Consider the following 72,089-nt stretch of genomic DNA (forward strand, 5'->3'; position numbering starts at 1 on the left):
ATTTAACAGCTTAAATCTAGAAGATTGGCTGATTTTACTGAAAATTGCTACCTCTAAATTCAAAATTTTCTCTCCCTCTCTAGTGCATGAGTTTTACAACAATAAGCCCTACTTACACTATTCCCGTTAGACGAAGCCGTAGAATTAAGTCTTTCCGAGGTTTAACTACTGAGGAGATGGAACCTAATTTGAATAGCCTTTTTAACGAGGACATGGGTAATTCCTCTAATCCTCCTAATGATGAAGAAGCTCTCCATGAGGTTTCTGTAGAACAACTTTCGAAATTGGATAATCAATTTGACGATTTTCGACAATGGATGTCTCAAGAATACCCCGATAGTCAAGCTCTTCCTTTAATTGAGGGTCTAAAACATATGCTTCAAAGTGATAAGAATGGAATTGATATTTTGTGTGATATTGCACACATTGTGGATTCGAATGTGATGCCTATAAAGAGTTGTGCCAAAACTTTAGGTTATACACAACCTCCCACTCAAGTCAATCATTCTGTTCCTCTGACAACTTCTATTGCTAGCATACCTACCTTTACATCAAACATAATGACTACTTCTATACAAGACATTCCCCCTGTGATCACCAGTCATGGGGGCAATCCTTCCTCTTCAATTAACCCTCTTCCTTCATTCAATCCAACTTCTTCATTCATTCCTTCAATGAGTGTCCCTATTACATCTCCACAAATGAACATCACACAAGGGGGCAATTCGTTCAACCATTCCATTCCTCCTTGTAGTGTTCCTCCTGTCCAATCATCTCCTATGATTAACTATCATAGGGTCCCGCCACCTTACTCTCTACCTTCTTTCAATAACATAACACTTCCATCTCAATCTAACACATCTAATATGAATTCTTCGACTGAAGCGACCATTAATAATCTTGCACAAACTGTCTCTTCTTTACAGCAACAAATTGCCTCTATGAATCAATCTAAGTTTAGTGTGCCCACATTTGATGTTGCGAGCCCACTTTCTCTTGACATTGTTCGAGCTATCCCTCCTAAACATGTTGAAATCGCGCATTTGGAGATTTATAATGGTAAAGGAGATCCTCTAACACATGTTAAGACTTTTCAAACAATATGTACCGATTTTGCTTATGACCAAAGGTTGCTTGCAAAACTATTTACTAGAACATTAAGAGATAAAGCCCTACAATCGTATTGCTCGTTGCCTTCTTATTCTATTACTTCTTTCGAACAACTTGCAAATGCTTTCATTCAACAATTTCAAAACAATATAAGTCCTAAAGTTACTTTGATTGATTTAATGCATTGTAAACAAGGTGTTAAAGAAAAAGTGACTGATTTCATTGGTAGATATAAGCATTTGTATGCTCAAATTTCTTTTCCAGTGCCTGATAATGATATTCAAAGAATCTTTATTTCTAATTTACAAAAAGATATTCGAGACAAACTTCTATTTTCTGAGTTTACTTCTTTCCAACAGTTGTGTGCAACTCTTCACAATTATCAACTGACTGTGAGTCAAATGGAACAATCACATCCTATGGCTCCGAGTGATAAGGGTGATAGCAGTCAACAACCATTTGGAAAGTTTAAACCGAACAGAGATTCCATCAAATTCAATGAAAACATCATCAACAACAATGTGAATGCAGCATCAGGTGTGCCTCCTATTTCTAAGTTTTTCAAGAAAGAAAGAAAGTATACTCCTTTGAATGAATCATTGCATAGTATTATGAATAAGTTATTGGAACAAAATGTGCTTACTCTTCCTCCTATAAGGCAAGTAGATCCTGCAAAGATTACTTCACCTTATTTTGATAACAAATCTTTTTGTCAATTTCATCGTCAACCTGGGCATGATACTGAAAAATGTTTTTCTTTAAAGGGTAAAATTCAAGATTTGATTGATAATAATACTGTCTCTATTTCTGGAGTGAATGATAAAGGCAACACATCTGTAGCTCCTCCTAACCAAAATCTTCAGATTTTTACTGATCCATTACCTTCCCATACCTCTAATGCGATTGAGACTAATGATTCCTCTCTCTCATCTGATGGTCTTATGTCTATGACTCCGAATGTGATTAACTTTGTAGAGCAGCAAGAAAACCCTAAAGAACCTTCCATCACATTTGATTCTAGTGAAACTATCAGGGCACCTGATGGTCCTTTATACATAGTTGCAAAAGTCAAGAATACACCTTGCCGTGGAGTGCTTATTGATCCTTCGTGCATGGTTAATGTTATTACTGAAGAATTTATTTTTACTTTGCAATTGAATCAAGTGATCTATGACAAAACAGATGTGGTTGTGAAATTATTTGATGCATTTTCTTCTCCTGCAATTGGTTCTATTACATTGCCTATTGAGGTCCATAACAAATCCCTTGATGTGAGCTTTGCTATTATTCCTTCATCCGAACAATTTCGTGTGAAGCTTGGCTATCCTTGGCTATCTTCCATGAAAGCTATTGCTTCTCCTATTCATAAGTGTTTGAAATTTCCCCATAATGGTGAAGTTGTTACTATCAATCATAGTCTCTTTAAACCAGCTGAAAGAACTTCTAGCGTTCCTATTGATTATTTTTGGCCTAAACAATTCCAATCTCTTCCTCCGTGAAGTGATCATCTTTTCAAATCTTATCAAAAGTGGAAAACAGATATGATCCTATCTTTAAGTGAACCTAGAACACCCAAACTTGATATTCCTATCGTTCTTGAGAAGGAAGTTCTTCCTTTGAAAGATAAAACTAATGTCTTTCCTCAAGAAGATTCCCAACCCATCCCTATGGATGTGACTATGTCTATGCCTAATAAACCTTCTAAAAGTAGACCTATACCTCCTCGTCATGATGGACTTGGTCTTCTTCCTAAACCGAAAATTCCTCCTTTATATGGAGCAGTTCCTCCTCCTTCCTTCTATAGAGAGAAGAGACCTTCTTCTTCTCCTATTATCCAACCTAAGAGACCACAACCTAAACACCCAAGTGATAAGGATGAGAACATTCCTCCTCCTCAATCTTCTCCACTTCCTACTAAGACTAGACGAAATCATTCTGCACGTGAACGCCGACGAAAGTGTCGTCTTAGAGCTCAAGCAGCTGCTTCTCAAACTTTGCAATCTCCAAAAACACCTTCAACAAGCATTATTCCATTTTCTCCTCAGCCGGAAATTGAGCCGAAATCTCCTAAACATAAGATGCATGATGGTCTTGATCCTGTGCGAGTTAAAGATCCTATTTTTATAAATCTTGATGATGATATAGATGAAAATGTTATTCATGATGAAAATGTTACTTCTCTTGCTTCTGATAGTGAATATGAACTTGTTGATATTGATAACCATTTATCTAATGAATTTTCTAAAGCACTTATCCTAGCTCCTAGACAAGAACAACGTGGCTCGGAACATGAACATAGCCCTTGTTTGGATCTTGTGATAGCTCCATCTGCTGTGTTGGATGTTCCTCCTCTAGCGTGTTCCCTGCCTTCCCGAAACATTGATCAGCAAGATCAGGGGGTAGATGACGTGCTAGACTAGTTACATTAGCATAGCAGATTCTCTCCTCCTCTCTTGTGTTACTTCTTCTATGTGTTATTCTCATTCTTCTATTTGTTGTCCTTAGTGTTGTCTACTTGAGGACGATGCAAAGCATTGAGATCTCTTTTGGTCTCTCTCATGTTGACTCAAAAGACACATGTGTTCCCTTCTTCTAGGTGACCTTCCTTGATTGGGGAATGAAGAACAATTATGCATACATACATATGATATATATACATGAATTATCATACAGCATATTGACCCTGAGGAAAGCGAAGTCACCTCGTGCTTTGTGTTTTGTGTCTATTATCCTTGGGTTTATCTCACACTTGGGGGCTAAATCTTTGTGATAACGTGCTCCTTTCCTTTCTCATTTCTTATGTGTATCACTACGTTAAAACAATCACCCCCGTTGAGGCGTGTGCGATCGCTTTAACGTAGAGGGGCATACACCTTGTCTATTCTTTCAAGATACTTGAAAATTTCTTGGCGAACTTAGCTTCGCCTTGAAAATTTTTGGTATTTTTCTTGCATGACTCATAGTGAGGGAACCTTACTACTGACAGTCATGGTTCTCCCTCATGATCCTCCCTTTTACTTTGTCAATCGAAGTCGTAAGATCCTTAGTCCACTGGGGGCTTGGTGTGTCTTGCCTCCTTGACGTGGTGAAAGTCTTTCAATGTTGTTTCCTTGTACTTTACCGGAAGTATGAGCATACATACTCCCGCTAAAGTGGGGGCTAAATGTAGTGTCCTAAAATTGCGACACTTGCAATTTCGACTGCATTTCGGTCTTCACGATGGCGACACAACACGAAACTTGAATGGAGACCCCGAAACCTGTTTATGACACCAAAAACTGCATTTTTCAAGCACCCTGGCCTGAACCTCCTTTGCACCCTACTGACCCGGGAGGTGGGACCAGAGCGCCCAGTGCCTTGGTCCCCCAGGACCATGGCGCCCAGCGCCCTAGTCCCTGGCCCTATTTTGGGCCCGTTCTCCTATGGGACTTCGGGTCTTTTTGTTTGCAATTTGGAAAATATCATTTCTTGGTCGGCCTAAGGTTGAGAAAATCAGTCTATCAACCCTAATTGGCAAGTATATAAACTACATTTTCCTCTCTCATTTAAAAAGGGGAAAGAAGACAGAAAAAGCGTGGAAACGATACTCAAGCATTCAAGCATTCAAGCATTCAAACATTCCTTCAAGCAATCGATCATTCTAAGTCTCCATTCAAGGCTAAGTGTTGCATTCAAGACAAGGATTCAACCATTGAAGAGGAGATCACTTACTACATGCTACATACTACATACAACAAACAACAACATCTATACCTTCGCACATAAGGATACAAACATCCTTACAACAAGGTATTAGTACTTGTTTTACATTACAGACATTTACATTTACAACATTTCTCATTTCTTGGTTAATTCCAAAACCGGGGTCTAACCTAAAGGCAAACCCCTAATCCCTAACCCCCCAATCGTCTTCGCTTTTCTGTGTGTAGGTTGCAGGTATGCGGCTGAAATTGAAGATCTGGAATCCTTGTGCAGAGACGAACAGATCCCCCTTCGTTTCACGAATTTTTCGGAGGACCGTGTGCACGCCGGGCGCCATCGTCCCGTCAACTTTTGCTCAAATTTGCAGGACAGCGCTGTATCGACATTTTACTACTAATTCCAGGTCCGTAGCTTCATCCTATATCCCTATCTCAGTTTATAAGCGAATCTTTCTCACTTTCTATGCATTCCTAGCCTAATCATTCTATCTACATTCTTTACAAAAGAGGGTAGCCTTGCTGTCTTAACCCTTGAAACTCATTTAGAATCCAATCTTGCATTGTGTGGGATTGGATCTTGTGGGTTTCAACCCCTCTTTTGAATGTAAATTCTTCCTAAGTGAAAACCATCAACCCTAGGGACCTCCCTTCTCTCTCCTCGGAGTTGGAAGAGGGGAGAGCAACTAGGGTTCGATCGCGATTTTCCGCTTTACAGGCACACAGTTGGTTGGAGAAGAGGATGTACCAACACCTGCGGCACCTCCTTCCTCAGTGGCACCTCCTTCATCAATGACACCTCCTTCCTCAGCGGCACCTCCTTCATCAATGGCACCTCCTTCATCAGCATCACCTCATGCATCATTTGGTATGCGCTAGCCCATTCAACATATGTGCCCCATCTGCTAGGGTGTATGTTCTGGTGTAGACACTGACGCAAACGTGGATGGTTTGACATCTCATTTGTGTACATATTGTGAGAGTAGATGCCATGCTTCTAGTGCATAGGATGTGGCCCTCACCGATGAACTGATCAATATGTTGTACCCTCTCTATCAGACACTTGTGCGTTTAATTATGTTTATGAAATGTTATCAATTAAGTGACTAAATCTTATAAAAATAAATGATTTTTTTTATAGAACAATTTAAAGTGACATAAATAAAATGCATTGCAGGGTGCAACAAGTGGTGGGAGTACACCAAATACTTTTTAGTCGACTCGACGGTCATCAGTAGTTTCGCCACCAAAGGTAAAGGTCTGTAAATTTGTTAAAAATATAATAATACATTGGCTTCAAAATATTTTTTATTAATTATATGTATCATTACTTGGTATTTTATAGGGCTTATCAATGGCTGAGATGTACCAACTTGATGATATCATGCTTTCGGCCATTGACTTTGGCCAAGATAGCTATGCGGCACCATTTAGATTATATATTTTTGACTTAAAGTGATATATTAAATACATGCTCTTTTCCCTTATGTTAATTTTTTCCATTAGTTTACCCCACCTGCCTCGAGGAAATCTCGTGTGAGAAAGCCTTCCTCTAGCACTCCGAGGTAGAAAAAGATATCCTCTCGGACACCCAAATGATAGTAGGTAATCCAGTACAATTTAAATTCATTTGTTGAAATGTATTATGATTAAACATGTATATGTAGATATTGATAAATACACTTAATTTATTTGATCTATATACAAAAACATATGGGGTTTACGGAATTAATGAATGCACCTGATGTTCATGAGGTTCAACAGAGGGAAGAGGTGATATCTTCATATTCACTTTGGATTCCATTCTTGCTTGTTTGAAATAACTAAATCCTTTTATGTCTATATCATATGTTATCATTTTTCATAGAGGAAATGGTAATAGCTGCATCAGATTTTACTAGGCCTCCTAAGGCTACAAGAGAACTATACAAGGCTTCGGTGTGCATTTTTTCTACATATGTTTAAATATTTGTTTTATCTAGTTGTGTAGGGGAAAAAGTGAGACTAGGTTAACATGCCCTAATCCTACCTTTTGACACACATTACAGAATACGAAAGAGCCTAGAGGTATCACATAATTGGCTACTTCTTTTTGTGAAAGAGAGAGCCACGAGCTACCTATTAGGATTTCTATTCCTTTGTTGAAATTGAAAGAATGATGCAAGTTCAAGTCCTAATCCCAAAATGCAAGTATGAACTAATAACAAGATTGCAGAATTGAGATTAAATAATGAGCAGCTGTAAACACAAGGACAAAACAAGAATGCAGATGCGTACCCAGAGTCAAAATCTAAGTCAAAATGTTCGGGACGGGGGCGCGGCCGCCACTGTCCTGATACTGTGCCGGAAACTGCTCCTGAAACTGCTGTCTTGCACTCTGGAAAACTGTCAGAAATGCTGTCTGTCAGGAGGACCAGGGCGCCCAGCGCCTCTGTCCCAAGGACCAGGGCGCCCAGCACCCCTGTCCTGGCAGGACCAGGGCGCCCCACGCCCCTGTCCTGGTCTTTTGCTCTGCAACCTGGTGGGAAGGTTGGTCTCAGTCTGCTTCTCCCGGATCTGCAACCTGCGGCGTCGTCCGAGTCCCGAAACCTGCACTTATATCTGAAAAGGGTATGGTGGGCAGCTATATAGGGTTTTGCCTTAGTCAAACCCCCGCTTCGGTGATTTCCACCTCCATGAATAGCCAAGTTGTATTGTAAAAAGTATTGTGTGTGCAGACCTTGTGTGTGTGCAAGATCCTAAAATGCAAGTAAGCAAACTAGAGCAACCTAGAAAGTAAACCCTAATTGCTTGTAAATGATAATGTAAATGCTCTAAATCAAGATGCAAAGTGATCTAAAGCATGAATAAGTGATATATTGAAGCTTATGCAAAGACATGAAATCATACCCAATCCCAAGGGAGGGGTACAAGCCAATCTTCAGTCGGTAATCTCCTATTGCTCTTCAATGTCTTCCAAGCCCTAAATGGATGAATGAAATTGATAAATGCTTGATAGATGGATGTTGAATGTTGTTGAAGTCTTCAAAGATCTTCTCTTTCGCTGCATATGAGGTCCTGAAAACAAAATTTCGATCCTTTCAAATGAAGAAATAGAGCTCTTATGTATGAAACCCTAGGTCGTAATTTCGTCTTTTGGCCGACCTAGAGATTGAATTTCCCGCCAATTTCTTGGGGTTAAGCTTTATTTTATGATTGGATTGTGCTCCTAAAATTTTGGGAAAATTGTCCGGGACCATGTGCACTCCGGGCGCCATGGTCCCGACAACTTTTCACCAAATTTTCAAGGCTGTCAGATATGATGATTTTAGAGAGAATCCCGAAGTTACAGGTGATTTCGAGATGTTTTGACCCCTGAAACCAAGCCCCCAAGTTCAAAATAGGACTTAATTAGGGTTTTTGATTGAATGATGTATTGGAGGAATAAAATGGAAAGGGCACACTTTAACAAAAGGGCCCAACTTTATGATGTGGAGGATGATGAAATAGGACCTTAGACCTAATTAATTTGATTAATTAAGTGCTAAAGGAGAAATGCAATGCAAAATGTAAAATGCACCAAGGCGGGTGCTAAACTAGGTGTGAAATTGTACCACCCTAGCAAGTGCGTACAATTTACAACGCTACATTTAGCCCCAACTTTAGCGGTCATATGAGTACTACGTGCATATGCAAGCTAAAGTACAGAAAAGTAAACATTATTTGAAAAATGATATATCCATAAGTTGTCGGACGAAGCCCCCAGCGGTATCTGTAGTACACAGTTAGGAACCGCACCCTACAAAACACATGTTAGATCACAAAATCACCTAATGCTTACTAAGGAAAGTGATGAAATTAGTGAGTAGCTATATGCCCCCCCTATTTCGACTTGCTTATTAGGGAGGTGAAACAGGATAGCATGTTTACTTACAACAAATTGTGTAAGAGAGTATTGATGAGGGATGTTCACTGAAGAGGCTTCATCAGAGCACTTTTTGGAACATCCCAAGAGTAGGGGAATGAAAATACAATTCCTATGCAACAAACGGTTCGAAAATCGCATCTCCCAAACTCAAGTTATGATGAAATGAGTGATAGAGGAAAAATAGGGTTTTGAAAGTAAAGGTAAAGGAATGAAAGTATATACCTTGAAAGTGACATTTTCATTTGTCACTTTGTTGATTTCTGAGTATTGTTCATTGCAGCGGAGCCCACATAGCCATCATCATGCCTTCACGATGACTGGAGCGTCCCATGAGGATTGAGATCATGCGACAGGCCGTGATCGATGACAAGCCACTGGACGAGGTGAGTTGACTAAACGTTGACTTTTGCATTTCTGCATTTGACTTTCTGTGATCATTTGCAGGCCCTGGAATCTGACCCTAGGTCCCACCCAGGGCGCCATGGTCCCTGTGGGGCGCCATGGTCCCTGAAAGGACGCCATGGTCCTCTCAAGGCGCCATGGTCCCAATCAGGACTTGGCGAGGGATGTCAGGGTTAGCATACGATGTTCGACAGTTTGCGTGAATGATTTTGATGATTGAGTACTGATTATACTTATGTTTTTGTGTTGCAGGGCTCCCATACATGAGAGAGCATACGGCGGGGCAGATTCTTCATAGTTTGCGAGATCAGATTCCCCGGTTGACTCAGGCAGAGAGGGATACATTGTCGATCGTGGGTTTATGGTATGCAATCCTCATGCCGGCCATTCGATTTCATCCTGCGATGCTGATGGCACTGATGGAGCGATGGGATCCTGACACATGCACATTCCATCTTCCAGTAGGAGAGATGACGGTTACACTTGAGGATGTGTACCACATACTTCGTCTTCCTATCAGAGGAGCTACTGTGACATACGCGACTGATCGGTCAGCGGAGGACCATCAGAGGGAGTAGGTATACTGCATAGGGAGAGTCATGTCGAGCGAGACGAGAGGTCGTATCATGGTCAGCTGGCTATTACATCCTACAGGAGAGGTTCCCCTTGTGAGACGTCTTATGATTGCCATCATAGCACTAGCCATCTGCCCTAATGGGCGAGGTACGCACATGCATGGGGGTCTCACACGGTGCATCAGAGCTATGGAGAGACACAAGAGAGTATATGCTTGGGGTCGGAGTATGCTTGCACATCTCTATCACGACCTTGAGGAGTATGTGTTTGGACAGGGTTGCAGCTTGATGGCATGCACACTTCTGCAAGTGTGGATATTTGAGCACTTCACATGCACCAGGCCTGTCGGCTTTTCGATGAGTACGGCTAGCGAGCAACCTAGGGTGTTTGCCTATCCACTTACCAGCGAGTGGAGATTTGGGGATCTTCTATATTGGAAAGTGATATTTGATAGATTGACAGCCGAGGTGATAGTATGGAGACCATATCTGCGGATGCACAGATGGGATGGGATGGAGAGACAGTTAGCATGCTTATAGAGGAACCGCCTACTATGGGGATGATATTCACATATCATAGTCCCATTCTACTTTGACCGAGTATGGAGGCAATTTGGGCTAGAGCAGTGTGTTCCAGCCGATGTACCCATCTATACTTGACACTCACGAGTCCTTCCCAGACCTAGAGCAGTAGCGAGACCGACGATAGGTGACATCGAGACTACAGATATAGAGGGATCCGATCAGGATGTGGTCACTGATTACTCTATAGAGCCTGGAGCACAGTGCAGGTATCTCTCATGGTTTGTGAGATCATACCCAGGGCCTATCTTTCCACCAGATCACCTGACAGGCCATCTAGGCCCATGGAGACATGGAGACCGAGATGAGGATCAGGGATCCAGGTCGGAGGAGCCAGAGGAGGGAGAGGGTCATGAGGAGGCAGGAGATCCTGATCCACTCACAGGAGATCAGCCTAGTGCCGAGGAGGAAGAGGAGGATGACACAGATAGAGATGAGGAGAATGAGGATGCAGGTGAGGATGCGAACGAGGATGAGGATGATGAGGAGGAGTCAGATGTAGCTCCCCACCATTTAGGAGATGATACCATAGCCTTGGATCCTCCTCTTAATCCCCAAAAGGGGGAACATGAGGTGATACGGATACCTATTTCTAGTACGGGCCAGCCTACACCCATCGTGCATAGATTATTTGAGCGTGGGGAGCCTAGTAGTTCCCAGTCACAGATGCTACCATATCATGATCCCTACTGGCATGAGGGAGATCCAGGTATAGTAGGTTTATATTGGTTGATTAATGTTTTGATGATATAGAATGGTACTAATACAAAAATTTGTTCAACTGCTACAGCTAATGTGCAGGAGTGGCATTCCTTGATTCAGCAAGTAGTGATAGACATTTCCACGATGGCACAGATCCCTAGTTCCTCATAGATTGCTTATAGGCCTTAGGGGAACACGGGTCAGCATGAGGACTTCTTTTCCCCATTTCGAGTACAGGTGGACATATGGAGGGAGAGAGAGAGTTCTATCAGAGAACCTTCAGCGGGCACAGCAAGATCTAGCAGCAGCTCAGGCCGAGGCTACCTCCTATCGCGTGATCCTTATGGATAGGGATCATAGGAGTTCCTCTCAGAGTCACTCACAGTCTATATCACGCTACACACCTATGGGTCCACCTTCACGGCCAGATCAGGAGGGAGCGTCTAGTCATCACTCTCCAGTCACTAGCCCTAGGGATAGGAGATGATCTCATGATGCAGGATAGGTCACATTTTGGATGTATGGTGACCTATATTTGTATATGATCCACATATATATATATATACATGCTTCTCTTTGTCTCAAATGTGTTATCTTTAATGCCTAAAATAATGTGTATTTTGATTAAAGTTAATACATTTGGTAGATGTATATATATGTTCAGGACTTAATTTCCATGTGATTGATTTCTCAATGCTCCATGATTAAATTGATACATGTGTGACTTAATTAAAATATTTAATCAAGTACTACATTGATGATAGGGAAGAAATATGCCTTAAGTCTAAGAATCATATAACTAATGTGATTTAATTTTGAACTTAAACAAAACATGATACGATTCCACTTAACACATAAAGACATTGTGCAATATGCTAGCATAATGGAAATGTAAATCTTTTACAATTTACATAAAATGAATTCAAGACAAACTATAAAGTAAAGAAACACACTTGTCAAGAATGAAGCAATATAGATTAAACACCATATCATTTAATTCTATTTTCTCTAACCAAGATATACTAACATATTACCCAATTTTAAAGAACTGAAACGAAGCTTAGATGAAATGAAAGATAAGGAATGAGGAATTAAGCATAGTATCTACGCAAGTGCATAGCATTGATAGGTTCTTTAAGAGGCGTACCATCTACATCCACTATTTTGTAAGCACCTGATCCATAATCTTCAATAACGATATATGGTCCAAGCCAATTAGGACTAAATTTTCCCTTTTCTGCAGGTAAGGCATTTACATTGTGTTGATTCTCATAGAGGACTAAGTCACCTACTGAGAAGGAATGTTGAATAACCTTATCATTATAGCTTCGTTGTAGAGTTTTGTGATACGCTTGAATATGCTCAAGAGCATTTATACGTTGTTCATCAAGCATCTCAAGCTGTTGAAGTCGTTGTTCTCTATAAGAGTCATCATCTACTATACCTTTGAGAGAAACCCTAAGTGATGGAATCTCTAACTCTAAAGGCATAATAGCGTCAGCACCATAAGCAAGATTATAAGGGGTAGTTCCTGTAGCAATTCATACACTCGTTCAGTAGGCCCAAAGAGCATAGATTAGCTGATTACTCCAATCCTTACCATGCTTATTCACAGTTTTGCGAAGAATTTGCTCAATTATCTTATTGGATGATTCGGCTTGAGCATTTTGATTGAGGATAGTATGGTGTAGAAAATCGATGTTTGATATGATACTTCTCGAGGAATTTCTTCACATCCTTGTTCTTAAATGATGTCCCATTATCTGAGATTATAGTAGAAGGTATCCCGAATCGAGAAATGATGTTTTCTAGAAGAAATTGACAAATCACTTCAGCAGTAGTAGAGCGAAGGGGAATAGCTTCTACCCACTTCGTAAAGTAATCTGTTGTGGTTATAATGAAGGTGTTTCCTTGAGATGAAGGAGGAGAGATTTTACCAATGAGATCCAAACCCCATGCAGAGAAAGGCCAAGAAGCTACTTGAGAATGAAGTTCTTGGGCAGGAGCATGAATCAGATTATTGTGTTGTTGACATTGATGACATTTCTTAACAAACGAAAAAGAATCCATCTGCATAGTTTGCCAATAGTATCCCATACGAAGCAATCTGTGAACCAAGTATTTGCCTCCAAAATGCCCCCCATAGGCACCTGAATGTGCCTCTTCAAGAACAACGGGGATTTCCGATTTGTTAAGACAGCGAAGGAGAAGACCGTTATAACCCCTTCGGTAAAGGACATTAGAAAGAATGATATATCTAGCAGACAGCTTGCGGATTCTAGCCCTAGTGTTCCTATTGGCGGAATCAGGAAAGGTACCATCGATCAAATATCTTACGATATGCGAATACCATTCATCTGAGTCTATAAAGTCACAACATGTTACCAAGCTAGAATCGTCTACAATAGCTGGAGAAATAAGGTTGTGAATAACAAATTTAAGATCAACCACAGGGTCCTCTAAAGATACAAGAGAAGCCACACATGCCATTGCGTCCGCATGTCGATTATCTTTTCGAGGAATAGGTTCCATGGTATAAGAATCGAATTTTTGTAATAAAGAGATAGCAAGATCTTTATATTGTGATAATTTGTCTTGTTTTGCTTGATACAGTCCTGTTACTTGTCTTATAATCAATTGCGAATCTCCATAAATATGTATGTGTTTTATATTTAGAGCTAAGGCTGCTTTTATTCCCACTATAAGAGCCTCATACTCAACAATGTTATTGGTACACGGGAAATTTAGACGATAGGATAAGGGAATGGGTTTCCTTGTAGGAGAAATTAGAACAACACCTGCCCCCGATCCCGTACGACACTTAGAACCATCAAAGTATAACTCCCAATTTTCATCTTTCTCTATAGAAAGAATGAAGTCATTGGGGAAAGACTTAGGATTAGGGAAGGAGAAAGGTGAAGGGGCCTCAACTAAGTGATCGGTCAATGCTTGCCCTTTAATTTCTCTTTGTGAAACAAATTTAAGGTCAAATTCAGTTAACATCATAACCCACTTAGCTAGGTGTCTTGATAAATCAGTTTTAGAGAAAAGATGCTTCAAAGGATCAAACTTTACCATGACGTGGACTTCTGAATTTAAAAGATAATGTCTCAATTTCTGAGTCACAAACACCAAGGCCAAGCATTGTCTTTCTATCGCAGAATATCGGGTCTCATAATTGAGTAAGGTATGACTTATGTAATAAACCAAACATTCCTTACCATCTTTATCATGTTGTGCCAACAATGCTACGAGAGCATGAGAAGAAGCAGCTGTATACAGAAGGAAGAGTTTAGAAGGTTCGGTAGGTTGAAGAGTAGGAGGACTAGCCAAATACACTTTTAAATCTTCAAATGCTTGCTAACAATCTTTGTTCCATTGAAAAGTGATATTCTTTTTGAGAAGTTGAGTAAAAGGAAAGGTATGATCCGCAAGTTGAGATACGAACCTACGAATAGCTTGAATCTTTCCTTGTAAGCTTTTAAGTTGAGACACATTTCTAGGAGGTGGCATGTTGACAATAACATCTATTTTCTTAGTGTCCACCTCAATCCCACGATGCGAAACTATGAATCCTAATAGTTCTCCACTATCCACACCAAAAACACATTTTCGGGGATTCAAGCGCATGTGATATTTACGAATTCTTTCAAAGATTTGACGAAGGATTTTAATATGATCTATGCGAAGAATGGATTTGGCTAAAATATCATCAACATAATCCTCTAAAATCTTATGCATATAATCATGAAAGATAAGGGTCATCGCTCGTTGATAAGTTGCATCGGCATTTTTAAGTCCAAAAGGCATCATTATCCAACAAAACGTACCCCAAGGAGTGGTGAAAGCGGTTTTGAATTGATCTTGAGGGTTAATGAAAATTTGATTGTATCCTGAAAAACCATCCATGAAGGATAACAAGGCATGTCCTGCCGTAGAATCAACTATCATGTCAATGTTTGGAAGAGGGAAATCATCTTTTAAAGAAGCCTTATTTAAATCTCAAAAATCGGTACACATTCTTATTTTATTATCTGATTTAGCCACAGCGACAATATTTGAAATCCACGGGGAATAATCAATAGGGCGAATAAATCCAGCCTCCAATAATTTTTCAATCTCAGCCTTAACAAGCAGAGCCACCTTAGGATTCATTTTTTGAATCTTTTGTTTCACGGGCTTAGCATCGGGAACTAAGACAATATTATGAGTGACAATCTTAGGATCTATACCAGGAATGTCAGAGTATGTCCAAGCAAAGATCTCGGGGAATTCATGCAATAAATCTTCATATTGTTTTTGTTCCTCCTCATCCAAACATTTTCCAATTTTAATAACTTTTTCTTCATTGCAAGGATCCATCTTAACATCAGTGGTGTCACTTATGAGAAGATTACTTTGTTGAGGAGTATCCTTTAACTGAGGGAATTCTTTCACAATCTCATCATTATCAATCTCTTTTCCAAAATAGGCTTCAGTGTTCAAACAATAAGGGAGTCCCCTATTGTGATGATAACGAGGAAGAGTATCATATGCTCTTAAAAACTCAGCTAAAGCATCATCGGTAGGAAAGATATCCAAAGCATAGTCACATGAAGGATCCTCATCAATATACTCAGGGTGTTGCATTGATAGAGATGTAGAAATAGCATTAACACTAATACATGGTCTCTTAGAAGCTTTAGTGTGCTTGCAGGGATTATAGCCAAGTCCAAAGGCATAATGGTGAAGATTATTCTCTAGAGGAACCTTTATCCCTTGTTCGTGAGCGCCACAACCATTTCCATGATACCCATGCTTAGCAAAAATGTGAAAACCACGACCATAACGATCAGCCATTTCAGAAAGAGAAGGCGGTTTTTCATAAGACAAAGAATCAAACTCTTCAGAATTAGAAGTGTGAGGAGAAGAAGTTTGAGAAGCGGCCACAAAATTGTTGCTCATAGGTTCAGGTAAGATTGACTGACTTTTAGCTTCTTCCTTCTTTTCAACTTTAAGCTCTCTAGAAGGAACCTTATATTCACGTACAAAGGTGGGATTAAAATCAAGAGATCCCCAATCGTCTTCTGCGAGAACCTTCTCAGGATCAAAATCCTTCTTATGTGTAGATTCAAGTTGAGAAGAATCTTCCTCAGGAGCTCCAGACTGATCCAAAGAATTTTGATCATCAGAGAGTGAGGATTCATCAATAGGTATCTTGTTTAAAGAGTCATCACTAGACGAGGATGACTTAGAAGAACCCCCTTTGGAAGTAGATGTTTGTAAACAAGCTTGGAAATTAGTATCACCTATCAAGGTATATGTCTTATTGTTATAGATAAATTTAACTTGTCTATGCAATGTAGAGGGGATAGCTTGCATACTATGAATCCAAGGTCTCCCTAATAACAAGTTGTATGTTAAATTTCCCGACATAACATGGATAGGAGTAGGCAAAGTAACAGGTCCCACTGTGAGGGGTAAGGTGATAATACCTAATGAAGTCTTAGCCACATTGTCAAAGCCTCGAATGGGACGAGAGTCAGGCTCAATGAGGGATGTATCCACATTCATTTTATGCAATAGATTAATGCTACACACATTAAGGCCAGAGCCATTATCTACTAGTGTTTGTCTTATAGCAGTGTCTTTCATGATAACCATAATCATCAAGGGATCATATTGATGTTGAATTTCACTAGTAGGCAACTCATCTTGGGTAAACACAATTTGAGCTTTAGGATTCATCACAGAGTTAACCAAAGATGCTATATTACTAGATGTATTCGGTGGAGGAACATTCAAATCTTTCAAGGCATCTTGTAACATTCCATGATGAGCGGAAGAAGTTTGGATCAAATCCCAGAGGGATATCTTAGCAGGGGTAGCTTTAAGTTGTTATATGAGATCATATTCCTTACCCATAACTTGCGAAATACGTGGAGCTTGCGGAAGAATTGGTTGAGGATTAGGAAGAGAAACTGGAATAACAGGAGGAGGATTAGGCTACCTATTATTTCTGGTGTGATAAGTATGGGCAACCACATGATAACTCTCTCTAGTTAATTGCTTGGCATAACTATAAGGACTTATAGGTTTTCTTCCTTGCACAGTGATGATTGGTTTATTCAGAGTAAGAAAGGAATCATGATCATACCCTCCTTGGACAGTAAGGAGAGGTGATTTAGGAACTTGAAAGGTGGGAGAAGGATAAGCACCTTGGACTTCAAAGAGAGGCTTATTATTCCCATTCAGGTTTATCATGTTAACCAATTTAGAAGTCTTGTTCTTGCTTAAAGATTTCGATAAAGCCACAAAGTCATCAAGAGCATCATCCAACAAAGTATGATCATAGCTATCAAAAGGTTTATCTTTTGATTCAAAAGGAGATATCTCATCATAGAGGGGATTGTTGAAAACAACCATGTTACTAGATTCAGTGGAAGAGTTGATAGGAATGTACCCTTGAGAGGAACCATTCGACTTATCTTTCTCATCACACCTAAATGGCATAGTAACAAGGTTTATGAGTCTTTGGTAAAATGAAGGTTTGGCATCTTTAGGGTTCAAAAACTCATCTAAAGCTTCATTTAATTCACCTTGGCTATACTCATAATAATCATCATAAACATGAACATCTTGCAAATAAAAATCTGACATTTTGAAATAAAGGTTGCATAAAATTTAAACACACAATGCAAAGAAACACACTCTTTCTTCTTTTTTTCTTTTTTTTTTTTAATTAAAATGAAATGAAAACACACTAAATCTAGATCTAGATCTAACAAATGCAATGCAAGAGGAAGCAATGATAGATTCACGTCAGGTTCACCAAAATGTGTAGGGGAAAAAGCGAGACTAGGTTAACATGCCCTAATCCTACCTTTTGACACACATTACAGAATACGAAAGAGCCTAGAGGTATCACACAATTGGCTACTTCTTTTTGTGAAAGAGAGAGCCATGGGCTACCTATTAGGATTTCTATTCCTTTGTTGAAATTGAAAGAATGATGCAAGTTCAAGTCCTAATCCCAAAATGCAAGTATGAACTAATAACAAGATTGCAGAATTGAGATTAAATAATGAACAGCTGTAAACACAAGGACAAAACAAGAATGCAGATGTGTACCCAGAGTCAAAATCTGAGTGAAAATGTTTGGGATGGGGGTACGGGCGCCACTGTCCTGATACTATGCCAGAAACTGCTGTCTTGCACTCTAGAAAACTGTTAGAAATGCTGTCTGTCAAGAGGACTAGGGCGCCCAATGCCTCTGTCCCAGGGACCAGGGCACCCAGCACCCCTGTCCTGGCAGGACCAGGGCACCCCATGCCCATGTCCTGGTCTTTTGCTCTGCAACTTGGTGGGAAGGTCGGTCTCAGTCTGCTTCTCCCGGATCTGCAACCTGCGGCGTCGTTCGAGTCCCGAAACCTGCACTTATATTTGAAAAGGGTATGGTGGGCGGCTATATAGGGTTTTGCCTTAGTCAAACCCCCGCTTCGGTGATTTCCACCTCCACGAATAGCCAAGTTGTATTGTAAAAAATATTGTGTGTGCAGACCTTGTGTGTGTGCAAGATCCTAAAATGCAAGTAAGCAAACTAGAGCAACCTAGAAAGTAAACCCTAATTGCTTGTAAATGATAATGTAAATGCTCTAAATCAAGATGCAAAGTGATCTAAAGCATGAATAAGTGATATATTGAAGCTTATGCAAAGACATGAAAACAACATGAAATCATACCCAATCCCAAGGGAGGGGTACAAGCCAATCTTCAGTCGGTAATCTCCTATTGCTCTTCAATGTCTTCCAAGCCCTAAATGGATGAATGAAATTGATAAATTCTTGATAGATGGATGTTGAATGTTGTTGAAGTCTTCAAAGATCTTCTCTTTCGCTGCATATGAGGTCCTGAAAACAAAATTCCGATCCTTTCAAATGAAGAAAGAGAGCTCTTATGTATGAAACCCTAGGTCATAATTTCATCTTTTGGCCAACCTAGAGATTGAATCTCCCGCCAATTTCTTGGGGTTAAGCTTTATTTTATGATTGGATTGTGCTCCTAAAATTTCAGGAAAAATGTTCGAGACCATGTGCACTCCGGGCGCCATGGTCCCACAACTTTTGACCAAATTTTCAGGGCCATCGGATATGACCCCCAAAACCAAGCCCCCAAGTTCAAAATAGGACTTAATTAGGGTTTTTGATTGAATGATGTATTGGAGGAATAAAATGGAAAGGGCACACTTTAACGAAAAGGCCCAACTTTATGATGTGGAGGATGATGAAATAGGACCTTAGACGTAATTAATTTGATTAATTAAGTGCTAAAGGAGAAATGCAATGCAAAATGTAAAATGCACCAAGGCAGGTGCTAAACTAGGTGTGAAATTGTACCACCCTAGCAAGTGCGTACAATTTACGACGCTACACTAGTTTGTCAACAACTTTGGGTTATTAACTTGTATGATTATCTTTAACCTATTATAGGCCCCTTCCAAACTTGCTACTATTATTCTACCATTCCATTTCAATAGAAGTCCTACATGTATTTTGGGATCCAACACGACTAAGGGAAAAGGTATGTCTATCTTAGATCAACTCCTTTTCACTAAGTGCACAACGCAGTTGAAACTGTCTAGCTAACTCTTTTTGGATCACTTACCATGGATATAGGAAATGGTTGTAACTGATTCATCTATGACATTTCCTCCTATGACCACAACACATCCATCTGATGCTCCAGTGTGCTTTACTTTTTTAGTCTATTCATTTTTAGTTATTATGTGTTATTTGACATATATGTTATTAACATGTATTAATGTTGTTTTACCAGTTACAACCTCCTTCAGGACATCCCACGGATCCTCGGCCTCACCCAATTGCAGAAGACAGAGATGAGGTAATCAACATTTCAACTTCAAATAATTTAGAGTTCAGTATTTAGTTATTTTTATGTTATATTGAGAAAATACACCTGATTCGACATTTGAATTGTCCTTGTGTAGCCACTTGCAGAGCCACGTACTGCTTCAAAGAGGCTCGATTTTGATGATCTGCCACAGTGTTAGATAGCTATAAAGACATATAGTTATAGTTGTGGTCATTGAAGGAGCAATTTTTTAATATATTCGACATTTGTACATATATATATTGACTTTGAGAGACATGGCACATGCCACATTTTTGTAGCTATTATTGATTTCGCATCTATGACATTTTTTGATATGTACATGATTATTGTTCATTTTGATATATATGAAACTTGATATTCGATCCAATTTGTTCATTGATATATATGAAACTTGACATTCTTGAAACTTAGTTATTTTCTATTGAAATGTGATCAAACTTGTTCATTGCGTATGTGTCTTGAAATGTGATCCATTTCATTCATTACTTTGTAAAGCAGAAAATCGCGAGCGAACCCTAAGTGTTCCCCCCCACCACTCCGAGGAGAGGGGAAGGAGGTCACTAGGGTTGACGGTTTTCACTTAGGGGATACTTTACATTCAAAAGAGGGGTTGAAACCCACAAGATCCAATCCCACACAATGCAAGATAGGATTCTAAATGAGTTTCAAGGGTTAAGACAACAAGGCTACCCTCTTTTGTAAAGAATGTAGATAGAAGGATTAAGCTAGGAATGCATGAAAAGTGAGAAAGATTCACTTATAAACAGAGATAGGAATATGGGATGAAGCTGCGGACCTGGAATTAGCAGTAAAATGTCGAGACGGAGCTGTCCTGCAAATTTGAGCAAAAGTTGATAGGACAATGGCGCTCGGCATGCACACGGTCCTCCGAAAAATCCGCGAAACGAAGGGGGATCTATTAGTCTCTGCACAAGGATTCCAGATCTTCAATTACAGCTGCGTACCTTCAACCTACACACAGAAAAGAGAGGACAATTGGGGGGTTAGGGATTAGGGGTTTGCCCTTAGGTCAAACCCCGGTTTTGGAATTAACCAAGAAATGAGAATGCTGTAAATGTAAATGATTGTAATGTAAAACAAGTACTAGTACCTTCTTATAAGAATGTTTGTATTCTTACATGTGAAGGTGTAGATGTTGTTGTATGTTGTATGTTGTATGTGATCTCCTCTTCAATGGTTGAATCCTTGTCTTGAATGCAACACTTAGCCTTGAATGGAGACTTAGAATGATCAATTGCTTGAAGGAATGCTTGAATGCTTGAATGCTTGAATGTTTGAATGTTTGAATGTCGCTTCCACCTTTTTTCCATCTTACCAAAATGGGAGAGGAAATGTAGTTTATATACTTGTCAATTAGGGTTAAAAGACTGATTTTTCCGACCTTAGGCCGACCAGGAAAGATTATTTTCCAATTTGCAAACATAAAGACTCGAGACCCAAAAGAGACTGGGCCCAAAAATAGGGCCAGGGACCAGGGCGCTGGGCGCCATGGTCCTGGGGGACCAGGGTGTTGGGCACCCTAGTCCTGAAGGACCAGGGCACTGGGCGCCATGGTCCCACCTCTAGGGACAACATGGTGCAAGGAGGATCAGGCCAGGGTGCTGAAAAATGCATTTTTTGATGTCATGAACAAGTTTGGGGGTCTCCATTCAGGTTCAGTGTTGCGTCGCCATCATGAAGACCCAAATGCGGTTGAAATTGCAAGTGTTGCAATTTTAGGACGCTACATTTAGCCCCCACTTTAGCGGGAGTATAAGCGTACGCTCATACTTCCGGTAAAGTATAAGGAAACAACATTGAAAGACTTTCACCACGTCAAGGAGGCAAGACATACCAAGCCCCCAGTGGACTAAGGATCTTACGACTTCGATTGACAAAGTAAAAGGGAAGATCACGAGGGAGAACCATGACTATTAGTAGTAAAGTTCCCTCACTATGAGTCATGCAAGAAAAATACCAAAAATTTTCAAGGCAAAGCTAAGTTCACCAAGAAATTTTCAAGTATCTTGAAGGGATAGATGGGGTGTATGCCCCCCTACATTAAAGTGATCGCACATGCCTCAATGGGGGTGATTTCTTTAAGGTAGTGATACACATAAGAAATGAGAAGGGAAAGGAGCACGTTATCACAAAGATTTAGCCCCCAAGTGTGAGATAAACCCAAGGATAATAGACACAAAACACAAAGCACGAGGTGACTTCACTTTCCTCGGGGTTAGTATGCTGTATGATAATTCATGTATATATATCATATGTATGTATGCATAATTGTTCTTCATTCCCCAATCAAGGAAGGTCACCTAGAAGAAGGGAACACATGTGTCTTTTGAGTCAACATGAGAGAGACCAAAAGAGATCTCAATGCTTTGCATCGTCCTCAAGTAGACAACACTAAGGACAACAAATAGAAGAATGAGAATAACACATAGAAGAAGTAACAAAAGAGAGGAGGAAAGAATCTACTATGCTAATGAAACTAGTCTAGCACGTCATCTACCCCCCGATCTTGCTGATCAATGTTTCGGGAAGGCAGGGAACATGCTAGAGGAGGAACATCCCACACAGCAGATGGAGCAATCACAAGATCCAAACAAGGGCTATGTTCATGTTCCAAGCCACGTTGTTCTTGTCTAGGAGCTAGGATAAGTGCTTTAGAAAATTTGTTAGATAAATGGTTATCAACATCAACATATTCATATTCACTATCAGAAGCAAGAGAAGTAACATTTTCATCATGAATAACATTTTCATCTATATCATCATCAAGATTTATAAAAATAGGATCTTTAACTCGCACAAGATCAAGACCATCATGCATCTTATGTTTAGGAGATTTTGGAGAAAATGGAATAATGCTTGTTGAAGGTGTTTTTGGAGATTGCAAAGTTTGAGAAGTAGCTGCCTGAGCTTTAAGACGACGCTTTCATCGACGTTCACGTGCAGAACGATTTCGTCTAGTCTTAGTAGGAAGTGGAGAAGATTGAGGAGGAGGAATGTTCTCAACCTTATCACTTGGGTGTTTAGGTTGTGGTTTCTTAGGTTGGATAATAGGAGAAGAGGAAGGTCTCTTCTCTCTATAAAAGGAAGGGGGAGGAACTGCTCCATATAAAGGACGAATATTTGGTTTAGGAAGGAGACCAAGTCCATCATGATGAGGAGGTATAGGCCTACTTTTAGAAAGTTTATTAGGCATAAACATAGTCACATCCATCGGGATGGGTTGGGAATCTTCTTGAGGAAAGACATTAGTTTTATCTTTCAAAGGAAGAACTTCCTTCTCAAGGACGATAGGAATATCAAGTTTGGGTGTTCTAGGTTCACTTAGAGATAGAATCATATCTTTTTTCCACTTTTGATAAGATTTGAAAAGATGATCGCTTCACGGAGGAAGAGATTGGAATTGTTTAGGCCAAAAATAATCAATAGGAACGCTAGAAGTTCTTTCAGCTGGTTTAAAGAGACTATGATTGACAGTAACAACTTCACCATTAAAGGGAAATTTCAAACATTTATGAATAGGAGAAGCAATAGCTTTCATGGAAGATAGCCAAGGATAGCCCAGCTTCACATGAAATTGTTCGGAAGAAGGAATAATAGCAAAGTTCACATCAAGGGATTTGTTATGGACCTCAATAGGTAATGTAATAGAACCAATTGGAAGAGAAGAAAATGCATCAAATAATTTCACAATCACATCTGTTTTGTCATAGATCACTTGATTCAATTGCAAAGTAAAAAGAAATTCTTCAGTAATAACATTAACCATGCACGAAGGATCAATAAGCACTCCACGGTAGGGTGTATTCTTGACTTTTGCAACTATGTATAAAGGACCATCAGGTGCCCTGATAGTTTCACTAGAATCAAATGTGATGGAAGGTTCTTTAGGGTTTTCTTGCTGCTCTACAAAGTTAATCACATTTGGAGCCATAGACACAAGACCATCAGATGAGACAGAGGAATCATCAGTATCAATCACATTAGAGGTATGAGAAGGTAATGGATCAGTAAAAATCTTAAGATTTTGGTTAGGCGGAGCTACAGATGTATTGCCTTTATCATTCACTCCTGAAACAGAGATAGTATTATTATCAATCAAATCTTGAATTTTACCCTTTAAAGAAAAACATTTTTCAATATCATGCCCAGGTTGACGATGAAATTGACAAAAAGATTTGTTATCAAAATAGGGCGAATTAATCTTTGCAGGATCTATTTGCTTTATAGGAGGGAGAGTAAGCACATTTTGTTCCAATAACTTATTCATAATACTATGCAATGATTCATTCAAAGGAGTAAACTTTCTTTCTTTCTTGAAAAACTTAGAAATAGGAGGCACACCTGATGCTGCATTCACATTGTTGTTGATGATGTTTTCATTGAATTTAATGGATTCTCTGTTTGGTTTAAACTTCCCAAATGGTTGTTGACTACTATCACCCTTATCACTCGGAGCCATAGGATTTTCTTGTTCCATTTGACTCACAGTCAGTTGATAATTGTGAAGAGTTGCACACAACTGTTGGAAAGAAGTAAACTCAGAAAATAGAAGTTTTTCTGTAATATCTTTTTGTAAATTAGAAATAAAGATTCTTTGAATATCATTGTCAGGCACTGGAAAAGAGATTTGAGCATACAAATGCTTATATCTACCAATGAAATTAGTCACTTTTTCTTTAACACCTTGTTTACAATGCATTAAATCAATCAAAGTAACTTTAGGACTTATATTGTTTTGAAATTGTTGAATAAAAGCATTTGCAAGTTGTTCGAAAGAAGTAATAGAATAAGAAGGCAACGAGCAATACCATTGTAGGGCTTTATCTCTTAATGTTCTAGTAAACAGTTTTGCAAGCAACCTTTGGTCATAAGCAAAATCGGTACATATTGTTTGAAAAGTCTTAACATGTGTTAGAGGATCACCTTTACCATTATAAAGCTCCAAATGCGGGATTTCAACATGTTTAGGAGGAATAGCTCGAACAATGTCAAGAGAAAGTGGGCTCGCAACATCAAATGTGGGCACACTAAACTTAGATTGATTCATAGAGGCAATTTGTTGCTGTAAAGAAGAGACAGTTTGTGCAAGATTGTTAATGGTCACTTCAGTCGAAGAATTCATATTAGATGTGTTAGATTGAGATGGAGGTATTATGTTATTGAAAGAAGGTATTGATTGAGAGTAAGGTGGCAGGACACTATGATAGTTAGTCATAGGAGATGATTGGGAAAGAGGAGCACTACAAGGAGGAATGGAATGGTTAAATGAATTGCCCCCTTGTGTCATGTTCATTTGTGGAGATGTAATAGGAACACTTATTGAAGGAATGAATGAAGAAGTTGGATTGAATGAAGGAAGAGGGTTAATTGAAGAGGAAGGATTGCCCCCATGACTAGTGATCATAGGGGGAATGTCTTGTATAGAAGTAGTCATTATGTTTGATGTAAAGGGAGGTATGCTAGCAATAGAAGTCGTCAAAGGAATAGAATGATTGACTTGAGTAGGAGGTTGTGTATAACCCAAAGTTTCAGCACAACTCTTCATAGGCATCACATTCAAATCCACAATGTGTGCAATACCACACAAAATATCAATTCCATTCTTATCACTTTGAACCATACGTTTTAGACCCTCAATTAATGAAAGAGCTTGACTATCGGGATACTCTTGAGACATCCATTGCTGAAAATCATCAAATTGGTTATCCAATTTCGAAAGTTGTTCTACAGAAACCTCATGGAGAGATTTTTCATCATTAAGAGGATTAGAGGAATTACCCGTGTCCTCGTTAAAAAGGCCATTCAAATTAGGTTCCATCTCCTCGGTAATTAAACCTTGGAAGGACTTAATTCTAAGGCTTCGTCTAACGGGAATAGTGTAAGTAGGGCTTATTGTTGTAAAACTCATGCACTAGAGAGGAAGAGAAGATTTTGAATTTAGAGGTAGCAAATTTCAATAAAATCAGCCAATCTCCTAGATTTAAGCTGTTAAATGCAATCATGACAATCTCCCAAAATTTCGGAAAAAATGTCAGGGACCGTGGCGCTCGGGGTGCATACGGTCCTTGCAACTTTTTTCGAAATTTGCAGGGATGAAAGTTATGATGATTTTAAAGCTAATCTGAAAAAATTGAGTGATTTTACGATCTGTAGATAGGCCAAATTAAAGTTGCAATCTCAAAATTGAACCCTACCAAGATTGTTGAAAAATGCAAAATTTGAATTTTGAAAAAGAGATGGAAACTGAAATTTTGGATTTTGTGATTTTAGAGGGAATACTAAGAGCAATGCAAGCTTTGAAATTTAAAAGTTGACTCGATTTCACGCAAAATTCAATTTCGAAAGTGGAAATCAAAGTTGGTGTAATTAAACATTTAATTTTAAAAGTCATAAATTGCAAGAATTTGAATAAAGCACTGAAATTTTGAATGAACGCCAACACACTTTTCAGATTTAGGACAGTAAGAACACAATTTTGACACAAAATTTCAATTTCAATAATTTTTGAATGATTAGAAGCCTTAATCCAAGCAATCCCTAGACCAACTTTGACTTTAATTTTGAAAGTGTTGTAATTGATAAAATCAGCCAAAATTCTGGATTTTAGCAGAAAAATACAGTAAGATCTAGCTCCCGAAATTTCAGAAAAAATGTCGGGGACGATGGCGCTTAGGGTGCACACGGTCCTCACAAATTTTTTCCAAATTTTCAGGGATGAAAGATATTATGATTTTGTTGCGGAATCCAAAGTTACAGCCGATTTGGAAATGTTTTGATCAGTGAAATTATCAGTCAAAGGTTGAATCAAGAGGGTTTTAAAAATTAGGGTTTTGACACTTAACCACTTAATTTTAAAAATTAAAGCACAGATATGATTTGATAATTTGCAGTAGAAGGGTAGATCTGAAACAAGCATTAACCATTAAACATTTCGCAAGCTCAATTACTAAAAAGAAAATTTAGGGTTTTTATGCATTCACCTCTAAAATTTGCAAAAGATCAAACATGGAAATGTAATTAAGGAAGCAAATTTTTCAGATCTAACCATGAATAATCAGAAAGGATGTTCATGTCGGGTTCACCAAAATGTAAAGCTAAAAATCATGAGCGAACCCTAAGTGTTCCCCCCCACCACTCCGAGGAGAGGGGAAGGAGGTCACTAGGGTTGACAGTTTTCACTTAGGGGAGACTTTAAATTCAAAAGAGGGGTTGAAACCCACAAGATCCAATCCCACACAATGCAAGATAGGATTCTAAATGAGTTTCAAGGGTTAAGACAACAAGGCTACCCTCTTTTGTAAAGAATGTAGATAGAAGGATTAAGCTAGGAATGCATGAAAAGTGAGAAAGATTCACTTATAAATAGAGATAGGAATATGGGATGAAGCTGCGGACCTGGAATTAGTAGTAAAATGTCAAGACGGAGCTATCCTACAAATTTGAGCAAAAGTTGACAGGACGATGGCGCCCGGCGTGCACACGGTCCTCCGAAAAATCCGCGAAATGAAGGGGGATCTGTTCATCTCTGCACAAGGATTCCAGATCTTAAATTACAACCGTGTACCTGCAACCTACACACAGAAAAGAGAGGACGATTGGGGGGTTAGGGATTAGGGGTTTGCCCTTAGGTCAAACCCCAGTTTTGGAATTAACCAAGAAATGAGAATGTTGTAAATGTAAATGATTGTAATGTAAAACAAGTACTAGTACCTTGTTGTAAGAATGTTTGTATTCTTACATGTGAAGGTGTAGATGTTGTTGTATGTTGTATGTTGTATGTGATCTCCTCTTCAATGGTTGAATCCTTGTCTTGAATGCAACACTTAGCCTTGAATGGAGACTTAGAATGATCAATTGCTTGAAGGAATGCTTGAATGCTTGAATGCTTGAATGTTTGAATGTTTGAATGTTGCTTCCGCCTTTTTTCCATCTTACCAAAATGGGAGAGGAAATGTAGTTTATATACTTGTCAATTAGGGTTAAAAGACTGATTTTTCTAACCTTAGGCCGACTAGGAAAGATTATTTTCCAATTTGCAAACATAAAGACCCGAAACCCAAAAGAGACCGGGCCCAAAAATAGGGCCAGGGACCAGGGCGCTGGGCGCCCTAGTCCTGAAGGACCAGGGCGTTGGGCGCCATGGTCCCACCTCCAGGGATAGCAGGGTGCTAGGAGGATCAGGCCAGGGTGCTGAAAAATGCAGTTTTTGATGTCATGAACAAGTTTCAGGGTCTCCATTCAGGTTCAATGTTGCATCGCCATTGTGAAGACCCAAATGCGATCGAAATTGCAAGTGTCACAATTTTAGGATGCTACATACTTGTAACTCTTATGGTGTATACTTTTAAACTATCTATTGCTCATATTGTGTATACCCAAGTACCGACGTCGGTAATGCTAATATTGTGTGTTTTAATTGAGTGAATTTGCTTTAAGTCCTTCGTGCATGAAGAGATTGGAGTGAAGTTATTATTTCATAAACTAATGCTTATGGAGCAAATTTCATCACTTAAAGAACCAATTAAGACAAGATTTGAGTGCACAAAGCTGATTTGAAATTTATCCAAGGATGAGTCGGCTTAGGTAGGGTTTTCATTTAAATTTAATTCCATAACAAGCCGGCCTTAGGGTAAGAGACACACCTATTCATCCAAATAGCCTATAAAAGAAGAGTTGAAGCACTTATGGATGATCTATGTGATCCTGTGGGGTTGTTTTGTCGCTACCTAAAAAGGCCTCTCTCAGTTTTGGACAACTCGATTCTGTTTTCTTGTGGTGAGATTTTTTCTGTCGCATCAAAAACTGTCAAAAAACGTTAGGGAGAGGTGGCAAAATAGTGCATCTTTCGTTCTGCTTATCGTGGGAATGAACCATCAGTGTGAGCACATTTGGGTAGCTATTTTTATGCTAGGTGTGCCCTTTTCTTTCTCCCCAAGATGTCTGATCATTCTGAGCCACCTCGTAGCGACGTTTTTCCTTGAGCACTCAAAGTGGAAAAAAGGGTCAAACTTTGACATCGCGTAACTTAGAGACTGTGGCACTTATGGATGATCTATTTGAACCTATGGGGTCATGTTGTCTCTATGTAAAAAGGCCTCTCTCAGTTTCAAACAACTCAATTCCATTTTCTTGTGGTGATATTTTTTCTGTCGCATCAAAAATCGTCAATGAGTGGTGGCAAAATAGTGCATCTTTCATTCTGCTTGTCATGGGAGCAAACTGTTAGTGCGAGCATGTCTAGGTGGTGGGGTTTACCCTAGGTGTTCCCTTGTCTCACTCCCCAAGACGTCTGATTATTTCAAGCCATCTCGTAGTGACGTTTTCCCTTGAGCGCTCAAAGTGGAAAAAACGGTCAAACTTTGACATCACGTAACTCAGAGACCATGGAACTTATGGACAATCTGTTTGAACCTATGGGATCATGTTGTCTCTATGTAAAAAGGCCTCTCTCAATTTTAGACAACTTGATTCTGTTTTCTTGTGGTGATATTTTTTCTGTTGTATCAAAAACCATCAAAAACTGTCAGTGAGAGGTGGCAAAATAGTGCGTCTTTCATTTTGCTTGTCGTGGGAATGAACCGTCAGTGCGAACACATCTGAGTGGCTGAGTTTACACTAGGTTTTCCCTTATCTCTCTCCCCAAGATGTTCGATCATTCTGAGCCACCTCATAGCGACGTTTTCCCTTGAGCGCTCAAAGTGGAAAAAATGGTCAAATTTTGACGTCGCGTAACTCAGAGACCGTGGCACTTATGGATATCTATTTGAACCTATGGAGTCATGTTGTCCTTGCCTAAAAAGTCCTCTTTCAGTTTCAGGCAACTCGATTCCTTTTTCTTGTGGTGAGATTTTTTCTATCGCATCAAAAACCATCAAAAGTCATTAGTGAGAGGTGGCAAAATAGTGTATCTTTCATTCTACTTTTCGTGGGAACAAACCGTCAGTGCCACCATGCCTGGGTGGCTAGGTTTACACTAGGTGTTCCATTGTCTCTCTCCCCAAGATGTCTGATAGTTCTGAGCCACCTCGTAGTGACGTTTTCCCTTAAGTGCTCAAAGTGGAAAAACCGGTCAAACTTTGACATCGCATAACTCGGAGACCGTGGCACTTATGGATGATCCATTTGAACCTATGGGTTCATGTTGTCTCTACCTAAAAAATTCTCTCTTGGTTTCAGGCAACTCGATTCAGTTTTCTTATGGTGAGATTTTTTCTGACGCATAAAAAACTGTCAAAAACCATGAGTGAGAGGTGGCAAAATAATACATCTTTCATTCTACTTGTTGTGGGAATGAACCGTCAGTGAGAGTGCATCTGAGTGGCCAATTTTATGCTAGGTGTACCCTTTTCTCACTCCCCAAGATGTTTGATTTTTCTGAGCCACCTCGTAACGATGTTTTCCCTTGAGTGTTGATAGTGGAAAAAATGGTCAAACTTTGATGTCATGTAACTTAGAGACCATGGCACTTATGGATGATTTGTTTAAACCTATGGGGTCATGTTTTTTCTTCCTAAAAAATCCTCTCTCGGTTTCGAGAAACTCGATTCCTTTTTTTTGTGGTGAGATTTTTTCTGTCGCATAAAAAACTGTCGGTGAGAGGTGGTAAAATAGTGCATCTTTCGTTCTATTTGTCGTCGGAATGAACCATCAATGTGAGCGTATTCAGATGGCTGGTTTTACACTAGGTGTGACCTTGTCTCACTCCCCAAGATGTTTGATCGTTCCGAGCCACCTCGTAGCAATGTTTTCCCTTGAGCGCTCAAAGTGGAAAAAATGGTTAAACTTTGATGTCGCGTAACTCGGAGACCGTGGAACTTATGGATGATATGTTTGAACCTATGGGGTCATGTTTTCACTGCCTAAAAATTCCTCTCTCGGTTTTAGACTATTCATACTAGCCCTTCAAATCGGGTAATTCAACAAAAACTCAAAACTTTCCCAAAACACTTGGAACTGTTTTTGCATATTCAGATACCCATTTGCAAGTTATTTAACATATGTTAGAATTAGACTCAGTTATTTATAATCAAATAGTACAAATTTATAATCAAATGGCACAAGTTTATTACAAATGTATTTATAATCAAATGGTACAAATTTGGGCTCTCAAAATTTGCGAATCAGCCCCATGGACATTTTCATATATAAAATTTGGCATCTAATATAAATGATCAAGCTCATTACTATTTATTTTTACAAAATTTTGCATCTAAATATGAAAATTACAACTCATTGTTTTTTTATACAAAAATTGGCATCTAGATATGCACATTACAACTCATTGTTATTTTTTTATACAAAATTTAGCATCTAGATATGCACATTACAACTCATTGATGTTTTTATATATAAAATTTGGCATCTACATATACACATTACAACTCATATTCATATTATAGCTCATATGAATGTAGAGCACATCCAAAAAAATGAAGTTATGTTTCGCAAAAGATATATACAAAATTGTCAAAATTATTCTACCATATTGTAGAATTATTCTTCTAGATGGCCCAAAATCAATCAAGTGAGCCATCTAGATCAACTCTAACCCTTAGTGTCTCAAGTATTGCCTCGTGGTCTGATTCACAAACTTTCCACAAATCCTTGTTAAGAGGTCTATGATGATATTTAATCAAATGAATATTTGTTTCAACAAGAAGTTTTGAGTAATGAAGAATATGTCTATGTGTCTCAAAGTCCTCAAATATCTAGGCATTAGAATTTTTGATAGGGTGCCTGCATTTAATAGAATGATAAGTTAATGCCAAAATCAATACAACGACTACTAAATAAATGAGTTTAAGAGGTCTCAATACAACTCGACACAAAAATGATACCTTTTAAGCCATGTCCCTGTCACAACAATGGATCCTATTGGGTACTCAATACCTTCTCGATCAACCACTATAAAAGTCAATTTCTTTTTGGCCTCAATACAATGACACAAAAAGTAATATGTTCCTTCTTCGTTGTTCTTATCTATAATAACTACATATACATGACTTGCATTTAATAGAATGATATAAGTTAATACCAAAATCAACATAAGTTAATACTAATAAATTAAGCTTAAAATTGTAGCAAATTTTAACCCTTTACCTGGTTCAACTATGTCTGATACATGCTCAAAATCTACTGATGCTTCAATCTGGTTCATTTGTAGTGCTCTAGGAAGTTGATATGTATCTAGGGTTTGCAAAGGTCTACAAGACCATTGGTCAACCCCCTCTTTTGATTCACATTCATCCCACACAAAATGCATACACGAAGAGAAAAAGCATGCAATTTGTCTAGTATAAATAACTAGTGATGTTGCATTTGAACTTCTAAATGACTGCATGTCACTTGATCTAGTAAGTGTACAGCAATCTAGATAGTTTTCAATGTTAGATTCACTTATTAACCAAAAATATCTAGAAACCATAGAATTACCTGCATTACCTGGTCCCATCGTAGAGTTACACCATTTCACAATTGTTTCTGCATCTATTAACATTGTACCACCTTCGTACTTTAATTCCTCTCTGGTAAGAGATCTTTTCAGACATGATCCCGCACCATCATGCTCTCCCTTTCCATGCCCTACCTCAATGAAATTCCAAAAATGTTGCACACCACTTGTCACATGCATCCTAGTCAACTAGTAGAACATCCTTGCATTCTTGAATTGTGTGGTGCAATTGTTCGACCATATTAAGTGATGGTTGTATCTTATATCTCTTTCCCTTAAACTATCATAGAAGATTGTAAAGCATCCTTGCACAAATTCTGAGGAAGGAGTACGATCATTGTTGATATAGAAGTGATATTCTCTTATAACCTTTCTATCCTCCTCGATGCTATCATGTGCATGCATGAATGCTATGTGTACAAAAATTGTAACTTGTGTGGAGTGGTAATACATAGATTGTACTTCATTTTACAACTTTAGTATATAATTCTCAGCAAAATCAACGACAAAGACAATAATGCCGAGGGAGAAAGTTTCCTTACACAACTTGAATTTCTCATCTAACCACCTAGCTATATGTGTGTGACCTATGTACTCATACACTAGTTTCTCTTGAAACATCTTCATAAAATCAACTACGCATATATCCCTTTTCACTAACTCACACCTCTTTAATTCTTTTCCATCGTTAACACCATATGTGACTGACTTATATTTTCTAATAGAAACTAGTTCCTTACCAATTTCATATGTGCTATCTAGATGTAGGCATCTATGGAACTGTTGCAAACTGCCACATGTAGGACCAAAACCTCTCAAGCACATCATCTTATAGTAAATGCACTCGTCATCTTGTTTACATAGTACACTTGAAATAAATTATCTCGGTGACTTAGGAGGTGCTTGTAGACCACATTCCTACAAAACATCGTTACTGTGCAGAGTACAACATATATAGCGATAAATATCATAATGCATGGAAAATTCAACATGGACCCTAAAACAACATGTAGTACATGCATGATTAATCTTAACATAAAATGGTTTTGTCATCTCAAAAAATCTTTGACTAATTTTAATCTGAGGAAATATTTGAAGAAACATTTCATAAAATTGTGTTTGAGTGGTATCTAAATAGTGTTTTGGATGTGGCTCACGATTACTAATTCTAATTTGCCTTCTAACAACATCTCTTTGGTTGGGTGAAACCCTTGTGTTGTCATGCCAATATTTCTCAATTAACGTTCTTAGTGCATCAACAACAACCTTGTCCTTGCATGGGAGTCTACCAGAGAATTCCCAAAGAGAATTATTGTTAGGATCCTTGATTTTCTCTCACCTCTCTAAGGCATAGTGTAATGTAGTTCTACTTATCCTTAATGACTTGCTTGTTTTGCTTATTAAACGAGATTTTTTCGTTTCCTTTCCCATTATGGTTGATATGAGGACACAACAAGTAACATTAGCATCTTTAGTGCATGATTTCAAACCAATGGCTTGGTATGCATCAAAAAGATTTCTCACAATGGTTCTTTGACTATTATTTTTGGATGTTCTTAACCCCAAAATTTTCATTGTCTCTCTAAATTTCAGATTTTTAATCATCTCAACAGCTAATTGGCATCTTCTACTTTGATTTATGTTTTCAAAATAGTTATTCCAAATTCTTCTAACCATTCTTCTCCAAGTTCTTTCAGAAATTTTATCATGCATTGGCTTCACAATATTTTCATCAATATCGTTTGGGAACTTTGGTTTTCTAGGAATTATTCTAAGAGGTGTTAAGATTGGTGCATGCTCTTCATTTTCATTAGGTGCATTATGTGCATTGATCACATCAAATTCAAATGGTATATCTTCTTCAATTTCATTAACATGTGCATTCATCGAATAATTGTCAAATGGTGTATGTTCATTACATTCATTAGGTGCATTCATCATATGTATTCGAATTGGTGTATGTTGATCATTTTGATTTGGTGCATTCATCATATCAATTTCAATTGTTGAATGTGTAGTCACACAAATCTATCCATTTTAATTAAATGAATATTTTGTATTTATTTGATTAAAAATCCACTAGCCATCAATTAATTAAATTAATATTTAATTAATTCATGTCCAAACATTCTTCTATTAATTAAATAAATTATTCAATTTATTTTAATTAATTCATTAAATCAAATTCCAATCAATTAAATAAATAAAAATCTATTTATTTAATTAAATCCCCCATTCCTCTTTTAAATAAATTAAATAAAACATTTATTTAAATCATTATCCCCCCCCACTTGCATTTTCCTACAAATGCAACTTGCACACATTTATTGAAATAAATGAATTTTTATTTTAATAAAATCCTATTTTCCCTCACCCACCAAATCCACTTGCAAATCTAATCCCCTTCTAGATTCTTCTAAACCCTTCCTAATTAGCCTAATCCATCCCCTAATTATTGTCACACTCCTAAGCAAAATGGAGTCACTTCTCAAAGACTCCAAAGTCTTTGAAAAACATTTAATGCTTTGTGTGTTCAACAAATTAACCCCTAAAGTCTTCCAAGACCACTAATGGCTCTTACATGACCATTTATGGCTCTTACATAACCATTTATGGTTATTTCAAACTTGTCTCCCCAAACATTTATTGTTTTGACCATATTCATTCATTTCACATTTGCACAAGAGTTTATCCATTGGATAAAAGCTTTATTCTTTGAATAAAGAGTTTATTCATTCAACCAACCTTGACTTTAAAACTCCCAAGGTCATTTCAAGCATTAAATGATTATTCCCTCTCCTCTCAACCTATCTCACACTGACACTTGTCATCCTGGGATTGGGTTGAAAGCCCTCACATGGATTTGAAATCATTCAATCCTGACCCTTGTTGAGATTACTCAATCTCAACCATCCATTGCTCCATTTTTCCTATAAATAGAGCCCATTTCTTCATAATCCAGATCCTGAAAACTTGTATGCATTTAAGCTATAGGCATTTTAAGAGAGCATTTAGCATAAGCAAACTCATGTATTGTCATTTTGGTTAAAATAAATCATTTTAACATCAATAGCTTAATATTAGCTTTTCATTTTACATTTAGAGCAATATTACAATCTCAATCCTCCATAAGCATCCATAGTGCAAAAAGCTGCTGAGAGCTACACTATTTTGGAACTTGGAGAGGAGAGGAACAAGGGAGAAGGAGCTAAGAGCATGCTAAGAGGCATTTGGAGATGCCTCATTGTCTTTGTTTCATTAGTTAGATATATTAGCATGATTTTAGTGTCTCTCTTGGTATGCCTGTTTAGATTAGTTTTTGATTGACTAACACTAACGATTTTCTAGTTTCTTGTGTGTTGTTTATCATTGACTAACCTTGTCCATTTTGCAGGGTATCATTTGGTGAACCCGACGTGAATCGAAACACCAAAAATATCATTTTTTTAGCAAACTAACATGTCTGAATGTTGAAAGTGTCACATAGGTTTCGCTTTGGCACTATTGATCACGTTCTAGTGCTACCGACACTTATGTTTTTAGCACTATTGTTCTTACAATAGCGCTATTGTCCAAATTCCAGCACTTTTGGAATTGTTTTGGTGCCTTTGTTATTCTTTTGGCACTATTGACAATATTTCAGCTCTCTTTCCCATTCTTTCAGCGCTTTTGTGTTAAATAGCGCCTCTGTTCAAACACAGACTAGCTCTATTGTAACAGAATGTCGTAAAAATCACCTTGTAACCAAAAAAGTGAAAATTTTAGGCTTGTGGAAGCCCCCCCTTGGACATAGATTTTACTAACAATTTGTTGTTTGTGCAGGTTAAAACTCACCATTAAAAATCACAAATTTTCCTTTGGTGCATTAAAAATTGAACAAACAAAATTTCATTGCTTTCTAGTTAGGATCACTCATCTTTTGGTGCTTTTAAAACTTGAAAAAAACAAAATTTCATTGCTTTCTAGTTAGGATCACTTGTCTTTTGGTGCTTAAAATCAACAAAAAAATTTGATTTCCTTGCATCAAACTAAAAGATTTACAATCCACACTTCAAATTTTGGTGCACATAAAATACACAATCCACTTGTTTTGATTTTTTGCAAGCGATTTTACTTCATGCAAATGTGTTTTTCATTAAGTTGACCAGGATTTCCAAATTTCTAGATTACAACACATTTTGCCATTGAAGTTAAAACGAACACCATGGCTGTTGGAGCAACATCTCCAAATAGTTAGATCACATTGCGATGATGGGCTAAAAAGAACAAGTGTCTTTCGTGCTTGGCACACTTGTGCAAAAAGTCAGTCGAGTGGTCCTACCTCTAACACACACTATCCTCTCCCTTGGTTTTCGTGGTCCTAGGTGCAAGAGAAAAGTGTTAGTAACACTCAAAATTTTATCTTTTTAAGAGAGGCTTGCCAAGGGATCGATACTCTTGGGAATGACCTCGAGCGGTAAATCCTTCGAGCCGCTATAGAAATCAGGTGAGAGCAAAAGTTGTAGCCTTGGGTATAGCTGTTCCTATAGTGTAACTGGTCGAAAGGACAAATGGGCCCCACCACCAGTTACAAGGCTCTTAAGTGAGTCACTGCAGAATGAACTTATGTCCAAAAGCATCAAACATGACTAAACACCTTTAAGTAGTATCCCACCTGTTCTATTGATTGAGGATATTTGAGATATAATTTAGTGCAAGAGCATAGATGGTTTTGCTCCCAAGATACTCACCATACATATTTCCTTGAGTAGAAACATAGCTTTTTGAAAAGTCACTTGTGGCTTGATAAAAGTGGTGACTCCCCCATCATAGGGATCATCTATTTGTTATGCTCGTGCAAGACTTAGTATATCACATCCTTACCTGCCACGGCGGGATTCATAAGGTATGTAGTACCAAAGTCGAAGAAATATCAAGATGTGGGCTAAATTAATCACAACTGGCCATTTGACCTTAGGGATAAAAAGTGTTTGAAGTGTGTTCATTTTAAAGACCTAGTGCAAATTGAGCCAACTTCAGGCTTTGGAAATACACCTTAAAATACATCTAAAGGAAGGGTCATATACAAGTCCAAGGATTGGGTTGATCTAGACCCATACTCATTTGTGCCTTTTAGGCAACATTCTTGTGTTTGTGTGCTTGCTTTGTTTTCTTGTCAAAGAAAAATCAGAAAATCACTTCCAAAACAAACAAAGTATTCATCCAACCAAACATCTTTCAAAACAACCAAACACATCAAAACCAAAGTGCAAACAACATAGAGTCAAATTTTATGACCATTCTTCATATCTTGCGAAAGAAGAAGCATCATCAGAATATCAACTTGAAAAGAAGACCATTAAGCTCAAAGGCTTTGATCAAAAGGAGGAAGTTCTTCTATATAAATAGACAAATCTTTGTCTTACATAGAGTCTTTTTGCGTCACATGCGTCTCTACCTTCATGGCAAAACAAACGAATTTGATTCTGAATCATTGAACCGTGGAGCTTTTATGCAATATAGAGCTCTGAGTTATCACAAAAACCAAGGAGGTAAGATTAATCCCAACTTCTTCCCAAACGTCTGTATCACATACAACACAGCTCGAGAAATACCACCAACACCTGAAAGAGAAGAGGTAGAGTTTGTCCCATTTGTAACACAAAGTTTTAATTGAAAGTTGAAAACATTTTCATCCATCATCTTATTCATACATCATCACTTCATCATCAATTCATTCCAACTCTCAAAACATTAAGAGGTTCTTGTCCCAAAGTTCTCTTTTAGATATTGCTTGAATCAAATGCATCACATCACTTTTTAGATTGTTTCTACATCTAGGATAAGCTCATCCTAAGAGACACATCTACGCAGGTTAAAACTAGTTCATGAGTGAATCCTCTCATTGCTAGGTAGTTAAATCTGTAACACATCTCAGATTTCTCTACACCTTATCACATCAAAATTTATCAAACAAGCAAGCAATTCAAAGAAGGAATTTCGGTTACATCTACCTTAAAAGTACTAGAGATCTACATACAACACAAATCACCAACCACCAATCTTTGATTTCATCAAACAACTCATCATCATTTTCACTCAACTTCAACAAAGACTCATAAAGAAAAATGGCTCAAACCCGATCACAGTCAAGGCAACGATAAATAGAAATGGAAGAAGAAGAAGAGGAAAATCTCAATGAATTTCAAGAAGCACTTGGAGGAAATGCGAATGACGAAAACCCAAGTACTCCTACTCCTGCAACAATAGAAAGGGCCCAGCATAACCCTCTCTTTAACAGACTGTTTGACGAAATACTTAGGAGCAATGCGGATGCTCACTTCTTAAGACTCGCTCAAGAAGGAGCAAAACTCCCCTCTGAATTTGATCTTGCCCAATTAAGACAATCATCAGAAAGACAAAGTCGCCATGAAGAGGAAAGAGCTAGAGATCCCATCAGATATAATATTCCCCGAGGTAACCCACCACCTCCTCCTCCAAATGAAATGGAGATGTTGCGGCAACAAATCGATAATCTCGCCCAACAACTTCATAGTGGTGTCAAGACCAATCAATTCTCACTCAACGACATTTGTCCCTATCCTTTTGATAGGAATATTTATATGCCACCCTTTCCACGAGGATTCGAAACACCCAAATTTGAAAAATATAGAGGAAAGGGGGATCCCCGTGATCATGTCAGAGAATTTCATTCCGCTTGTCTTGAAGTAGCATATGAAGACACCTACCTAATGCACCTTTTTCCCCAAATCTTGGGAGGAACAACCACATCATGGTTTTCCCGCTTACCAGGTGGCATTAGAACATTTGAGGAATTCATCCAAAAGTTCCTAGCACATTACTCTCATAACATTGAACGTGACATCACCATGGCTGATCTGTGCAACACCAAACAAAAACCAGGTGAACTATTCTCAGTATTCCTACAACGATGGTGCCAAATGTCTAGCAGACGTTCTCTTCAGTTACTTGAACGAGAACTAGTGGAAATATTCATTTCCAACATAAACGAAGAAATGAAATTTCACCTGGATGTCAAAGACACAGACTCTTTTAATGACATGATCACCAAGGGTTTGAAATGTGAACAGGCACTCATCAAGAAAGGACTCATCAAAATCTTTAATGAACCAAAAGATGGTCCTCGCCCACGCTTCAATAGTGATAAACCAAGCTTCTGGAACAAAAATAAGAATATCGTCAATGATGGGGTTGTGGATGCCCAGACTATCCAAAACGCATAACCTGTGGTTCGATTTGCAGGACAAAATCCTCCACCTCAGAATAACACAAATGTTCCTTCCAATCAAGGTCGCATCACATGTCACGATGAACCAAGACCTCGTCAGAAAAAACAGAAATGCACATACACTCCCTTAGGGGAACCCATTGAAACAGTATTGCAACAACTCATTTCTCAAAATTTGGTCACTCTACCTAAACTATCAAACTATGAGCCTCAGGTCAAACCGGCATGGTGGAGAGATACTGAACACTGTGAATTCCATCAAGGAAGAGGACACAAGACAAGTAATTGTCACTGATTAAAAGATCTTATTCAGGATCTTATTGATCGAGGAGAAATTGAAATTGAAGGACATGACCCAAAAACAACAAATAATGATCATCTGATGTTCAAAAATCCACTTCCATCACAAGATCAAATGGGTCCTTCCACTTCCAGGTGAGGCACTGATACCACTGATTATACACAGGTTGCGTATAATTACACTGTAAATCATCTGTATGATGCCAATGAACAAGTTGCAACTATAACCTTCAAAAATCCCAACTCAAATTGCAATGTTGTTACGCATCGCGACAAAGTTACCATAAAGGCAACTCCACAAGGCACCACCTCCATCCCAAAGCAGTACAATCTTGTGGAACAATTAGACAAAATGCCCGCGCTTATATCCATTTTAGAGCTATTGTGCCTATCACCATCTCATAAAACTATCTTGGATCAAGTGCTCCAAGAGGCGTCAGTCCTTGCAAATCTAAATACAGATCAATTTCAAGCCATGGTTGGAAGTCTAAAGTCATCACCTTGTCTCACTTTTTCCGAAAGTGACAACTCTTCCTTCCAGCAACCTCATAACACTTCACTACACATTAAAGGCTTTATCAATCAGCATAGAATCAAGCGAGTCTTGATTGATAATGGGGCTGGCTTGAACATTTGTACACTACAGTTGGTCACAACATTGGGATATGCAGTAGAATCAGTGGATCCTCATAAGAAGATCACAATCAAAGCCTATGATGATACAGAGCGTTCGTCCAAAGGAGTTGTGGTACTACCAATCCGTGTGGGCCCTGTGGTAAAGCACATCATCTGTCAGGTTCTGGACCTTCCTCTGCCATACAATCTATTATTAGGAAGACCTTGGTACATTCCATGCAAGCTGTTCCATCTACCTACCATCAATGTATCAAGTTCCCACATAATGGTGTAGAGATCACAATCCTAGGCGATACAAATCCATTTGCGTTTTGCCATAATATTAGCCATCAACTAGAGATTACTGTTCCTAATAATAGAGAAGCCATTTCCTCCACATCATATGTAAGTCTCGCCTCTCTTGCCAGTTCGAACACCACTATACCAAAGCAAGAAAAGCTTAAGATGAAAGTAGCAGAGGAAGGTCCCGTGGAATACAACTTGAGTCAACTCTTTTGTGTGGGACAGATGCCCATTTCTCCTAGAACACATGGTAAACCACAACAGTTACTCCAGCCACCACTGATCATGCCAACATGTGCTTTGACACCTTTCATCCTTAGAAAAAGTCAAGAGGAAGAAACCCAAGATGAGGACCTAGCGGACTGGATCTATAAAGATCCCATCACCACTGATATCCCACCAGTCAAACTTCCTACGGATCAATATGGCAAAGGTCTCCTCATTATGCAACGAATGGGATATGATGGTCAGAGTGCTTTGGGATATTGTAAATAAGGATGACATAAACCTCTATTGCCAGAATTAAAACCCAAAGGTAATACAGGCCTAGGCTTTGAGAAAGAAATCTTTCCTAAACTCAGATTCAAAGGAAAACCCAACAAACCATTATGTCAGCCTACTGCAAAAAGGACACCTTTCATTAGCAAAGCAGCCTCAAGCACCATCCCAACTGTCCCATCGAGGCTCACAACCCCAACGCAACCATCACCAATGCCATTCATTCCACCAAATGGACCCGTAATCCCATCAGCAGCACCCTTAGCAGTAGGAATTGTATCAGAACCCGCAACAGTATCTATGGCACTAGCAGCTCCAGCAGAAACCACTGAGTCAACACTATCGGTACTCCCCATATCGGATTCCTTGATCCCCATCATCCTTCCTGCAGCACCAATCACTACAAAGGTACATCAACCAATCACACCTGCAGTGTTTAACTCAAAAGACATCCTAGTGTGGTATAGTAATCGGATGCTGGAAAGTGACTCAGAGACCGACTCACATGAGTGGGAATTTAATTCGGTATAGCTTAATACTTCAGATGAGGAAGACACATCACCACCTCCGCCACGCAAAGACATCCCTGTTTATGGAGAAGCACAGATAAAGACCACTTGGGTTCCTGAACTGGAAACATCTTCCACAGACCCTACATCTCATCCCATGCCTGATTCTGATAGGGAGAGTACCATCAATGACCTTCACCATAACATCTTAACCCTCACTGATACATCTAACAAACTTAACCTAATCGATGAAGTAATGCCCATTATTCACCCTGAACTCATCGAATGGAACCAACCAAATCCCCCATGTCTTGACTTCTTCCAAAATGATGAGGCTATCATTGAATTTTTGGAATTAAGGGATAACCTAGGAAGCGGGGATCACAAAGCTGGATTCGCCATTGAACTTAATAGCGCAACATACTTCGGGGTAGATGCCAAACCCTTCAACTGCAAAAATATAACAATAAAACATGGATCTTCTAGTGAAAACCACACTGTGGCACTGTTTGATCCCACAAAAGTAAAAAGAAAGAGCATATCCAATGGTGAAAACCTCTCTAAGGTGCTTGAGGATGAAGGGTTTGACATTCTCCCTGCCAGTGCACAATAGGAACGATCAACGATTCTCATCGAGGAAACCAAAGAATACAATGTGGGGACTCCTGAAAATCCTCATATCATACATCTGGCATCTCTTCTCACTCTAGAGGAACAACCTAAGTTTATAGAGTTCTTCTAGCAACGTCAGATCAACTTCACATGGTCATATGCAAACATGCTTGGGCTTGATCCTGATTTAGTCATGCATCACCTCACCATCACAGAAGGAGCCAAACCTATCAAACAGAAGCTTCGTAAGATGCATCCTCAAATTGCAGTGCTAGTCAAAACCAAACTCAAGAAACTCCTAGATGTTGGTTTCATTAGACCAATTGATTATGCAGAATGGATCTCCAATATTGTGCCTGTCGGCAAGCCAAAAGGGGGCATCCGCATTTGTACTGACTTCAAAGATCTAAACAAGGCATGTCCTAAGGATGACTTCCCTCTACCAAATATTGACATCATAGTGGATCTGACAGCAGGACATGCCATGCTTTCACTCATGGATGGCTTTTCAGGATACAATCAAATAAAGATCGCACTAGAGGACCAACATAAGATAGCCTTCACATGTCCATGGGGCACATATTGCTGGAATGTAATGCCTTTTGGTCTAAAGAATGCAAGAGTGACCTATCAAAGAGCAATGACCACCATCTTCCATGACATGATGCATACCATGATGGAAGATTATGTGGATGACTTACTAGCAAAATCACTCACTAGAGAAGGGCATCTCAACATATTAGATAAAATCTTTGATAGACTGGAACAATACCATGTTTGACTTAACCCAAAGAAATGTGTCTTTGGAGTAACCTCCAGGAAGCTTCTAGGATACATTGTCTCAAGCAAAGGTATTGAGGTTGATCCTACAAAGGTAAAGGCCATCATGGACATGCCACCACCAAAGAATATCAGTCAGCTAAGGACATTACAAGGGCGACTTCAATCCATCCGAAGATTCATTGCACAGTTGGCTGATAAATGTCACCCATTCACACACCTGCTACACAAGAACATCCGCTTTCAGTGGGATGCCAGATGCCAGCAAGTATTTCAGACGCTTAAAGACTATCTCATGAATCCACCATTGTTGATGCCACTAGATCCAAGTAGACCGTTGTTACTCTATATCTCAGCAACAAGTACAACATTGGGTGTACTATTGGCACAACATAATGCAGAAGGCAAAGATTGTGCTATTTACTACATCTCTCGCACACAGGTGGGCTATGAACTCAATTACACACCTATTGAGCGAGCTTGCCTAGCAGTAATCCTGGCAGCTACTAAACTGAGGCACTATCTGTTAACACACAAGGTACAACTAATTGCAAAGATCGATCCACTCAAGTATTTACTCAGCAAAGCAGCATTGACAGGCCGCTTGGCCAAATGGGTGATGATTCTAAGTGAATTTGACATCGAGTATGTGGATTGTAAAGCTATCAAAGGTTAAGTTATTGCAGATCAGTTGGCTGATGCACCCCTCATAGGCGATCATCCCCTCATTTCCAATTTTCCAGATGAAGAGCTATTCATGATTACAACAACACAACCCTGGAAACTATACTTTGATGGTTCATACACTAGGCATGGCTCGGGAGCAGGCATTCTGTTTATCACACCTCAAGGTGACAACATCCCAAAGTCTTATAGGCTCACATTTCCATGCACCAACAACATAGCGGAATATGAGGCCTTGATCACAAGACTCAGGCTAGTAGTACAATGGAAATTACAAGAACTGCAAGTATATGGTGACTCACAACTGGTCATTCGACAAGCAACCGATGAATATCAAACCAAGGATGATAAACTCATGCCATATAAGCAAATGGTGGACAATCTAAAAACATCATTTACTACTATCACTTTTGAACAGATACCAAGAGATCAGAATCAAGCTGCTGACGCTATGTCTACCATCGCATCTCTCCTAGATCTTCCACAAAATTCAACACACTACGAGTTCTTGGTAGAACAGCTTTGGATTCCTGCTTATGATATCCCCGAATCCGAAATGATATGTCACCTTGTCGGTTCTAAATCCCCATAGTATGGTGAGTTCTACACCTATCTCCGCAATCACACCCTTCCTCCTGACCAATCTAATAACCAACGTAAAACCTTCATTCGCCAAACTGCTCGATATACCATTATTGCTGAAACCCTATACCGACGCAGTCTTGATGGTACTCTCCTTCGATGTCTGGAACAAGGTGAGATAACAAAGGCTTTGGAAGAGGTACATGAAGGAATCTGCGGGACTCACTCAAGTGGTCCTTCACTAGCCAAGAAGATCATGCGAGCTGGATACTATTGGCCATCTATGGAAAAAGATTCTTACTACTTTGTCAGAAAATGCAAGAAATGTCAAGTTCATGGGGACCTGATACATGCACCAACCCAGGAACTGCAACCAATCACAACACCATGGCCTTTTTGTCAATGGGGTCTTGACCTTGTGGGTAAGATTCATCCATCTTCATCCAACGACCATAAATTCATTATTACCACCACCGAATATTTCACAAAGTGGATCGAAGCTGTTCCACTTACCCAAGTCACCGACAAGCAGATCGCCTCATTCATCCTTAACTACATCATCTGTCGGTATGGTGTACCCATGTCCATCATCACAGACAATGGTCTTCCTTTCAAAAATCAAGATGTCCGTGAACTTTGTGAGAAATTTCATATCCAACACCGCTTTTCCACTCCCTATTACCCACAAGGAAATGGTCAGGCCGAAGCATCCAATAAAAACATATTGTGGATCCTAAAGAAGATAGTCAATGATGCCGGCCGTGATTGGCATGTTCAATTGAATCCAGCACTATGGGCATATCGAACAAGCATTCAAACCCCTACAGATGCAACTCCTTATTCATTGGTATATGGTGCAGAAGCTATCTTACCTGTTGAGGTCGAGATACCATCATTACAGGTTTCCTTGCACAATCTCATCGATGACGAAGCCTACAGAGTATCCCGTCTTCAAGACTTGGAATTACTTGATGAGAAGCGACAAGCTGCGTACAACCATCTCAAAGCCTATCAGCAGTGCATGATTAGAAGCTACAATCACCGAGTTAGATCTCATACATTTGAGATAGGTGATCTTGTTCTACGAGAGAATCCTCGCAACCAACCAAACAGAGAACATTAGGGCAAGTTTGAATCAAACTGGCTGGGCCCATATGTTGTCACTGCTGTATTCGGGTCCAGGGGCATATCAGTTGGCTACATCTGAAGGAGAACTGCTCGCAGATCCAATCAACAACATGCACCTTAGACAGTTTTATACCTAAGCCGTACAGAGCATCAGGCTCCCCTGCATAAAAGAAAATACCAAAAACATTCAGAAAAATGTCCTGAAGAAATACAAAAACATTCAAAAAAGTAAAGAAAAATCATACATCCAAACGGTGAACAACCACTCCGGTGGCACCTTGGGTAAGTGCGATGGTGAAAACCTAGCAAACAGGTGCCACTCATAAAGACAATGGCTCCAGTATCTTTCAGGCTCGTTGCGATCACATTCATATCTACCCATATCCATCCATCTAAAAACCATGGCTTGTTATTTAATCTGTAATCAAAGAAAGTACTTCATGCATCTGACATTCGGCCTCTATCATAGTCATGTCTACACTTGGGGGCAATACCCTCTCAAATCTAGTTGATGGAAGTAAATTCTACATTACTGGTGATTCATTGGCAAAAACATTCAAACATGTCTCACAAAATCCAAAATCATTCAAACATGTCTCACAAAATCCAAAAACAACGAAAAACCATCAAAAATTGAAAACAAAAACATAGCAACACCTTGTACATATTCATCCAAGCAGATACAAAACAAACATTGACACAGTACTCACATGATGACCATTTATCAATCAAACCACACAATCAACATCAACACTCAAAACTGTCTTTAAACAAGGATGCATTCTTCCTTACCAAAACAAAGACAAAGTGATGTTTTCTTTGACAAGAAAATTATGTTAAGCTATCAAATACTTGGTTGATTTGTGAGTACAATCATTTGTTTATCTATATCGGGATCTTTTCAGCATTGTTTTGTATCGTTTGCGCATTAATTCTGATGAAGTTCTGGGGCATGTACTAATGGTGTCTACGAGGTCAGCTCACTAAGCTATGTGATCTTATGCCAAATACAATCATAGCTCACTATGGCTTGCTGACTACAGCGTATACCTCGACCATATGAACATGAACCATTACCAAGGATCCTTATTCTTTATTCTTTATGTATATACTATTTGTTTGCAGGTACAATGCTCATTCTTTGGTTCCTCCTCATCCAAATTGGATAAAGGTTTTATTTCTTAGTATAGTATGCACTTGTTTGTTCCGCAAGCAATACTCTGGTCGACTTGACCCTTATATCAAGTCGTTTGTATTAACTTGCTACATAAAATCCATGTAAGGAATACTCAGGTCATCTTGAATCATTATGTCAAGATGCTTGTATTCTCTTCCAACATATTAAAGCTCAATGATGAAAATAGAGCACTATGGATCATCATTCCATCTCATCTATTTATATATTGCATTTCGTTGCATATCACCCATCCATTCATTCATTCATATGTAGACTTTATATGCAAAAGTGAAACATTAAGCTGGTCTTGGATACAATCACGACCGAGTACTCTGATACATCATCAATGCATCATGCAAAGTCTCAAAAACCTTGCATTCCTCATGATCATATCATCATTGCATTTAGGTGCATCTTGCATTAAGTACATTCCTATCATTTTTAACTTAACATTGCATATAGTTCATTTTGGACATTAGTTTTCATTAATCATTTGCATCATTGCATCAATCATAAAAATTAGATTCATTCGTGGGATAAAAATTATCTTTGACTGTTTTAAAATCATTTCAATAGGTATTCATTTCGTGTCAAAATTATCCATCATCTTTTCATCATCCTTTATCTTTTTTATTGCATCCGTTCATTAGTGAAAAAGAGCATTCATTCATCCATTTATTAAAGTATCTTATTAGGTTCATTTTAGGATTCATTTCACATTACATTCATTATCCTCTTTTTTAATTGCATTAAGGTGCAGTTATTCAAACCACCAGTTATAATATCATCATATTATCATATTTTACTTAAAAACATATTTAAGCATTTTAGAATCATCAACCCATTATATATATTTATCCATTATACATATGCATTCGTTTAGGCATTATCATATAAACATTTGTACTTTACATTTTGTTTATCCATATTACATTAAGCTAAAAACATCTAGATGCATATCCATACATAACATCATTCATTCAACCATTACCTTAACCTCATCACATAAAATTATCTCATCATTATCATTGCATAGGAAACACCAAAATCCTGTTCATAAATCATCACAAACATACATCATCATCATAGCATTACATACATAAAGCATTACATCCAAAATCAAACAAATCATACATATATAAACTTGCATTCATATGTCAGTATCCCACATCATACATCATCATAAAAACATGCATATAAGAAACATCTCATCAAATGCATACATGAACACATATCCATCTAAGCAATAACTCATCATCCTACATAAACATCCATACATATCAACTGCATATCATCCAAATATGGGATCTCCTCATATATATCATCTCATATATCAAAGTACAATGAAGTCTACAAAATCAACTACCAAGAGCCATCCAAGATACAGTCCAACAAATAAACAATGATACAATACATATATGCACAAAAAATGCTCTCTCAAATGCCACTCTAGCCAGATGCTGTACCACCACCACCATTGCCACCTACTCTCCCACTAGTGCCTACACCACCTGATCCATCTCTCCGTGGAGGCCTCATCGAACCCCGACTCGCTCCTGCATCCCCTGATCTCTCCCGCCATAGAGGACCCATCACACCACCACTGCTCTGCACCCTCTGCGATCGCTCTGATCTGGCCTGCCACATCTGAGAATAGCTGAGAGCTCGCTGACGAACTGGCACAACCTGCTCATATAAACCCCGCCAGTAGTCTATCTCTGCCTGTGCTCGCCGCATCTCCCTCATCACCTCCCCTGTAGGACCCTGTGCCCCTACTCCGACCTGGACTCTCTCCTGCAGCTCGACCAATCTCTCCACTGCACTATCCCTCTCCCGCAACACCACTGCTTGCTTTGAGTCCTGTGCAAATAGTTGCACATCCCTAGCTGCCACCTCCTCCTCCAAATCCTGTATCTGGGTCTGCAAGCATACTATCATGTGATCTCACAGATCTCCAGTGGCTCCCTCCCCGGTGTCCATCGCCGCCTCACCTGTACCACCCTCTCCAGTAGTCCCCTCCCCTCTATCCATCAGGATCTCTCTCTCCATCCCCCTTCCACTCAGCTGAACTCCCCCTGGTATCAATGGTCCCTATGATATCTGTAGAGGTAGTCCACCTCTCCCTCTCCATTGACTCCGCATCCCCAACCCACCACCTCCTCCACCACCTCCTCCTCCTCCACCCCCTCCTCCTCCTCCTCCTTCACCTACCCTAGGTCCTTGACCACCTACTCTCCTCCGTCTTCGTCCCCTCTCATCCTCAAAATCTGGGATCGACTCGGCTGGATCTGATATCCATAGGATCGGGTGCATTGCTCGGTACTGCGTGTACTCATTTGTCACACCTGCATCCACGACCCTCGGTCGTATGTCCCACGGTCTCACCTACAGGGTCTGAAACTCTGCCAGTGCCTGATCATATGGTAGCACTAGACCCCATGCATACCTCTCCCTAATAACCCGAGCATACTCTCCTGATCCGCTGGGCAGTCCCTGCTGCCGTCCAAACTGTCTCAGCACTCTCCCAAGCACTTGTCTCTCTACATGGTAGGCAGTCCTCCCAATGAGAAATCACGTCATAAAAACATACGGCAGTACCTCTGTGTCATCATCCCATGGCTCACACTCCAAGTATGGCCGCCATATAACTGCATCTAGATCGTCCAGTGCCCGTCACCACCACTCTAACTTCCCCAAGTGGGGCTAACTCATCATGCCGCTATACATGAACATGTATGGCTGGTCTACTACACGGAATCTCAGACTCACTGGTCGAGTCACTGGTAGGTGCTCCCAGGCCCAAATATGTAGCAGCGTCATGCCCACTACTAAGGAACCCCTCTCTTGATACACCACCTCATGGAGCTCCTGGTACATGTGCGCCAGCACGCACGGCCCCCAGGCAAATCGAGTCCCTTGGTAACCATTATTTCGATCACTTGTCCCCACCCCACAGCCAACCCATGTGATCGCCTGTCTGGACAGAGTAGTCCTCCCACGATACCTGCTAAAACTGTTGGCAGAGGCTCATATAATGCCGCTATCTCCTCCCACGCAATGGAGCCATCGTCAATGAAAACATCCTCATCAAAAATCCTCTGAACTGCAAGAGTCCCCTAGGATCTATAATATGTGACCAGCTCCCCCCAAATCAAAATCTGTAGGATGCGCCACACATCCTCCAGGGTCACTGTTATCTCCCCCTGTGCCAAATGGAAGGTGCATGTCTTGTTGTGCCACCGCTCTACTAGTGTTGTGATCAAACCATGATTTATACGAATCACGGGCATGTGCATCACCTCATATAGTCCCATCGAGGCAATGCAATCAATCTTCGCCTCTATCAATCAATCCCGCAACTCCTGTGTCGCAGGATGGCGCTTGCATAACTGCAACATGCCTAGCTCCTCCTACACATGGACATTCATCAATCACCATCAGTTGTTTTATTTTCAAACTTTCTTAAGTTTAAACCTAGACTATCATCAGATACTTTGATCAAGTATCTTCGAGTCTCAACAGGTAAGCAATCATGGCCACCTAGACTTCAACAAACATTTATCCTAACAAATGACCTAAGTCTCATCAGGCTGCTATGGTACAACTCCCACTTCTCCTCTCCATCCACCCATCCTTGGCATCAAGAGATTCTCTTCATCCAAACTGGGGCATATCTTTATCCTAATGCAAAAGCACTAGTTTCCCAAAAATAGCGCTACAACCCTAACAAAAGCGCTCAATCAACTATCCTATAGTGCTAAAACTACAACTGCACTCAAACAACTATGCAGTAGCGCTAATAAAGATCAATAGCACTCAAACAAGCCTTCAATAGCGCTTATTCATCAATAGCGCCTAAACTTGCCTACAATAGCGCTAAAGAAAATCACAAGCCCTCAAACAAATGGACAATAGCGCCATAGTGGCACAATAGTGCTAGTTAATGGAGCAAAAGTGCCAAAACCGTAGTTCCAACGCTCTTGCTCCGACCTGACTTGGACTCAGCTAAAAACATATCAAAAAAATCTAAAAATTCAAAACTCAAATTTGTGTACCGCTGGTCCGTAGTCATTTGGGCGCTGGAACCGTCGGACTCACTCGAATCTGTGCTCTACTATCGGTATTGGCATCTTAACTGCTGCTCGCTCCTTCAAATGTCCCTATCAAAGCTCTCGTTTCACATTGGTCGCGGTCACAAATGATCCTATTTTCACCCCTTTCACCCCATTTTTACCCTTCGCCACCACCGTAACTTCCCCTCGCTCACCGTCATGGTCCCCGTGAACTTCTTGAGCCCCCCATTTCTCCATTTTTTCCCTGTTTTCTTCTATTTTTCACCCATATGGCTAACTTTCTCTCTTCTAGCACCCTGCCAATTTTTATTCTTTTTAGAGAGATCGCCCGATTTTTCAAAAAATTTCGGCCCATCTCTCAAGGGGGCATACCACCCATTAAATTTACATTTTATGGGGCATTTCTTTACACCAATTTTTCTTTCTTTGAAACGACGCGATAAACCGCACCATCTCAAAGAGGGGCAAATATAGTCACACAAATCTGTCCATTTTAATTAAATGAATATTTTGTATTTATTTGATTAAAAATCCACTAGCCATCAATTAATTAAATTAATATTTAATTAATTCATCTCCAAACATTCTTTTATTAATTAAATAAATTATTCAATTTATTTTAATTAATTCATTAAATCAAATTCCAATCAATTAAATAAATAAAAATCTATTTATTTAATTAAATCCCCTATTCCTCTTTTAAATAAATTAAATAAAACATTTATTTAAATCATTATCCCCCCCCACTTGCATTTTCCTACAAATGCAACTTGCACACATTTATTGAAATAAATGAATTTTTATTTTAATAAAATCCTATTTTCCCTCACCCACCAAATCCACTTGCAAATCTAATCCCCTTCTAGATTCTTCTAAACCCTTCCTAATTAGCCTAATCCATCCCCTAATTATTGTCACATTCCTAAGCAAAATGGAGTCACTTCTCAAAGACTCCAAAGTCTTTGAAAAACATTTAATGCTTTGTGTGTTCAACAAATTAACCCCCAAAGTCTTCCAAGACCACTAATGGCTCTTACATGACCATTTATGGCTCTTACATAACCATTTATGGTTATTTCAAACTTGTCTCCCCAAACATTTATTGTTTTGACCATATTCATTCATTTCACATTTGCACAAGAGTTTATCCATTGGATAAAAGCTTTATTCTTTGAATAAAGAGTTTATTCATTCAACCAACCTTGACTTTAAAACTCCCAAGGTCATTTCAAGCATTAAATGATTATTCCCTCTCCTCTCAACCTATCTCACACTGACACTTGTCATCCTGGGATTGGGTTGAAAGCCCTCACATGGATTTGAAATCATTCAATCCTGACCCTTGTTGAGATTACTCAATCTCAACCATCCATTGCTCCATTTTTCCTATAAATAGAGCCCATTTCTTCATAATCCAGATCCTGAAAACTTGTATGCATTTAAGCTATAGGCATTTTAAGAGAGCATTTAGCATAAGCAAACTCATGTATTGTCATTTTGGTTAAAATAAATCATTTTAACATCAATAGCTTAATATTAGCTTTTCATTTTACATTTAGAGCAATATTACAATCTCAATCCTCCATAAGCATCCATAGTGCAAAAAGCTGTTGAGAGCTACACTATTTTGGAACTTGGAGAGGAGAGGAACAAGGGAGAAGGAGCTAAGAGCATGCTAAGAGGCATTTGGAGATGCCTCATTGTCTTTGTTTCATTAGTTAGATATATTAGCATGATTTTAGTGTCTCTCTTGGTATGCCTGCTTAGATTAGTTTTTGATTGACTAACACTAACGATTTTCTAGTTTCTTGTGTGTTGTTTATCATTGACTAACCTTGTCCATTTAGGAGGGCATCAGAATGTTCATCACTTTCATTAGGCACATTAGATGATGTACCTTCACATAATCTCCTCATACACTCTGTTTGTCTATCCTTTGCTACCTCTCTTTGTTGATTTGTTCCTCTCTTGTTCTTTCTCATTGTCCTACACATAAAATCATGATGATAATTCACAATCAAATAGCAAAAAAATAAAAAATGATCATCATTTTGTTATAATCTAAAGTGACAATAATAAAATAACTTAAAAAAACCAAAATATAAGACAAATCAATCATGATCAAAGAAAAAAAACAACAAGTGATCATGATTTTGTTATAATCTAAAGTAACAATGATAAAATAACTTCAAAAACAATCCAATATACGAGAAAAATCAATCATTCCAAAACAAAACTAACAAAAGAATATGAAAACTTGACTGTTACTGTCCCAGAAAATCATATGCAAAAGCATTGGGGCCTTCAAAGAACTTGCGATGTTGGTGTTTAGCCCATTGGGACAAAAATATATTAAGATTTTCCCATAACCCACATGGGTTATGAAAATTTTCTGTGAATGTTCACAATTTCTCATAACCCATACGGGTTATGGAGAACTAGAAGTTTTCACCTTAGTTCTACATAACCCATATGGGTTATGTAGATCTAGGAAAAGGAGAGGGGGAGAGGGAGAGGGAGAGAGAGGGATATTGGGGAAAGGAGAGGGGGGGAGGGAGAGAGAGGGAGATGGGAAAAAGGAGAGAGAGAGAGAGAGAGAGAGAGAGAGAGAAGGAGGGAGAGAGGGAGAGAAGAAGGAATGGGGGAGGGAGAGGAAGAGAGAGAGAGAGACCATAACGACACCATATGAAGTCCTAAGGGGTCGTTGGAGATCATATGACTCCTTAGGACACCATATGACCCCTAACAACACCATAGGAGAGAGAGAGAGAGACAGATAGATAGAGAGAGAGACAAAGAGAGACAGAGAGAGACATAGAGATGGAGATTGGGAAAAGGAGAGTGGGAGAGGGAGATTGGGAAAATGAGAGAGAGAGAGAGAGAGAGAGAGAGAGAGAGAGAGAGAGAGAGAGAGAGAGAGAGAGTAGGATAAGGATAGGGGGATGGATGGAGAGGGAGAGAGAGGTTGGTGTAGGAGCACCTCATCAACAAGCTAATCATGCAACTGATGATGAAGATAAGGATCTTAGGATCATTTTGCAAGTATTGTGTTTATGCAAGTTTCATGTATTCAATAAAGACCCCACCATGTAATCCCATGTCACTAATTAGCCAATTTGGTAATCCAATTAGGAGAATGTGGTCAATAAGGGTAGTAGAATGTTTCTTTTTCTATTTGATAGGTTTTTAGGATTTTTTAGGAGTGTTTGGTTGATCCAAGGGAGTGGATCCCAACCTTAGAGAGCTTGACAACTTTGTATGACAAAATGCAACTTTTGAAAGTGCAACTTTTGAGTGCAAAAGTGCAACTTTGCAAAGTTCGGTTGATGTAAGCCTCTCAATGGCTCCAACCTCTTCAAAATTAGGTTGGCAACAATTGGATAGGTCTATAAACTTTATGGACATGATTCCAAAGTTGGATAGTTGTTGTAGTTTGAAGTTTGATGAAATAAACATTGAATAAACTGAGTTTTCCCAGAAATTCTGAGTTTGCAGAGATTGTATATCCTTGACTGATTTGAATTTGACAATACCATTCATGGAGTAGATGGAGGAATAAACTATCTTTGATTTGGTTGTGGTCTAAGGCTTTGATTGTTTCTATGTAGTGAGAAACCCTTGTTTTGTTGACTGTAACCCGGAAAACCAGGGTTTGACTAGGGTTTCGCCAAATAATGGCCATATCTTGCATCTCCTTCTTTTAGAAGTTCTTTCCTTTGGTGGAATGTAAGGTTGGGCAGTGTAAATTAATATTTTCATGGTTTTTTGTAGGGAAGACTTGGTTGTGAGGTGCTTGATGAAAAACGAGGTAGGCATCTCCATGTGACTACCTTAAGCAAATATTACCGTAGTCATCCTAAAATATGATAGTGGTGGATTCCATGCATGTAAGCCTGGAATTATAAGTTACTCACCATCCCCCACATACTCATGAAGTTATTTTTTCAATTTGGATATCGGTAAAAGGGGTTTCTTTGTAAATTAGGCCTAATCACCCTAATTAGGTCTCTAGGATTCTAAGGGGTTTAGACCTTTAATGTGAAGATCTTACCAAACCATTTTGGGGATGAATGTAACTCCCAAAAGGGCATCTGTAATGGTGAGTATTTTTTTAGAGTGTGTGGAATATTTTGGAGTTAAGTAAAAAATACCTGTATAGGAGGGCTACTAGCCTAGGGGGTAGGTTTCCAAAGGAGGTATAAGGATTTGAAGACAAAACATTAAACCAATGCTTGGAATAGTCCTTAGTAGTCATGAATGGACCAATTACAAAGCCCCTAAGAGTAGGAGTTATCTGTGAGGCATGTTTGAGAAGTTCAAGCCATTTACTCATCTTTAGTAGGTGATTGGCTTGAGTAGTGGAGAGTAGTTCAAAACCTTAAGATGTGGAGTCCTATCTTGTAGGGTCACTTTTTGTCATTTGAAGGGTCAGACCCTAACCTTTTGGAATTGTCCTTAGGTGTAAGGAGGCCTCCGCATCAAGTGGTATCAGAGAATAGGAGTGTTCTCTAGATAGGAGAAGAATACAAGATGTCAGAGGAAGAGGGATCCCAAGAAATCCCATCAAGGATTACCAATGCTGAGTTGGTTGTCTTGGTAAAGAAACAAATAGAAGAGAGTAGACAACTCAAGGCTAAGAATTGGGCCTTGAGAGATGAAATGGACCAGTTGAAGGGCAAAGTGGAGAGGGGAGAGAGAGACTTTGGAAGTGTTGAAGAAGGGGATGAAGAGGAGATCCCTAAGCAAGAAGAACAAGAGGTTCCTGCAAACCAGAGACCCCTGATGAGTGTCCTCAAGTCCATGGAAAGAAGAATAACGGATGTGAAATTGGATCTGCCAGTGTTTGTTGGTAAGATGGAACTAGATACAGTGATGGAGTGGATAGACTCCTTGGACAATTTATTTGAGAGTGAAGAAATACCAGAACACCAAAGGGTGAAGATGGCCCAATCAAAAAATAAAGGGGCTACACTAACTTGGTGTACTTTCATCCAAGATGAGAGGGTGAAAGAGGTAAAAAGAAAAGTTACTACTTGGAAGAAGATGATGGCTTTGGTGAAGGAAGCCTATGTTTCAGTGGACTTGATGAATAATGATGAATAGTAAATACCCAACAGGTATTGAGAGGGGGGGGTGAATTAATACAAACAAAATTTCACCGAAAAATTAAATAGTAAAGACTGCACTAACTAGCAAACAACATCATCAATCTAAATCAAGACAATACCGCTAAAACATAGTAAGACTGTAAAAGACATAAACCGGTAACACTTAGAACTTCTCAAAACCTAATATCTCATTTCAACTTCACCTATATGCTTAAGTAGGTAATACATCAAAAATACAATGACCATTAGATCAGCATGCTTTACCGCTTAACAGGAAACACTAAAGCATCACATGAAAAAGCATCATACATAACACACTGATTTTTCATGTGGAAACCCAACTAGGAAAAATCATGGTAGGGATGAATACCCACAATTTGTTCTTGAACTCTTCTGAAGTCTACTCTATTAGGAGCCTAGTCCGGTTAAAGACTTTACAATAGGTTTTGCTAGGAACCGATCCTACTAGGGATCACCCAGTTAAGGGATGGCTAAATACCTGGTTAGAGGTTAAAACCCTGTTAAAGGTTACCTCACAAGAGGATTTGAAGAACTCAATGATTTTGAGTCACCATGTTAAAGGATTTACAAAAAGCCTATTAATACTACTCGATAAAGGGATTTTCAAACTGCTGAAATGGTTAGAAGTCAATAGGTAATACACTGATCTGATAACAACACTTAATGCCAAGGTAGATCCACTTCAGTTCCTTTACATCTGCAATCACACTCTATAGATCTCTACTCACTTCTTCGGTCTAGAAAGAATCACTTCACATACATTCATTTGCCAACAACTTCAAATGAAAATCATCATCAACCCTATAGACAATAATTAGGTCGATGGCAAAAACCTAAAACCCTAAGCATATAGGTTAACAATACAGTCGTTCCAATCCTGATCGTTTAAACACATTACATAGGGTAAAACAATCTTGAACAAATCTCAAGATGTTCTGCATTGTCTGTTCTTCACTGCTTCTAGAAGCTGATAACCCATCATGCACTCTCCATCATTTACTAAGACTTTGCACTTTCTCGAGGTAGATAGAATCAATATTCTTATGCAAGATCCTCAAGGAAATTCTTCACGCACACAAGGCTGGCATGGCAACGCGATCTAATCTTCATTTCAATGCTAACTCATCATAGGATGTTGTCGGTCAAATCGCACAGACTTGGAATGCATCAGTCGGAAACCCTAAAGCTTAGATTACCAACTGGTAGTCATATCAGGTGAAACCCCGATACAAGCTTTGCATATAATGATTCACTTGCCAGTTTACCAACATACCATTTCACTTGCCAGTTTACCAACATACCAATTCACACTTCAGTATATTGACATCAATGACAACATACATTATAATCATGTCATCAAACTCTGCACATATGCCAACAATCTCCCCCTTTGGCATTGATGGCAATACACAAAGATATCTCTACATTTTCTTCCATATTATATATCTTCAATATTGTAGATATCTTCTCGGCTTCACATCTTCTCCCCCTTTGAAAACAATACCAAAGTGGAGGCACAAGCTTCCATGTTCCACTATGCTGCTCCCCTAGAGGAGTAGCATCCTTCAACACATCAATCCTGAAAAGATTTGTTAATGCAATACCTAAGTGGTGTGGAGCACATACCTTTAGTTCACCTATTGAAGGGGCAATACCCCTAATTCACATCTTAAATAGGTAAATGTAGCCTTCGGTAGAGGCTTGGTGAATATGTCTACTAACTGCTCCTTACTGGAAACATGTTCCAATACAACCTCTTTGTTCTAAACTTTCTCTCTCAAGAAATGATACTTGAGTTCGAAGTGCTTGGTTCTAGCATGCAACACCAGATTCTTGGAAATATTAATTGCACTAGTGTTATCGCAAAATATACTCACCGTTTCATATACAAGGACTTTGAAACCACTTAATACATGCTTCATCCAAATTGTTTGAGTACAGTTCATAAATACTGCTACATATTCTTCTTTTGTTGTGGACTGAGAGATACAATTCTACTTCTTGCTCATCCATGAGACTAGTCTACCACCGAGAAAGAATGCACCACCAATTGTGCTTTTTCGGTCGTCCACATTACTAGCCCAATCGACATCTATAAATACTATGAGATTGAAATCATTATTGTATGGATACCACAAACTATAATCTATAGTTCCCTTCATATATCTAAGAATCTGCTTGACTGCTACCAAGTGGGATTCTCTTGGACTTTTTTGAAAACGTGCAGCAATGCCCACTACATGTGCAATGTCCAGTCTGTTGTGTACTACATAGTGCAACTTACCAATCATTAACGAGTATTCCTTCTCATTCACCAACACTGAATCATCTTCTTTTGACAATTTACAACTGGTCATCATCGGTGTACCAACCAGTTTGTTGTCTTCCATGCCAAAGGTCTTCAATCCCTCTTTGACATACTTGGACTGAGTGATAAAGATACCATCTTTCATTTGTTGAATCTGTAGTCCAATGAAGAACTTAATCTCTCTGATTAGTGACATCTCTATTTCCTTCTTCATTTCATCTGCAAACGCATGGCTCATCTTATCATCTCCACCAAAAATTGTCATCAAAAAACACTTCACAAATCAGAATCTGATCCCCTTTTGACTTCAGATAGATATCGCTATCTTCACTTGCTCTTTCAAATCCAATATTCACAAGATGGGAGTGTAAATGTTCATACCATGCTCTAGGTGCTTGCTTCAATCCATACAAGCCTTTATGTAGCCTACACACCATATCATTGTCTTTTGATAGGGTAAACCCATCTGGTTGCTCTATATACACTTCTTCTTCAAGTATTCCATTTAGGAATGCAGATTTTACATCCATCTAATACACTTTGAATCCCTTGAAGGCTGCATATGCAAGTAGCATTTGAACTCCTTCCAATCTAGCTACTAGAGAAAAGGTTTCTCCATAGTCTTCTCCTTCTTCTTGAGCATATCCCTTACATACCAATCTTGCTTTGTTTCTTGCTATTGTGCCATCTTCATTCAGCTTGTTTCTAAAAACCCATTTGGTGCCAATAACTTTTTTGTGCTCGGGTCTGGGTACCAAAGACCATGTACCATTCTTTTCTGTCTGGTCAAGTTCCTCTTCCATAGCCTTAACCCAATCTTCATCTTTGTGTGCCTTTTTAAATGTTTTGGGCTCAAATTCATAAATCATGCAAGAATTCTCTCTAACCTTTCTTCTTGTAAGTATTCCTACATTCTTATCTGCTATGATTTTCTTTGGATCATGATGCAACTTTACATACCTAGGAATGATCTTAGTTGATTCCTCTTGTTTTTCCTCTTCATCCTCATCTTCATCTACATCTACCACAGTATCTACTAGTGTAGGAGCACTGTTGCTTGTACTTGGTTGTTTTGCAACCAGTTCCCAGAACGTTACACCCGGTTCCCAAAAGGTTACACCCAGTTCCTAGAAGGTTAAACCCGGTTCATCTACTACTCGCTCATTGTTGGTTTCCTCAGGTTTCTTAGAGGTTTCATCAACTCTAACATTGATACTTTCAACAATTTTTTGAGTCATATTGTTAAAACACTTGAGAGCTTTTCTCTTTGTGGAATACCCTAGGATTATTCCCTCATCACATTTTACATCAAACTTGCTCTGGTGTTCACTTCTCTTGATATAACACTTGCTACCAAATACTCTAAAGTAGCTTACTAATGGAGTCTTACCAGTCCAATACTCATAAGGAGTTTTATCCTTACCTTTCTTGATGAGTACTCGATTCATAGTGTAGACTGTAGTGCTCACCTCTTCTCTCCAAAAAGTGTGAGCAACCTTCCCTTGAATCAACATCATTCTGGCTGCTTCAACTACAATCCGGTTGTTCCTTTTTGCTAGGCCATTCTGTTGTGGAGTCTGGGGGGTAGACAATTGCCTCTTGATGCCACTCTCTTTAGAGTACTTATTGAATTCACTAAAAGTGAACTCACCTCCTTGGTCATTTCTAAGGCATTTGATCCTCTTATTGCTTTCCTTTTCAACTAGTGCTCTGAAGGATTTAAAATTTCCAAAAGCTTCAGACTTGTCTTTCAAGAATGTGACCCACATCATTCTTGAGAAATCATCAGTGAGAATCATAAAGTACCTATCTCCCTAAACACTCCTAGTTTTCATATGACCACACAAATCAGTTGGCACAAGATCAAGTAAATTATCTATTGTGAAAGATTTACCTTTGAAGGTTGAGGAAGACATTTTCCCCAGTTGACATTCTCTGCACAAAGGATTCTCTGGTTTGTTCAGCATAGGCAATCCTCTAACTGCCTTGATCTTACTAGCCTTCACAATATTATCAAAATTTACATGGTAGAGTCTTCTATGCCATATTTAACTGTCATCAAACTTAGCCATTAGACATTGACTGATATTTGTATTTAACTGAAATAAGTTACCTCTGGTCTACATACTGGTGGCCATAAGTTCACCACTCTTTCCTTTTATTTTGCACACTCCACCTTTCAATTCTAGAGTGAGTCCTTTATAATTTAGCTGGGAAACACTCAAAAGGTTATGTCTGAGACCTACCTAATACACATTATCAGCCCTACTTTTTCCATTTAGAGAGATGGACCCTTTGCCTTTTACCATACATGGTTCATCATTACCAAATCGGACTACACTGTTGGATATCATTGGCATATGATGAACTGGTATGTTGATATGATGATAATGTATGTTGTCATTGATGTCAATAAGTTTAAGTGAACTGGTATGAAGAGGTATGAGGAGATTCAATGAACCGATGTCGGGGTTTCACTAAGTGTGATTACCGGTTGGTAGTCTCAGCTCTATGGTTATTGGCTTGTCGATCCGGCTTGTGTGATGAACTGATGATACTCTGTGATCGAGGTGCCACATCAACTTTGAGAGCATAAAGGATTGAGGCATGAGAAGATTGACTGCATTTGAAGTCTACCTCAGGAATGATTATTATTCTTAGTGGCATAAGAAGAAAACATGATGGGTTATTGATTCCCATAAGCAGTGATGAATGAACAATGCAGATTGACTTGTGATCTATTTGAAATTGTAAATTTTCTATGCAATATGATTGGACGGTCAGGATGAGACCGCCTGTGTGGTAAACCTAAGATGTTTAGGGTTTAGGGTTTATGCCACCGACCTTTCTGTTACCTCTAAGGTTGATGATGTTTGTATTGAAAAGTTGTTGGCAAATGTTGTGTGTGTATTCGAGTAAAGAGATACTTGATAATTGCCAGACCAGTAAAGAGGGAAACTATAGAGTGTGATTGCAGAGTGGAGGATAAGAAAAGGATCTACCTTGGTATGTAGTGTTGTTATCAGATCATAGTTTTACCTATTGTCTTTTAACCATTGCAATAGTTGGAAAATCCCTTTATCGGGTAGCTAAAACAGCCTTATTGTAAAACCTGTAACCAGATGACTCAAGATCATTGAGTTCTTTAAATCCTCTAGTGAGGTAACCTTTAACATGGTTTCAACTTTTAACAGGGTATATAGCCATCTCTTAACTGGGTGATCTCTAATAGGATCGGTTCCTAAGAAAACCTTATTGTAAAGTCTTTAACCGGCCTAGGCTCCTAATAGGGTGAGCTTCAAAAGAGTTCAAAACAAGCTTGTGGATATTCATTCCCACCGTGGTTTTTCCCATTTGGGTTTCCACATGAAAAATTTGTGTTATGTGTTATGCATTTTTCATGTGATGTTTATGAAGTATTTGGTTGAAAGATCATGCATGCAAAGTTAATAGGTTATGTTATTACTAGCGTACCATATGCATATGTTTATGGGTGAAAGTTGATGTTGTACATTGATCGTATTTGATGTATTAAAACTTATCAGTTTATGGTGTTTGGTGTCTTACTATGTTAGACTGGTATTCTCATGGTTAAGTTCAGTAATGGTGATAACAAGTTGGTATTGCTTTAGCTAGATAAGTCATCGAGAGTTTTTATCTGTACCGATTCACCCCCCCCCCCTCAAGGTACCTACTGGGGTATCTATTAGTCATCATTATTCATCAATTGGTATCAAAGTGCCTCCAGGTCCTCGGTGATATACACCTAACATCTTGAGGAAAAAGATCCTACTGTAATGATGAAGAGGGAAGGTCCTAAGTTCAATAGAGATAACTTCAAAATATGGAAGGACAGAATGAAGATTTACATCAAGAGTATGGGTGCTCAACGCTAGAACTATATTGAGAATGCTTTTGTGACTCCCACTGGCACTTTGACTGATGATCAAAAGAGACAAATCCAGGAAAATGGGCAAGTTATGGAAGCTCTTATTAGTAACCTGTCAGATATTGAGTTTATTGATGTTAAAGACAAAGACACTCCTATGGTGGTTATGAATAGGTAAAGCAAGCTAAGGAAGAGAGCCTTAGAGGAAAATTTGAAGACATGAGGATGGTTGAGGGTGAGACCATTCAACAGTATGGTATTAGGATTAAGATAGTAGTTGGTGATATCAAAAGCATTGGTGGAATGCCACTGTTGTTAGTAAAGTTCTCAAATCATTGTTACCAATCTATGCAATCAAAGTAGTAGCTATCAAGGAGCTTAGATTTATTGATAAAACCAAGGTATCCTTAGACTATATCATTGCAAAGTTAACTGCATATGAGTTGAATAGCTATGATGGTAGTGTTCAAAAGACCGAGTCAGCCTTTAAAGCATCTACTATACCATCCAGAAAAGGAAAGGAAGCTAGTACCAACTATGAATCCAGACAATGCAAAGATATGGATGATGAAGAGATTCTAATGGAGTTTGAAGCCCTTCTTGCTAAAAGACTTCTGAAGGGAACATGAAAGTATAGAGGTAAACTTCGTTTGAAATGTTTTTCCTGCAACAAGATAGGACATATAGTTGTTAATTGTCCTAACAATGATAATATGGACAAACTAGAGAGGTTTAGAAAATATAAAGGAGGAAACAAAAGAAATTGCCTAGTTGCTATGGATGAAGGTGTGACTGATGAAGAATTAGAGGATGAAGAAAATGATGACATAGTGTTTGTAGTAGTAAAGGAAGAAGTATCTGACAAGAAAGCACTTGTCTCTCATATTGACAACTCCAATGTGTGGATAATTGATAGAGGTTGTTCTCATCATATGATTGGAGACCGAAGAAAGTTTCTATCTCTAGAGGAATATGATGGAGGTGTTTTTAGATTTGGCAACGATGCACCATGCTTGGTAAAAGGTAAAGGATCCATCTCACTTAATGGAAAGAGTAGTGTAGATGATATCTACTAGGTAGAACGTCTTAAGCATAACCTGTTGATTGTTTCTCAATTGAATGACAAAGGACTAGTTCTTGAATTCAAAGGCGGAGTCTGTAGTATAAGTAGAAAGAATAGTGAACTTATTACCACTGGCAAGCAGACCAGAGGAAACCTAATTCAGTTGAACACCAAGATAAGTCGGTGTCTAATGGCTAAGTTTGATGACAGTTGGATATGTCATAGGAGACTTTGTCATATAAACTGACAACATTGTTAAAGCTAGTAAGATCAAGGCAGTAAGAGGATTATTGTTGCTGAACAAACCTGAGAATTATTTGTGCAAAGAATGTCAACTTGGGAAGATGTCTTCCTCAACTTTTAAAGGTAAGTATTTCTCAGTAGAAAATTTACCCAATCTTGTGCATACTGAATTGTATGGTCCTATGAAAAATAGAAGTATTCAGGGAGATAGGTATTTTATGATTCTTACTGATGACTGCTTAAGAATAATGTGGGCCACATTCTTGAAAGACAAGTCTAAAGCATTTGGAAAGTTCAAATCTTTCAGAGCATTAGTAGAGAAAGAAAGTAGTAAAAAGGTAAAGTGCCCGAGAACTGATCAAGGAGGAGAATTCACTTCTGATGAATTCAATAAGTACTGTGAAGACAACGGTATTAAGAGGTAGTTATCTGCCCCAAGGACACCTCAACAGAATGGCATAGCAGAAAGAAATAAGAGGATTGTAGTTGAAGCAGCTAGAACAATGTTGATTCAAGGAAAGGTTGCTCACACTTTTTGGAGAGAAGTGGTGAGCACTGTAGTCTATACTATGAACTGGGTACTCATCAAGAAAGGTAAAGATAAAACCCCTTGTAAGTATTGGACTAGGAAAATTCCCACTGTGAGTTACTTTAATGTTATTTGTAGCAAGTGTTATATCAAGAGAGGTGAGTATTTGAGCAAATTTGATGCAAAATGTGATGAAAGAATATTTCTGGGATATTCCACTAAGAGCAAAGCTCTCAAGTGCTACAACAATAGAACACTTAAGATTGTTGAAAGTATCAATGTCATAGTTTTACCTGTTGTCTTTTAACCATTGTAATAGTTGGAAAATCCCTTTATCGGGTAGCTTTAGCAGGCTTACTGTAAAACCTGTAACCAGGTGACTCAAGATCATTGAGTTCTTTAAATCCTCTAGCGAGGTAATCTCTGACAGGGTTTCAACCTTTAACACGGTATATATCCATCTCTTAACTGGGCGATCTCTAATAGGATCGGTTCCTAACAGAACCTTGTTGTAAATTCTTTAACCAGACTAGGCTCCTAACAAGGTGAGCTTCAAAAGAGTTCAAAACAAGCTTGTGGGTATTCATTCCCACCATGGTTTTTCCCATTTGGGTTTCCACATGAAAAATATCTGTGTTATGTGTTATGCATTTTTCATGTGATGTTTATGAAGTATTTGGTTGAAAGATCATGCATGCAGAGTTAATAGGTTATGGTATTACTAGCGTACCATATGCATATGTTTATGGGGGAAAGTTGATGTTGTACATTGATCGTATTTGATGTATTCAAACTTATCAGTTTATATTGTCTGGTGTCTTACTATGTTAGACCGGTATTATCATGGTTAAGTTTAGTAATGGTGATAACCAGTTGGTATTGCTTTATCTAGATAAGTCATTGAGAGTTTTTATCTGTACTAATTCACCCCCCCCCCCCCCCTCTCAGTACCTGCTGGGGTATCTGTTGTTCATCATTATTCATCAATAGGTATCAGAGCACCTCTAGGTCCTTGGTGATATAAGCCTAACAACTTGAGGTAAAAGATCCTACTGTAATGATGAAGAGGGAAGGTCCTAAGTTCAATAAAGATAACTTCAAAATATGGAAGGACAAAATGAAGATTTACATCAAGAGTATGGGTTCTCAACACTGGAAATATATTAAGAATGCTTTTTTGACTCCCACTGGCACTCTGACTGATGATTAGAAGAGAGAAATCTAGGAAAATGGGCAAGTTATGGAAGCTCTTATCAGCATCCTGTCAAATATTGATTTTATTGATGTTCAAGACAAAGACACTCCTAAGGAGGTATGGGAAGCATTGGAAACCATATATGGTGGTGATGAACAGGTAAAGAAAGCTAAGGAAGAGAGCCTTATGGTTGAGGTTGAGACCATTCAGCAGTATGGTATTAGGATTAAGAAAGTAGTTGGTGATATCAAAAGCGCTAGTGGAACGATTGAAGATGCCACTGTTGTTAGTAAAGTTCTTAGATCATTGTTACCAATCTATGCAATTAGAGTAGCAGCTACCCAGGAGCTAAGATCTATTGATAAAACCAAGGTATCCTTAGACTCTATCATTGCAAAGTTAACTGCATATGAGTTGAATAGCTATGATGGTAGTGTTGAGAAGATTGAGTCGGCCTTTAAAGCATCTACTATACCATCCAGAAAAGGAAAGGAAGCTAGTACCAGCTATGAATCCAAACAATGCAAAGATATGGATGATGAAGAGATTCTAATGGAGTTTGAAGCCCTTCTTGCTAAAAGACATCTAAAGAGAACTGGAAAGTATAGAGGTAAACTTCCTTTGAAATGTTTTTCCTGCAACAAGATAGGACATATAGCTGTTAATTGTCCTAACAATGACAATAAGGACAAACCAGAGAGGTTTAGAAAATATAAAGGAGGAAACAAAAGAAATTGCCTAGTTGCTAGGGATGAAGGTGTCATTGATGAAGAATCAAAGGATGAAGAAAATGAAGACATAGTGTTTGTAGCAATAAAGGAAGAAGTATCTGACAACAAAGCTCTTCTCTCTTGCATTGACAACTTCAATGAGTGGATAATTGATAGAGGTTGATCTCATCATATGACTGGTGACCGAAGAAAGTTTTTGTCTCTAGAGGAATATGATGGAGGTGTTGTCAGATTTGGCAATGATGCACTGTGCTTGGTAAAAGGTAAAGGATCCATCTCACTAAATGAAAAGAGTAGTACGGATGATGTCTACTGGGTAGAAGTTCTTAAGCATAACATGTTGAGTGTTGCTCAGTTGAATGACAAAGGACTAGTTCTAGAATTAAAAGGCGGAGTCTACAGTATAAGTGGAGAGAATGGTTAACTTATTGCCACTAGCAAGTAGACCATAGGAAACCTATTTTAGTTGAATGCCAAGATAAGTCGGTGTCTAATGGCTAAGTTTGATGATAGTTGGATATGGTATAGGAGATTTTTTCATATGAACTTTGACAACATTGTTAAAGCTAGTAAGATCAAGGCGGTAAGAGGATTACCATTGCTAAACAAACCTGAGAATTCTTTGTGTAGAGAATGTCAACTTGGGAAGATGTTTTCCTCAACTTTTAAAGGTAAGTCTTTCTCAGCAGAAAATTTACTCGATCTTGTGCATACTGATTTGTGTGGTCCTCTGAAAACTAGAAGTATTCAGGGAGATAGGTATTTTATGATTCTTACTGATGGCTACTCAAGAATGATGTGGGTCACATTCTTGAAAGACAAGTCTGAAGCATTTGGAAAGTTCAAAGCTTTCTAGCATTAGTAGAGAAAGAAAGTAGTAAAAAGATAAAGTGCCTGAGAATTGATCAAGGAGGAGAATTCACTTCTGATGAATTCAATAAGTACTATGAAGACAACGATATTAAGAGGTAGCTATCTGCCCCAAGGACACCTCAATAGAATGGCATAGCAGAAAGAAATAAGAGGACTGTAGTTGAAGCAGCTAGAACAATGGTGCTTCAAGGAAAGGTTGCTCACACTTTTTGGAGAGAAGCGACGAGCACTGCAGTCTATACTATGAACCAGGTACTCATCAAGAAAGGTAAAGATAAAACCCCTTATGAGTATTGGACAAAGAAAATTCCCACTGTGAGTTACTTTGAAGTGTTTGGTAGCAAATGTTATATCAAGAGACATGAGCATTTGAGAAAATTTGATGCAAAATGTGTTGAAGGAATATTTCTAGGATATTCCACTAAGAGCAAAGCTCTCAAGTGCTACAACAATAGAACACAAAAGATTGTTGAAAGTATCAATGTCAGGGTTGATGAATCCCTTGAGGGAGAGGGAGAGAGAGGGAGATTGGGGAAAGGAGAGGGGGAGAAGGAGAGAGAGGGAGATTGGGAAAAGGAGAGGGGGAGAGGGAAAGAGGGAGAGAGAGAGAGAGAGAGAGAGAGAGAGAGAGAGAGAGAGAGAGAGAGAGAGAGAGAGAGAGAGAGAGAGAGAGAGAGAGAGAGAAAGAGAGAGAGAGAGAGAGAGAGAGAGAGAGAAGAAGAAGGAAGGGGGGAGGAAGAGGAAGAGGAAGAGAGAGAGAGAGAGAGAGAGAGAGCATAACAATACCATATCAAGTCCTAAGGGGTTGTTGGAGACCATATGACCCCTAACGACACCATACAAGAGAGAGAGAGAGAGAGAGAGAGAGAGAGAGAGAGAGAGAGAGAGAGAGAGAGAGAGAGAGAGTAGGATAAGGACACGGGAATGGATGGAGAGGGAGAGAGAGGGTGGAACCAGAGCACCTCATAACCAAGATAATCATGCAATTGATGATGAATATTAGGATCTTAGGATCATTTTGCAAGTATTGTGTTTATGCAAGTTTCATGTATTCAATAAAGACCCCACCATGTAAACCCATGTCACTAATTAGCCAATTTGATAAGCCAATTAGGAGAATGTGGTCAATAGGGGTAGTAGAATGTTTGTTTTTCTATTTGATAGGTTTTTAGGATTTTTTAGGAGTGTTTGGTTGATCCAAGTGAGTGGATCCCAACCTTAGAGATTTTGACAACTTTGTATGACAAAATGCAACTTTTGAGCGCAAAAGTTCAACTTTGCAAAGTTCGGTGTATGTAAGCCTCTCAACAACTCCAACCTCTTCAAAATTTGATTGGAAACCATTAGAGAGGTCTATAAACTTTGTGGACACCATTCCCAAGGTTGGATAGTTTTTGTAGTTTGAAGTTTGATGAAATAAACATTGAATAAACTGAGTTTTCCCAAAAATTCTGAGTTTGCAGAGATTGTACGTCCTTGACTAGTTTGAATCTGACAATACCATTCATGGAGTAGATGGAGGAATAAACTATATTTTATTTGGTGGTGGTCTGGGGCTTTGATTGTTTCTGTGTAGTGAGAAACCCTTATTTTCTTGACTGTAACCCAGAAAACTAGGGTTTGACTAAGGTTTCGCCAATTAATGGCCATATCTTGCATCTCCTTCGTCTAGAAGTTCTTTCCTTTGGTGGAATGTAAGGTTGGGAAGTGTAAATTAATATTTTCATGGTTTTTTGTAGGGAAGACTTTGTTGTGAGGCGCTTGATGAAAAACGAGGTAGGCATCTCCATGTGGCTACCTTAAGCAAAAATTAGGGTAGTCATCCTAAAATATGATAGCAGTGGATTCCAGGCATGTAATCCTGGAATTAGAAGTTAATCACCATCTCCCACATCCTCATGAAGTTGGGTTTTCAATTTGGATACCAGTAAAGGGGGTTGCTTTGTAAATTAGGCCTAATCACCCTAATTAGGTCTCTAGGATTCTAAGGGGTTCAAATGTTTAATGTGAAGATCTTACCAAACCATTTTGGGGATGAATGTAACTCCTAAAAGGATATCTATAATGGTGAGTAGTTTTTCAGAGTGTGTGGAATATTTTGGAGTTAAGTGCAAAATACCGGTATAGGAGGGCTACTAGCCTAGGGGGTAGGTTTCCAAAGGAGGTATAAGGATTTGAAGACAAAACATTAAACCAATGCTTGGAATAGTCCTTAGTAGTCATGAATGGACCAATTACAAAGCCCCTAAGAGTAGGAGTTACTTGTGAGCCATGTTGGAGAAGTTGAAGCCATTTACTCATCTTTAGTAGGTGATTGGCTTGAGTAGTGGAGAGTAGTTCAAAACCTTAAGATGTGGAGTCCTGTCTTGTAGGGTCACTTTTTGTAATTTGAAGGGTCAGACCCTAACCTATTGGAATTGTCCTTAGGTGTAATGAGGCCTTTGCATCAAGTGGTATCAGATTATGGGAGTGTTCTTTGGATAGGATAAGAAGACAAGATGTTAGAGGAAGAGGGATCCCAAGAAATCCCATCAAGGATTATCAATGGTGAGTTGGTTGTCTTGGTAAAGAAGCAGATGGTAGAGAGCAGACAAGTTAGGGCTGAGAAACAGGCCTTGAGAGATGAAATGGACCAGTTGAAGGGCAAAGTGGAGAGGGGAGAGAGAGACTCTGGAAGTGTTGAAGAAGGGGATGAAGAGGAGATCCCTAAGAAGGAAGAACAAGAGGTTCCTGAAAACCAGAGACCCCTGATGAGTTTCCTCAAGTCCATGGAAAGAAGAACAATGGATGTGAAATTGGATCTGCTAGTATGTGTCGGTAATATGGAACTAGATATAGTGATGGAGTGGATAGACTCCTTGGACAATTTATTTGAGAGTGAAGAAATACTAGAACACCAAAGGGTGAAGATGGCCCAATCCAAAATGAAAGGGGTTGCACTGACTTGGTGGACTTTCATCCAAGATGAGAGGGTGAAAGAGGTAAAAGGAAAAGTTACTACTTGGATGAAGATGATGGCTTTGGTGAAGGAAGCCTACGTTTCAGTGGACTTGATGAATAATGATGAACAATAAATACCCAAGAAGTACTGAGAGGGGGGGGTGAATTAGTACAGACAAAATTTCACTGACAAATTAAACTGCAAAGACTGCACTAACTAGCAAACAACATCATCAATCTAAATCAAGACAATGCTGCTAAAACACAGTAAGACTGTAAAAGACATAAATAGGTAACACTTATAACTTCTAAAAACCTAATATCTCATTTCAACTTCACCCATATGCTTAAGCAGGTAATACACCAGAAATATAATGACCATTAGATCAACATGCTTTACCACATCATACATAACACACTGATTTTTCATGTGGAAACCCAACTGGGAAGAATCCTGGTGGGGATGAATACCCACAAGTTGTTCTTGAACTCTTTTGAAGTCCGCTCTGTTAGGAGCCTAGTCCGGTTAAAGACTTTACAACAGGTTCTACTGGGAACCGATCCTGCTAGGGATCACCCAGTTAAGGGATGGTTAAATAGCACTAATAGATTTGGACTAGATTTATGACTGAGGTTTCCGATGGAGAAGGTATATTGTGGCCAAATTTGATTTTTTTTGAAAAAATACCCACATTCGTCGTAATTCCGACAAAAATTTCCCATTTGGTTTCAATGAAGAAGGCATTAGCAATTAGAATTTTCTTTTTTTCAAAAAAGTGCTTGAGTTCGTCGTAATTCCGACGATAGTGGCCATTACAAAATAAAAAAAGAGGCAGGGAATTCATTTGTGAATTGCAATCCCACGTAGGCATTTGTGGTGACATCAACCCCCAAGAACATCAAACCCGCATTGAAGGCAATCTCGCACAGGAGGTAGATTCAAATTGCCCTAGTTTTTAATTTCATGTTGTAAAAAATATACATGTGGTGGTTAATTGTCCTAGTTTAATCTTGTAAAACCATAGAACTGTGATTGAGGAGTGAGCGCTCAATTTTGTAGTTGCAATCCCTTCCTCCCATATATGCGCATGTTGATTGTTCACATGAGATCACATCTCTTTGCGGCATCGTATCAAACAATTCACGAGCCTTGTCCATGTTTCCACATTTTGCATTCATGTCAAGCAGGGCTTTTACAAGTACAACACCTAACAAAATTCCTCTATCCATTATGCTTTCATGGATGTCCATACCCTGTAGCAAAGCTCCCATTTTTGCATTTGCTTGAAAGTTTCTAAAGCCTTCTCAACAAATCCATTTTGTACAGTTGCAACTACATCTGACAAAATTCCTCTATCTTTTATGCTTTGATGGATGTCCATACCCTATTCCAAAGCTCCCATTTTGGCATAGGCTAGGAGTATGCTGGCAAACGTAACTAAAGAAATGCAATGATCAGCTCCAAAGACATCAAACCACTACTAACAAAATCGAGAGTCTAAAATATGATAGGGAATAGTGTGATCTGTCCTGAAATAAAATATTTTATTTTCAATTTCAACTAAAACATAATTACTTAGCCATTTAATGTTATTAATAAGTGTTTAATTTATGAAAGAGATAAATAGTTGGCCACAAGCACATGAGTTAGTAAATGCACACAAATAAGTGAATTTGATATTCAAAACTATCTACAATGAATTCAATTCTTGTCCATTAGTCATTTATGTTTGCAATAAGCATCTTTCTTTGTTTTTCTTGATCTTTATTCATAGTTATGTGCATATTTCACATTCTATAATTAGGATATCAATTGCTATGGCTAAACACTAGCATGATGTTTGTGTTGTGGTATAGATGTGTGGAAACATAATTATGGGATTGTTATATTATAGAGATCATAAATCTAGATATCGCATATTAGTTCTAGCTCTTCTTGGATTGAGTCTAAAGTTGACATACAGTCATAAAGCCATTATTAGCAGATCTATCCATTTCTAGTAAAGACAATTGGGAAAGTCATTTTGATATTGAGAGTTTCTTATCTATTTACCTATTGATCATTATTAAGCCATAATATTTAGGTCTATTTATCTCTCTTGCAAAACCTTTGTAAGTGTCCTAGATTGTCCCTACTACTTACTCTTCAATGAAATAGTGGAGTTCTAAAGATTTGTTGCACAAGATGGTGTTGAACATATCAAGAAGGCTAGCATGGAAGGCATGTTCAAGCTTCCACTTGTACAACTTACAACAAATGATTTGTTGATAGAATAAATTCTTGAAATAGGAATACAATCGAAAGACAAGTAAGTAAATACAAACCTCCTCAGTTGAAA

The sequence above is a fragment of the Cryptomeria japonica genome, chromosome 5 (genome assembly GCF_030272615.1).
Source record: "Cryptomeria japonica chromosome 5, Sugi_1.0, whole genome shotgun sequence".
NCBI lineage: Eukaryota > Viridiplantae > Streptophyta > Pinopsida > Cupressales > Cupressaceae > Cryptomeria > Cryptomeria japonica.